Consider the following 72089-nt stretch of genomic DNA (forward strand, 5'->3'; position numbering starts at 1 on the left):
TCTCGAAGGGTCCTATGAACCTCGGTGCCAGTTTCCCCTTCTTCCCAAACCTCATAACTCCCTTCAACGGTGCTACACGGATGAACACATGATCACCCACCGAAAACTCCAAGTCTCTTCTCCGGTGGTCGGCATAACTCTTCTGCCGACTCTGTGCAGTCCTCATCCTGTCACGGATCTTGGCTACAACTTCGGCAGTCTGCTGAACAATCTCAGGTCCCAACTCGGACTTCTCCCCAATCTCGGTCCACAACACCGGAGATCTACACGGTCTTCCATAAAGTGCCTCGTAAGGCGCCATATCAATGGTGGCTTGAAAGCTATTGTTATAGGCAAATTCCACCAAAGGCAGTCTCGACTCCCAACTGCCTTGAAAGTCAATGGCACAAGCTCTCAAAAGGTCCTCTAGTATCTGAACAACCCTCTCGGACTGTCCATCCGTCTGCGGGTGAAAGGCAGTGCTAAACAAGAGCTTCGTCCCCAAAGCTGCGTGAAGGCTCTTCCAAAAAGTTGAAGTAAACCGCGGATCTCTATCAGACACTATGGAAACAGGGATACCATGTAGTCTGACTATCTCCCAGATATACAACTCCGCATACTGCGTCATCGTGAAGGTCGTCCTCACAGGCAAGAAGTGTGCCGACTTCGTGAGTCGGTCTACTATGACCCAAATAGCATTCGAATTCCTCACCGTCCTCGGAAAACCAACAACGAAGTCCATAGTAATGTTCTCCCATTTCCACTCCGGAATAGGGAGTGGCCTAAGTAATCCTGCAGGTCTCTGATGCTCAGCCTTGACCTGCTGGCATGTTAGGCATTCTGACACAAATCGGGCGATGTCACTCTTCATGCCCGGCCACCAATACAATCGCTGAAGATCCCGATACATCTTCGTACTTCCTGGGTGGATAGAGTACGGTGATGCGTGTGTCTCTGCCATGATAGTAGCTCGCAGAGAGTCACCTTCGGGAACCCAAAATCGATCTCTAAACTTCACAATCCCATCTACTACAGAATACAAACCACTATCTTTCTCCTCAGCTTTCTGTCTCCACTTCCTCAGTTGCTCATCATCTGCTTGAGCAATTCTGATACGGTCGAACAATGTAGTCTGTACTGACAAGGCTGACAATCTAGGAGCCCTACCCTCAGCATAGAACTCCAGTCCGAACCTCTGAATCTCATCTTGCAATGGTCTAGACACTGTCAAAGAGGCAAACACTGCTGTCTTTCTACTTAATGCATCAGCAACGACATTAGCCTTACCCGGATGGTAACTAATGTCGCAGTCATAGTCTTTCACCAACTCTAACCATCTTCGTTGTCTCATGTTCAACTCCTTCTGAGTGAAGAAGTATTTGAGGCTCTTATGGTCAGTAAATATCTTACACTTCTCTCCGTAGAGATAGTGTCTCCAAATCTTGAGGGCGAACACTACTGCCGCTAACTCCAGATCATGTGTAGGGTAATTCTTCTCATGCTCCTTCAACTGCCTAGAAGCATAAGCAATAACCCTATCACGCTGCATAAGAACTGCTCCCAATCCCAGCTTGGAAGCATCGGTGTAAACCACGAAATCACCTTGCCCTGATGGCATAGCCAATACTGGTGCTGTCGTAAGAGCTTCTTTCAATACATCAAAGCTCTTTTGACACTCGGAACTCCAAACATACCTAGCATTCTTCTTGGTCAACGCTGTCAAGGGCACCGCAATCGATGAAAATCCCTCGATAAACTTCCTGTAATAACCAGCCAATCCGAGAAAACTGCGAATCTCCGACGCGTTTCGAGGTACTGACCACTCCTTCACTGCTTGAACTTTGGAGGGGTCTACCTCAACACCTCCCTCGGATATGACATGGCCCAAAAATGCTACTCTCTCCAACCAAAACTCGCATTTGTCGAACTTAGCAAACAGCTTCCGTTCCCGGAGTACCTCTAGAACAGTCCTCAAATGCTGAGAATGCTCTTCTCTATCCTTGGAATATATAAGGATATTGTTTATGAAGACGATGACAAATTGGTCCAAGAACGGCTGGAATACGCGGTTCATAAGATCCATGAAGACCGCTGGTGCGTTCGTCAACCCGAACGGCATCACAAGGAACTCGTAGTGACCATAACGAGTCCTAAAAGCTGTCTTGAACACATCCGATTCTTTCACCCTTAGCTGATGATAACCGGATCGAAGGTCAATCTTCGAAAATACAGAGGCCCCTTGCAACTGATCAAAGAGGTCCTCAATCCTGGGAAGTGGGTATTTGTTCTTCACTGTCACCCCATTCAATTCTCGATAGTCTATGCACAGCCTTAAGCTTCCGTCCTTCTTCTTCACAAAAAGGACCGGTGCACCCCATGGAGAGAAACTAGGGCGTATGAAACCCTTATCAAGCAACTCTTGAATCTGCTCTTTTAACTCCCTCATTTCCGTAGGAGCCAATCTGTAAGGTGCCTTAGAAATTGGCACAGTACCGGGTACTAATTCGATAGAGAACTCCACTTCTCTATCAGGCGGTATGCCTGCAACATCATCTGGAAAAACGTCCTCAAAATCCCTGACAATGTCCACATCTGAAATATCTGGACGTGGTGGCAACTCTGTCAAAGATATACTAGCTAAGAACGCCTCACATCCTTCATGCACCATCTGCTTAGCTTGCATAAAGGATATGAACTGTGTCCTCCTCGAACCCCTAGTAGCCTCAAACTGAAACGGCTCTACTCCCTCTGGTCTGACCAATACTGACCTCAGCTGAAAGTCAATTACCACTTCATTCTTCGTCATCCAATCCATCCCGAGGATCAAATCAAACTCAGGCATGGGCAATACAATCAAATCTGCAACCACTGGTTTCCCTTGCAACAGAAGCTCAAGATTCCTCACCATTCTCCTAGTGGACAGTTCTTCCCCTGATGGGATGGTCACTGTGAATCCACCAATCAGATCCTCGCATTCAATGCTCCGCTTGCGAGTAAAAGCCTCCGATATGAAAGAATGGGTAGCCCCAGAGTCTAACAAGGCTCTAGTGGCCACACCGGATATTAAAATTCTGCCTGCATTAGAAACGATTACAACCACGGAAAGATTGAAAACAATTAAGGCATATTAAAAGTCTGAGCGCCGAAGCATAGTCAGCTGGCTCCGCCATGAGTACATCTTGTCGGATAGTGGGTCGTAGCCCCACAATGAAGTGCTGGAGCTTCTCTGCCTTATCGTCTCCAATCAAAGGCACAAAGTGGCAACCACGCTCAAATTTCACCACAAACTCAGCCACCGATAAGTCTCCCTGTCGCAGACTCAAAAACTCCGTCTTCAAACGGGCTCTCACATCAGCAGTGAAATACTTCTCAAAGAAGAGCCTCCTAAACTCAGTCCAAAGCATGGTAGCGGTGTCTACTGTCTTCTCAACTCCCTCCCACCAGAGGGCAGCATCATCCTGGAGATGAAAGACAGCACAACGGACTCGGTCTAGGTCTCCCAACTGCATATAGCGGAAGATCACCTCAAGAGAACGGATCCATCCCTCTGCTACCAGTGGATCAGTGGTGCCAGCAAAGTCTTTCGGATTCATCTTCCTGAACTGCTCATACACAGTCCCAAGTCCAGGCCTCGGAGCATCCACATGTCGCTCTAGGATACGGGCTAAGCCCGCTAGCACCTGTGTCCCTACATCCGCATGTGGTGGAGGTGGCGGAGGAGGAGGCGGACGAAGCGGAGGACGTCCACGTCGAGCGGCCATCTGTACGCAAGATCAAATTCCCACAATCAAGTTTCATGCCTTAGAAAAAGATTTTTCTTTAAATCTGACCAAGCTCGAGAATTAAAAGGATAAACGGAAGTGAACTTAAACAGATAGAAATAATTGCACTTAAATCTTACAGACTTTGAGGCGAGATCCCTTGAGTTTCGGCTACCGTTAGTAGGCACAGCCCAAACCAAGACCGTGCTCTGATACCAACTGAAACGACTAGCTACTAATACCAAATAATTTGAAAATAATAATACGCGAATTTTCTAAATAATTAAAATTTTCTAAAAAAAAAAATTCGGCATGGCTTGTCTATTTCTAGAACAACCAACAACACAGACAACAATTCAAAATATCATAAATAACGATTCCCAACATTCAACCAGTATCATAAATCAGTGACAAAACCAAGAGTGCCACACCGGGCAACCAGAAAGTAAAAGTGAAACAAAGCATAAATCCTAAGCAGGGAAACACATCCTGCTACCCAATAAACGAAGAAGTACGAAATGTATAATTATTTCAGACTCTAGGACTCAAAGGACACAACGGAAATATAAATGGAGCCACGATCACAGGCCTGCGCCTTCGGGAACCTCGCCCATGGGATCCTGCCCCTCAGCCCACAGAAACTCATCCTCACCTGAAAGGAAGAAGGAAGCGGAGTGAGTCTAAAAGACCCAGCAAGACTAAGGGGGGGATAACTAGTACTATATAGGTACAAGCACACCCAGCAGTTAAAATAGTGTGTAATAAAATAACAGTTAGTGCCCGTGAAATTCAAAGTAATGAACATGTAAAAGATGCGAGTACATGAATATGACAAGTGCAAGGCTATGTCAAATAACTCAATAAATTGCATATCATGGTTCTGAAAATAATCATATAAATAGTGAACTTAGATCCTTGAGTTGTGACCCTGTGGTTTCGATCATGATCATGGCTGCAGTGCACTATGCCGCAAGGAAGTCAGGATAACACCTAACTCGATCTTGCCCTGTATTTGGTAAGGTAGGTCAAGATGCCTCTCAACCCCACACATACACGTCATTTCTATATTTGGTAAGGTAGGTCAAGATGCCTCTCAACCCCACACATACACGTCATTTCTATAGTCACAATCAGTTCACCTCGTTCGAAAAGTAATTTTCTTTCTTTATTGGTTATAGGACTTAGCATGCACAAGTGAAAGAAATGAACTCAAAGAAAATATATTTACTCAGTTTACATGCAAGAGACTCGATGGTGAATGACTGGAATGGTGATTTAGGGAAGTACCAACGGTGGGGAGTAAACCATGATTAAAGTACTTAGGATAACTCGAGCGATTCACCTCTAAAATTTATAACTCCCTACGTTCTAAACCAAAATGGGTTCCGCTTGAAATCGTATCTTCCACCCACATACAACTAAACATAGGAGTGATCCCCACTGAATTAATCCCATTACAACCATTCTATAAAATCCTATTTCTGGACAGCACCCTCTAGCTTCAATTAAAATTCTTCTCACCTTCATTCAAAGGCCTAGAAACTTGATCAAATCTTAATTGAATTACTTCCCTCTTTCGCCAACAAGTTCTCAACACCTAATACTAAATCCTACCCGAAACCTCAACCAATCAAAGCCAGAGTTTAACCCATGAATCAAGACCAGCACTCGGACAGCCCCTTGTATATTCCAAAATTCTGCTCAAACCCATCCTTAGCACCTAATCGAAGACTTACCAAGTTTCAAGGCTCTAAACTAGAACTAAGATCAACACCTAGGTTTTCTCAACCTCCTAGGCCTCTCCTATAAACATGCCTAAACTAGGCTTCCAAGGCAGCCTCCCCCAACTCCAAGAAACCGAGCCCAACCAACTCCCAAGCAAGGTGCCTCAATTCCAATCTTCAAGCTAATCAATGAGCCAGCCTAAGCGCTAACACGTGACCTTCGTATCAACCGTGGTAGCTTCTAAGACACCAATCCAGTCAATCCATCATCAACACCACAGCAAGAAATCGAAACATGCTAACTCAGAAATCCAGAAATTCAAAAATTTGCCAGCATGACCCCCATTGCATTTTAAAAGCATTAAAATCATACATGCTTCACATATGAACTTATTAAATCTCCGGATGATCAAAATTCCCAGAAAACACTACCATAGCCGTGAAGAAATAATGAGCAGGGCACTCATAATCTTATATCTTCAAAGAAATGGGGAGGGCAGCAGCTAATAACAAATACAGCGCACAATAATCGTAAAAATGAGTGCAAGAACGAATCCACAATCTTGCCTAGACTAAACCAAGCAAAAATCGAAAGACCCGAGCAGAAAAGATGGAGCCGTGCGTGAGAGAGGCGAGGAGGAATGGAGGGAAATTACTGATTCCCGAGCTCAAGCCATCAATCTAGCTCGCTCAGGAATGTGTTTTTGTTGGGGGAAAGGTTGTAAACTCGATCACCTCTTGTGAAGATTTGCGAGTCTGAGAGTCGCTCAAGAACAGGGGAGTGTGAGTGAGTCGGGCGGTGTGTGTGTGTGTGTTCTAGGTGTTTTGTATGTGTGTGTGTGTAAATTTATGCCCAAGTGATAAAGTAGATAACCCTAGAAAAATTAGAGTATTATGAAATTTAGGGAAAAATAAAATGCTAAACAAGTAAAGAAAATTAGGACTATAATTGAAATTGCACTAAATAAATAATAAAAAGAAAGTGTGAGCTTAGAATCCTAATTTAAAATATAAAATTTGATTTTACTAGTCCGGAAATGAAAATACTAATTTTCGAAAAAGTTTAAAAATAGTAAATTCTAATGCACGGAAGAAATATTACATTTAGGCAATTAATCACAGAAAATTAAAATAGTTAAAATTATAAATATTAAAAGAAAATGGGTTTAGGCATGAAACTCAAAGTATGAAAATTCTAGGCGTCACACTTTTGATGAGGTTTCATTCGTTCAACCCACCGACTCTGAAGAGTAATGAGAATGTTGTGGAGTGCGAGAATTGGATAGAAGAAATCGATCAGTTGTTTGATTCTCTTGACTACACCGATGAACTTCAAATTCGGTTAGTAGTGTACCAACTTCAGGGGATGGCAAAGGTTGGTGGATTTCGAGGAAGAGAGCCTTGGAAAATCAAGGTACGGTTGTTTCTTGGAGTTTATTTAAATCTTAATTTCTTCGGCAGATCCCGTTCCAAAAATAGACTGGATATAGAGGAAGTACCACAAGGGATCATTTGCAACCAAGAGGTAAACAATTCAAGAAGTCTGGGAGCATTTCTTCTAGCTCCAGTGGATCAAGACAGTTTGGTTCAGGACAGAGTTCTGGATCTTCAGTAATATTTTGCAATAATTGTGGAGGTCAACACCTCACTGAGCATTGTCTGGGAATTTATGGTATTTTAAATATCTTCCATCAGACTGGACACTTTGCTAGGAGATGTCCTCAGCGTGGTACCGTTGGATCTTGGTCGGGGAATTCTTTTAGACTGATGGTTCAGCAGGGGCAACGAGCTACTGTGGTTCATTTCTTTCAGCTGCCGCAGCATAATCGATCTAGAGTTTAATCAAATATAAATCAACCTCCGATGAAACAGACGTTAGTCTTTGCTCTTAACAAGGGTTTGCAGACTAGAGCTGCACCTGAGGATGACTTGGCAGGTAATCATTCGAGATTTTTGGTTTTTCTGCCTTTTAATGATAGGTATTGATGCATTCCCTATTTTGAGAGCTTTTGGGTTACTGTATTTGCAACTCTTGATTTGAATGGGAATAAGATTGAACTGGGCAGTATGGTACTTAGGTTATCGGATTTTGGTTTTATTATCCGTTGAGCTGTTTAACCAAGTACAGGGCAACCGAGGAATATTTTCAGGAATTTGTTAGATTTAGATCTGAATCATTAGACGAGTGGAAAGCTTCCGGTTAGAATTCTTGATTCGAAGATTCTATTGATATTTGTTCTATCGAATGACCGTTCATTACAGATTCGTACGGAGGAATTCGAGATGTGTTCAGTTAATGTCCTAAATGTTAACCCGATCTGGTTAATACACCAGTGGTTTTGGATTTTACTGAAGTTGTTCAGATGAGCTTCCAGTTTTTATTTCATTTCGTCAGATTGAATTCAATATTGAATGGAGATCATAATATCTTCAACTGAGGGTTCGTGAAGAAATCTTCCTTAGACCGCTTTCATAATGAGGTATGGCCGTTTTGATTTTGTCATGCCTTTTGAATTGACGGACGTTTTTGCAGTGTTCATGAATTTTAGAATCCAAATTTTCCAGAGATGTTTAGATGGATTAGTGATTATTCTTATCGATGAATTCTTATCCATTCGAAGAGTTGTACTGATCTTTCAGATTCTTGGAGAGTTGTTTGCATAATTGCATGCCGAGCAGTCGTATGACGTCTGACTTCTGATTGGATCGAGTTGTCCTTCCTCGATCATATTATCTGGAGGTGGATTTTCTGTTGATCACCTCAAGATCGGAGATGATGTGAATTGATCTAGATCGACGTCCTTAACTGAGATAGAAGATGTATGAGTTCTATGCCTGATTTTCGAGGGATTCTTATCGTTTGTGAAGCCGATTACTCAGCAGAATATGTTCTTCTGTCTGGACTTAATTTTATGAGACCAGTTCTTATTGATTGAAGAAGAGATTGATCAGCGCTTCATCATTCTTTTATTTCTTCTGTACTGATGATCTTTAGTGCATTACTTCTTCTTATCGAGATTTGGATATATTCTTATTCAGAAGAATCACTTATAGCATGAGCATCGAGGCAGCTGAAGACGCTCGAGACTCAAATGTCTGATTCTGGATTTTGAGCTTGCAGCGATCTTATTGAATAGAAGATCTGACATCTATTTTCTTATGAGGATATTTCCGTAATCTTTCTTGATCTTGGAAGCTTTAGTACTGGTTTCTCCGTACAGACTGAGTATGAGAAAGAGAAGATGATTAGAGGTACTGAGGAATTTTTTATTGTAAATCTATTCTATCCGGAGAGATTATATGCAACAGCTGATTCTCTGAGCTGAAAGATCTGTTCTTATTTTATCTACTATCAGCATTCTCCTTGATTGATGAATACGGCACTTCTGGTTTAGAATTCAAAGCAGATGGGAGGTCTATCAGAACTTTTCTTTCAAGCCGAATCAGAATTTATTGAGAAGATCAAGAACGTACAAAATCCGATTTGATTATTTTCAGAGTTCGATGAGGAAGAATCAAAGTGGGATACCAATCTGAATTTTCAAGTTAGAGATAATGCCTTGATTTGTGAGCAACCATCTGCTGTGCCATATGTGTCTGAGCGAGACAACGAATCTTGAGTTTGGCACATTGTAGTCTATTCAGTATTCTTTCAGATGATCGAAAGGTATACGATAATTGAAGAGTCAGTTCTGGTAGAAGCAGATGAAGAATGATGTTCTAAGTATGTATCCCGTTTTTGTAATCTGTCAACAGTTGAAAGCAGAGAGAGAACGACCCGATGTTATGTTGTACAGTTTATTCTGGTTCAGAATGGGATAGAGATCGTGTTTCGATGGATTCGTCACGAGACTTTTATGATCAGTCTGAGTTTGAGTTGCTATCCAAATATTATTGGCTGATTGATGAAATCTGCTACTGTTTTCTATACAGTATGATCCTCAGACATGATCAGATGATGGATATTCTGTCAAAACCTTGTCGGATTGTTCGGTTTTCCGAATTTGATCATTTCAGACAGAGATTCTTGATGTATTCTTTTATTCTGTAATAGTCTTCGAAGAGACTTTGTTATTCTTTTACATCCGAGTACAGTTGTTATCCTCAGAACGACAGACATTCAGAACAAATCATATGGATTTGGAGGCTTTGCCGAGCTGTATTGCTGGGCCGGCCCAATATCTGAATAGCTCGATTGGGCTAGGTGAGGGTGAGCGGTCCATGCCATCTCTTAAGTTCAATTTTACCAGAATTGGTAAATCATGGTACCGATCCTGAAAGTCCATGGTTCGAATTAGAGGAAGATATGAAACTCCCTGACCTCGGGAGGAAAATATCTGGAGCATGGTGTTTGACTCTTGTACTAGCTGACAAGTGTCGCTAACTCCTATGAAGTTCTTGTACAACAACAACTATCAGATGATTATCTGGATGGCATCTTGCGATGAGTTGCACGAACAAAAATGAAAATCTCATTTGAATTGACATGATTTTTCTGAGTCACCTCATTTGGGACCAGAATTGTTTCGAGGTTTGGATGAACAGATGAAGATTGTCTGTCGAGAATGAATACGACTTGGACTAGACAGTCGAAGTATATAAATTTGAGATGCAAACTTTCGTATTTTGATCGGAAAGATCGTATATTTATGAAGATTTCGAATTTCAGAGGACTTGTCAGATATGAGAAGAGAGAGAAATCGTCTCTGAGATTGATTTAATCTCACTAGAGTCTGGAGATGATAGGCGATCCTGCCTACAGACTTGTGATGAAGCGTCTCTTTCTGGTTTTCACGAGGTGATTTTCGTCTTTCGTTACGGGTTTCAAGAAGAGATTTGGGAAACAGAGTCGGATTTGAGACAGCGTTTTTGGGACTTAATTCTGAGAGATGAATTCTTTTCCAGTTTTGGATATTATCTCTTATCTTTTGGAGATTGAACTGTATTCGATTTTGAGGACGAAATCAATTCTTAGAGGGGAATAATTATAATGCCCCAAAATTAGCCTATTCGAGATTATAGGAAATTAATATTGATAATCATAGATTAAGAAATTTGAGGATTTAATTGTTATTAGATAAGGGACTGAATTGCAATTTTTGAGGAATTCAGGGGCCAAAGTGCAAATTGGCTACTTTGACTTAATATAAAAGGGGAAAAGGCATGTGAGTCAACATATTTCTCCCTTACCTCCTTCTCCATCACGCCTAACACCATTAACGCCTCCCCAAGCTTCCAGATTTCATTTCGTGCTCGATCCATCCGATAGAATTCAATCAAGGCAGATTCGCGTTCACGGCTGCGAGAGCTCCGTTGTACCAAAAGTTTTTCTTTGATCCAGTATACTTTAATTTTGGGATGTTGTCAGAATTTGATGAAATTCAGATATGTTTTTCTTGAGCTAAGATAGATCGTATATTTGAAGTCGGTCGGAAAAAAAACGTCGTTCGGATTGTTATGATTTTCTAGGCCTTATTCGAAAATTTGGAGTTTAGATTTGTTGGAATGGGGTTGTTTTAGAAGAATTATTGATGTTGGGAGTTGTATTGGATCTATTTATTGCTGTCTATGATTTTCGGTTGATCAGATTATAGTCGTTATGCCGCCGGTTTGAGATTTTGGATTTTAAGAGTTGTAATTAAGTCTTTGAATTAATTTGAATTGGATGTATTGATATTGGATTGTTTTATATCTCTGTACATATTTGGTTGAAAGTCGTGGAGTTCAGAACTGGAAGAATCCAAATTGTTGAAGAGTTGATCGAGGTTAGGTATCGAGTTGATCCTATTCTTTGAATTAAGATTGAATGGATTCTGATTAGAATTCTTATTCTTGTAGCTTGTTCGGATTTCATCTACATAGAATCAGAGAAAAGGTAAAAGACCATATCAATTGGAAATGGGGTGAATACTTGTGTTTTGATTGATTCACGAGTCCTTAAATCACATACATGCATGATTACCTATTTAGGTTGATTAAATGCATTGAGTGGAATCTTTTAATGTATTACTATTATCATTGCACCCATAAGGAGCCAGAAAAATTGATTTTAAAAGGGCGGAGTCGCTCAAATTTTTATTAGACGTTTTGGGAACTGTATTTGAGTGGCATGGGCGAGGAGTCTTCCCCAGCGAGCCGGAATGCTCATTATAGTTGCTCGAAGTCTAGAGGTTTGAGACACGTAACGCCGCCTCGATCGGGAGAGTCGGTGAGTCATTGTGATATCTTGACCTCGGGATCCCAAAAAGAAGAAACCAGATATCTTGATTATCGGAGTCGATAATCTTGTTTTTAAAAGACATGCATTGCATTGTATTGCATTTTAAATTGAGTTGCTGATATACTACTGGAATTTCCTGTCTTGTTGTTATGTATATCATGATTTGATATATTACGTGGATTATATGTTATGTCTCTTTTACTGGGAATTATATTCTCACCGGATTTATCCGACTGTTGTCTTGTTTTGTATGTGTACTTGGAAACAGTTGGAACATGTTCGAGTCAGTGGCATCATGACTAGACTGGGATGGTGATGATAGTAGTGAGGCTTGGTTTAGAGTTGAACTTGTATTCAAACTTCTTTGGGATGTATTTTGTATTCTAGAACATAGAATAAATGCATGTTCTAATTTCGACAATTTTTACAACCTTAGAACTATCATGTTTTGGATTTATGTATGTTGTATGTTGAGACTTGAGTTTGGAAAGAGAATTGCACGATCTGTTGCTGTACTTTATTTTAGAATTTATGCAGGGCAAGGACCCCGTGCCTAGGTCCGGGTGAGGGTCCGTGTACCTTTGCTTGTTTTAAATGTTGGAATTTGTTCATGCACGGACCCAGACATTCATCCGTGCATTGGTCCGTGTGAACAATGTCCGAGGCAAAAACTTTTTGATTTTGAATGTTGGGCACGGCCCCGGGCACAGAGGGTGCACGGTGTTCGTGCATAAAATAGAGAGTTGGGTTTTTAGGGCTTTAGTTTCACATGGACCCCGTGCACCCTCATTTTTGTGTCCTCGGAACCCTTGGCTACAGATTAATGCACGGACCCGGGCAGGGAGGAAGCATGGTGTCCGTGCATGTCTTTTTAAAAAAAATTCTTTACCTTTTTGTTCCGGGCTCTCTGTCAATTATTGAATGATTATTTTGATTAGATGATTAGAATCAAGGTCCTCACACAATAAATGATCGAAAACCAGATTGCTCGAGTGCTTGACATATGTCAGTGATTCCTTGCTTGTTCATTTAGTAGAGTGACTCAAAATCGACGATGAGAGCGTTGAGGATGTATACGACGGAGGAAGTTGCCATCTGTAATAATTTCTGTAAAGCAACAGAGAAGATTAGATCAAGTGAATAATGGTTAGGGTTTGAATAAGATAAATTGATATTCTATAGAATGTATAACTTGGTCAATACGAAAAATGTGAATGACATGACACATATTATTTTGAAAATTAAAATAGTACGAAGCAATGCGAGAAAAGGTATATGTATTTCCTTCTTGTTTTTGGCTTATTTCTCCTATAAATATCAATTCAGAAACACCTATAATTTTTCAACTATCAACAAAAATGGATAACAAAGTTCCTCCTTTTGGATTTAGAGACAATCTGTATGTCGTTTGTGAAGCATGCAAAGAGAGGTACTTTGAGTCTGAGAAGAAGCGGATCGAAGATAAAGTTTGGGATAAGGTTATGACACTTTTTTTGAAGATTGAAGAACTACGAATGTATCATTATGCTCAGTTGCCACCAAGAAATCTTGAAGAGGCTGAAGAGATAGCTAAAAGAGATAAGTGGTATATGATTGCACTTGATGCAGTTGATCCCAGAGAAATATTCACGCATCAGAATGTTCTCTAGTTGATGCTTAGCAAGGAACTTAGAACACTCGTGCGTATAGATTCTGATGAGCTTATGGATCTTGCTGTAACCCCTCTTCGAGCATGGGTGATGGAGTGGAGTGAGACACTCTTTCAAAGGATTATAAATCATAGGGAATTGTAATCTTATTTCCTATTTTATATAATCATTAAGTATTATGATTGTTATTCTAATCTTATTGAGACATTAGCACTTTTTATGATAGAATAATCACTTATCAAGTCAAATGCATAAATAATAAAATATAAGCCAATGACTTAAGGTTATGCCAGTAAGATGATGTCATCAAACTATCATTACTCTGATTGATTTTATCAGGTTCTCAAAAGTTGTGAATGACACATGCATGAGACTTTCATATTCCTAGATATAAGATCTAGTGACTCTTCGATGTCTGAGAGTAAGAACTATAAAAACACATAATAAAAAATCTATTTCTCAAATAATCAAAATGGAAGAGTTGAGAAAGGCTTATGAGGATCTAGTTGAACGAAAGGTTGCTCTACTGAGATCAAAGGCTGTCTTTATTCAGTTTCAAGGAATAGAGTTCCCGAGTCCCGTTGATGCTTGTCGCCTTGAGAAATATAAGCAGATACTGAAAAACAACGACCCTGCTTATGTTCTTAGTAGAGAAGGCATCACACTGCTGCTTTTGAAGATGGAGTTGAGGATGGTGTCACTCCTTGCTGCTTTTGAAGAGACCGATGAACTAGCAGAGTGGATGAAGTACTGGAATATGGCTGTAGAGTTTGAAATAGATATTGTACTTCATCGTTATTAAATAAAATTCTTCATCTTCTTCCTTATTGATTTTTTTTCAAGCATTTTCTTTGTGTGCCTGTTAGCAAACTAATCAAGATAAAAGAATACATAAGCGAATAAGTTCCCCTTAACATATGCTTTAATTAAAAAAAATAACTAATATATGTCAATAAAATGGATCATGAGTTTCTGAGAGAATTTTATCAACAGTTTATCAAACAAAATTTGGGTAAACTGATTGACTATTGCACAGTCTAGGGTTTCCTCAGTTTACCTCATGTTAGACTGACGAAAAAATTTTCGAGAGAGAAACTGTTTAAAGACAATTAGTTTAAGGTAATTCGATAAGTCCTAAGATATTTCTAAAGTAAGAAAACTTAGTCTCTGGAAGCGGTTTGGTGAAGATATCTGCAGCTAGATGTTCAGTTGAGATTTGTTCCAGACTAATGTTCTTCTTGAGCGCATGATCTCGGATGAAATGATGTCTGACTTCGATATGCTTAGTTCTTGAATGAAGAATAGGGTTTTAGGTGATTGCGATTGTGCTGGTATTATCACAAAACATAGGTGATTCTTTTGCTTCGATTCCATAATCCCTTAGCTATTGTTGTATCCAGAGCAGTTGAGCACAACAGCTTTCTGCAGCTAAATACTCTGCTTCTGTGGTAGAAGTGGCTATGTATGTTTGATTTTTGCTACACCAAGAGATCAGTCTATCCCCTAGGAATTGACATGATCCACTTGTACTTTTTTTGTCCAATTTACATCCAGTGTAATCTGCATCTGAGTACCCAACCAAGTTAAATTAATTGTCCTTGGCATACCACAACCCAACATTCTGAGTCCCTTTAAGATATATACTTCAGAATTCATTTCGCAGCTATGTAATGTGATTGCTTTGGGTTTGATTGGAACCTAGCACAAAAACAAACGCAAACACAATATCAGGCCTACTGGCAGTTAATTAAAGTAATGACCTTATTAGATCTCGATACATTGTTGCTTCAATTGACATCCCCCCTTCATCTTTATCAAGCTTGATTGATGAGCTCATGGGAGTAGTGGCAGCTGTGCAGTTTTCCATTCCAAACTTTTTGATCAGTTCCTCGGTGTACTGTTTTGGCTTATAAATATCTCATTCTCCATTTTTCGAAATTGTAAATCGAGAAAGAAGTTCAGTTCACCCATCATGCTCATCTCGAACTTTTCCTGCATTAACTTAGAGAATCTCTTGCATAGTTTGGGGTTAGTTGACCCAAAAATAATATCATCAACGTAGATTTGAACAAGTAATGTGTGATCAACTTTTGTAAATTTAAATAAAGTCTTATAAACTGTGCCTATATTAAATTCATGTTCAATAAAAATTTTGGTCAATGTTTCATAACAAGCTCTAGGAGCCTGTTTTAGTCCATAAAGAGCTTTATTAAGGTGAAAGACGTGATCTGGAAATTGATTATTTATGAATACAGGTGGCTGCTCAACAAAGACTTCCTCTTGGAGTTTTCCATTTAAGAAAGAACTTTTGACATCCATTTGATATATCTTGAAGTCTTTGCATATAAGCAAGAAACATCCTTATTGCTTCCAGTCTAGCTACTGGTGCATAAGTTTCATCGTAGTCAATTCCTTCCTCTTGCCTATACCCATGAGCTACTAATCTTGCTTTATTCCTGATGTCAGTCCCATCTTCGTTTGGCTTGTTTTTAAAGACCCATCGTGTTCCTATGACTGATTGGTGAGATGGTCTAGGAACTAGATCCCAGACTGAATTTCTAGTGAACTGATTTAGTTATTCTTGGATAGCCTCTATCCAGCAACTGTCGCCAATGAATCTTCAATTTTCTTTGGCTCTATTTGTGATATGAAGGTTGCATGAAGAAATTATTTGATCATTTGTCCTCTTGTTCTTAAGGGTTCAATTGGATTTCCTATCACCAGATTTGGTGGATGGTTCTTTGACCATTTGAGATTTGGTCCAAGTTGACTCTCATTGTTTACTGTTTCTTCTTGAGTTTGATCATTCATTTTTTCTTGGCCAACCTCTGTATTCTCATTTTCTAATGACTTTCTTGAGCTTCGTGTTAATGTCCTTCATCTTCCTCGACTGGATGAGTTTGTTGGATGTCAACTGGTTGTTCAGTTTGAGCCCTCTCAATTGCTCGTTCTATCAGTTTAGGTTTTGGAGTTTGAAGTGTTTTGATAATCGTTGATGAGTCATCTTCACTATCATCTTCCAGCTGTACTTCTTGAAAGAGATCTGAGATTTGATTGACATTAGTTGAGGTTTCAGTTGACATATCTTCATCGAATATAACATGAATAGATTCTTCAACATTCGAAGTTCTTTTATTGAAAACTCTATAAGCTTTATTAATTGAGGAATAACCAAGAAATATACCCTCATCAGACTTTGCATCGAATGCAGTCAGATGATGTTTATCGTTGTTGTGAATGTAACATTTACATCCAAAGATTTTGAAGAAGGACACATTAGGCTGTCTGCCATTCCAGATCTCATATGGGGTTTTCAAAAATTTCTTACATATCATCGATCTGTTCTGAGTATAGCAAGCAGTGTTCACATCTTCTGCCCAAAACCTTTGAGACACTTTGGAAATAACATGGTTCTCGCAGCTTTTTTTAGAGTACGATTTCTCCTTTCTGTAACACCATTTTGTTGTGGCATTCTAGATGCTGAGAATTCTTGTTTGATTCCATAATGCTCTAGAAAGGAAGAAAAATTTTGATTTACAAATTCAGTTCCCCTGTCACTCCTGATTCTATCAATCTTATTTTATTTTTCATTAAAAAGTTTTTTAAAATCTTGATCAGTTGAGAGGCAGTTTGGTCTTTAGATTTTAAAAATATGACTCAGGTGAAGCGAGAGTAGTCACCGATAATGACAAGAGTATATCTCATTTTCCCTAAACCAATTACTGAAGTAGGACTAAACAGGTCCATGTGCAACAGTTCCAAGTATCGAATAGATGAGTTATAACCCTTGTTTTTAAAACATGACCTAACTTGTTTTCCAAGATGACAAACTAAGAAAACATTTTCTTTGGAAAAATCAATTTTAGGCAGTCCTATAACTAGCTCAAGCCTACTCAGACTGGCAATAGTTTTGAAGTTGAGGTGATTCAGTCTTTTGTGCCAAATCCAGTTGCGTTTGGAATTTGAGGCTACGAGGAAAACTGATTTACTAGACTGATTATTCCAAAAAACTTTATATGTGCTTCCACATCTATTTCCTGCCAAAATAATGTCACCAGAGGCATCTTTAACAAGACAACAGTGTTTTGAAACTCAACCAAATACTCATAATCACATAGTTGACTGATATTAATCAAATTTTATTTCAGATTTTCAACGAGCAATACATCCTTGATGATTATGTTACCGTGGATAATCTTACACTTACCCACGGTCCTGCTCTGTGAGTTATCACCAAAAGTGATAGTTGGACCATTGCTTTTAATAAGTTCAGATAGTAGTTTAGCATTCCCAGTCATATGTCTTGAATATCCACTGTCCAAATACCATGATCATCCAGATTTTCTTTAATACCTGTTACCTGCAGCCACAAAGTTGAATAATTTTGGTACCCACATCTATTTGGGTCCACGAGGGATTAATCCTTTAGGAACCCAAATCTGAAATATTTTAACCAGTTTACCAGTTTCAGTGTTCCTATAGATTTGTGCTAAATTTTGTGCTCTAGGTTATGGAGATGTTCTAGTGATACCATATGTTGTTTTCCCTTCTCAAGATCTTTGAGTTGCTGATATCGCTTCTGAACAGGTCGTTGATTGTGATATCGATTTCGATTTCCTCTTATAGGATTTGGTTGATATGCATTAGCCCATTCTGGACTTTTAGCAGTTTCAACCTTAGTTTCCTCAGGAATGAAATCGATGCCAAATCTTTTCTTGTTCATCTGCTCTATCGACTTCCAATTCTTAAGGATGGGTTTATCGTGTTCATTTTTCCCGACTGCTTGTACAAAGTTTATGAACTTTCCTTTGCACATTTTCAGTTTGGGTAGAGTACTTGATTCACCAATGTCATCAGTTTTACCAAATCCTAGACCACTTTTGTCATTTGTGGGTTTTGTAAACTGTGCATTTCTGTCAGCATGCTTGAGGATATATTCCATGAGCTTATCAAATCTTTTAACCTTTGATTTTCCATAGTAAGATTCATGAGATCGATCTTAAGTTGCTTATTTTCAGTCTCAAGCTTAGCAATCTCTGTTTCAAGATTAATCTTCTCAACTGATTGTACCCGGATAAGTTCAGTTGAGGTATCTTGCAGATCCTTTTGCCTTACTTGGACTTCATCAAATTCTATGGACAATTTGTGATACTCATTTGCCATTTCATGAAGTGATGTGATGAGGTTGTTTCTAGTGAATTCTTCTGAACTAAAATCGAATACCTGTTCACTCGTGATTGCTTGATCATGTTCATTTGCCATTAGGCATTTTACTTCATTCTCATCTTCACTGGAACTGGAGGAGTAGTTTGACTCTTCTGCTTGCTCAAGCGAGCCATGTTGGGTGTTGACCCGAGAGGTGCTCGCTTGAGCGAGAGGTGAGGCTCGCTCGAGCGAGCCACCCAATGTTTAAAAAAAAAAAAATTTTTTGTGCTTGATGATTTTCTTGAGTCTTGATTTAATTATCATACTTTGTTGTTGATTCTTTATTAATTGCCCCTTAAGATGAGATTAGCAACCCGAGGTCTCCACAACAAGTGGTATCATCAGTTTCTGCCCACTTGGCTTTGCTGTCTTCAGCTCCAGTGCCTCATGATTCTTTATGGAAGTGTACTTGGCATCTCTTGAACTCCCCTTTCTTTCAAACTTCTTCTTTCCTTTTTTTGTCGATATTTTCTCAACCTTCTTTGGCTCAGGACAATCTGCTATAAAGAGTCTTGTCTTTCCACAGTTGAAGCATGCCCTTGGTTCTTCATTTGCATCTTTTTTTTAAAGTTCTTTCTATAAGATCCTTCTTGATTTCTTCTGATGAACTTTCCAAACTTTTTTCACAAATAGTGACATAGCATCACTACTCAGCTGTTCTACAATTTTCTCTGGTTGATCAGTTGACTCTACTTTGATTGTTGCTAAGGCTTTGGTCAGTTGAGAGGTAGATTGAACCTCTTCTCGAGTTTTCAACTCAAACTCATAAGCTTTTAGATCAGCAAATAAGTCATGAAGTTCCAGTTTATTCAAGTCCTTTGATTCACTCATTGTCATTGTTTTTACATATCATTCCTTGGGATGGCCTCGAATGACTTTTAAAATAACCTCCTTGTTGGGGTATGTTTTTCCCATAGCATTGAGTTCAATCACAATGCTACTAACTCTTTCATCAAATTCTGCCATAAATTCTCCATGATTCATTTTGATGTTGTCAAAATTTTTAGTAGCCACAGATAGTTTGTTCTCTTTCGTCTGCTCATTTCCTTCACATAACTGAATCAGTTTTTCCCAAATCTCTTTTTCAGTTTTACACATTTTGATCTTGCTAAAAGTATTTTTATTTTGTATAAAATATCTTTGGCAACATTTTCAAGATTTTCCTTCTTCTTATCTTTAGCAGTCCATTCAATTCTTGGTTTCTCGATGTATTGTGGCCCACCACTGGAAATAGCCAAAATAGTATTTACCTTGGTGATTGAGAGAGGTCCAGCCGTGATAACGAACCACATATCATCATCTTGGGCTGACAGATGAGCTTGCATATGGATCTTCCAGTCATCAAAGTCCTCTTTGGAGAACATGGGAATTTTGCTAAATGAAGACATCATTGTAAAGTGTTCAGAGGCAAGATAAAAACCCGCTTTGATACAACTTGTTAGGAAAAGTTTAGAGTGTAGAGGGGGGTGAATACACTCAAAAGCAGTTTAATAAGAATGAGTTGAATTCAATCGGTTTAGTGATTGAGTTCTAAGTTTATCTTGGTGTCTGATGTAATTTGAAAAATAAAATATTTGCGAAAATATGTCAAGTTACAGATTAAAACACTTATGAAAATGTAGTTTGTGCAAGATGGTGAGTGAGAATGTAAACTGATAAACGACACAAGGATATGTTTATGGATGTTCAGAGATTTCAATCACTCCTACGTCATCCTTTCTTCTACCTCGGAAGGATATCACTAGAAGATTTTGAATTTTACAAGCAATTTACAAAACCCCGATCCAGTTTAGGACTTACACACTGCCTAAACAAGACTCCTACTTACAACTCAGTTTCAATCCTAGACTGATAAAATGAATATGTTTACAACTCGATTAACTTAGCACCAAATTGATCCTTTGATGATCAGAATAACAATTGGGCGTTTGTTCTTCGAGTTCTTTGATCGATTTTCAAGCTTTGAAACTTTGAATATTCACGTAGTAAGCAATGCAGGGAAAAGTTATTCCTCAATAGATCGAGATCCCTATTTATACCCTTTGGATGTTAACGGTCATGAATTTAAATAGGGATCTTCAGATGGAATTTTGAAATATTCCCGTTGCATTTGTCATTTTCAAGAACAAATTCTGAAACCGACATTTTCCTTTGCATCGCGGCACTAACTTCTGCAGAATGTGTCAGAGTATGGGAAATGTTATCCAAAAAAGGTACGATGATAAACTGGTGATGTATCAGTTTAGCGAGGGAAACTCATGGTGGGTCAGTTTGGCGTCTTTAATTAGCTACCCGTTCAGTTGAGGTCATACGCAAGACAGTTTAGGGCTTCTTTCTTTCTATGGCAGTTTAACGCTTTAGCTAATCTTCCGTAACTCAGTTTAGCTTTTGCTCAGTTTAGCTCGCTTTAGCTAATCTTCCGTAACTCAGTTTAGCTTTCTCATAACATGATGACTTGTAAACACCAAAACTTGATTTCTCAACATAATTAATTTCATTGTTTGCTCATAAAAATATATATGAACTACATGAAGTTGGAAATATCTTGGTTTTTAACTTTATACAGTTCAAACAAATTATACAATTTCTCGTCTTTTTGGTTGGGTTGAAACAATGATAGCATGATTCATACCATATCAATGTTGATCTATTTCTATTCCTTAATTGTACCTTCAATAAAACAATATGAATTCTACCTTGAAATAAAGAATGCATTAGCTTCATTCATTTTAATTGTGAAAATTTTAGGATAAACATTCATGTATATTTCATATATGGAATCCTTGACATTATTTTGACCCGTTTAATACTTGAATGATGAGTCAATTTGATAATATAGTCGGTGCATGAGATTAAGCACGTACTGTTCTGCATGGTTAGTTGTGTAATTTGATGATTACTTTCACGATTGACACATAACATTAGATTCATATTTATTATCAACTTAACCACATGTTAAAAATATGATTTGTTTGTGAGTGTGTGCTAGGATTAGCGATTTTGTTTTTATATAAAACGCCATGATTTGATTATTAGCGTATATAAAGTTTTTGTTTTATCAATATATATCAATAACTTGATCGTAAGTAGTTTAAAAAAAAAAAAACTTGATCGTATGTAATAAAGTTTATATTTTATTTAAATTAACGTCAAAGGATACATAATATTTTTTTCTTTTTAATATTGAAACTTATCTTATTTTCGTATATATCTATTTCTTATTATATGTGTCAGAAATTATAAAATAAATTTATTTCTTATGAAACAAGAAGTTTTCTAACGTGACTAAGTGTGATTAATGTGGATTTATTTGGTGAATTTCGGTTCATCGTTGTTATATCGAGGAATATTATTTTACTATTTTTTTAGTATAAATTTATTATACCGTATTAATACATTAATATTAATAAGTAATATTTTAATATGTTTTTTTGCAATAAATGTAGTAATTATTTGTTATTTTGAAATTATATGTGTATATCATATACTGTGAACGAATGTTTTGAGCTATACAGCCTATACTTTGTTGATCATATATTAATTTTGAAAGCACTATAATGAAAATGATAAGATAAAAACATGAATGGAATAAAAAAAACAGAAAGATAGGAGTCATTATTTTTTATTAATTTTATTCATATTTTATAGCAACAAACCACTCTGATGAGAGTTTCACGGAGCGAAACTCACTATATATTACTCCTTGTAGACTAAGTAAGTCGAATAGCGATAGCAACAACACATTGACAATTTGTTGATATAGTCTCGTTTGTGTCAACAATTGAATTTATCGATGCATTGAAAGATGTTGCAGCAAAATCTATAAACATATCTAGATCCACAAAATATAATAGTGCGCATATAAAATTGTGGTTGACAACCACAGTGTGCCTTGAGAAAAAAATGTAGTCATATTGTATGTCGACTAAACTCCAAAGAACTCATTTTTATAGGTAAAAAAATTTCCGGATTATTCCACTTCCAAGGATATTAAATATAATACAATTTATTATATATCATTTATTTGAACAAATCACTTTTCCATAAACGATGTCTCTTAAATTAATCTGTTTGGTGTGAAGGATAACACATTGATTGATTAATCATCCTTGATTTGTCCAATGCTTGGCTCACGTTCTTCCAATGATTAGGGACATGTATCATTGTCTAATCCAAGTATATTGATTTAAAATCCTTATATTATTAATCTATTATCATCCAATCCATGAACCAATTAGCGTAAATAATGTATATTATACAACGGATCTCCATAGATATGAGATGACTGTTGATATTTGTAATCTGATCAGTACAAATATCATCAATTTAATGTATCAATTCGTTTATATTTCATTATTATTAATCTAATTACCTAATAATTCTTTAAGAAATAATTGAAATAGTTTATTTTAACATACTACAATATGAACTAAGCAAACGAAAAAATGGAGGACACATTTTCCATTTACGACAAGCAAGGCAATTGGCGAAGAGAAACAACCTACAAAAGTAAGGAGCGACTAACCATTTGAAGCACACTATGGGTTAGAAATTGACTTGGACCTAACTCACCTCAAAATCTAGCTCAAGAGGTGAGGGTTGTCTTTGTCTATATCAAGCTCCCAGGTAATTTAAACAACCGATGTGGGACAAACTAAACTCACAAACACACCCCTCGCACGTCAAGGAATGAAACGTGGAGACATTAACGGGTTGTCCAACTATGGGACGGGTGGACCCAATTATGGGCAGTCCAACACATACGATGGGTTTGGGCTCTGATACCATGTTAAAAATTGATTCGCACCTACCTCACTTCAAAACTAGTTAGAAAATAACTTGGACCTAACTCGCCTCAAAAGCTAGCTCAAGAGGAGAGGTTTGCTCTTGTCTATATAAAAGGTTCCTAGGTTATGTAGCCAACCGATGCGGAACACAAATTAATACACCAACACACCCCTCTCACGTCTAGGAATGAAACGACTGGAGCGTGGAGATATTAACAGGTGGCCAAATATGGGACAGGTGAGGCCAACTATGGGTCATCTAACACATAACGGTGGAACTCTGGCTTTGATACCATGTTAGAAAATGACTTGGACCTAACTCACAGAAAATTGGTGAAGAGCTGCAACGCCTAACAAATTGTTGTCAAATCAGAATAAAGCAAGGAACAAGCGAAAAACAATATAGTACCAACAAAATGCTATAAAAGAACAAACAAAAAAATTATCTAAACCCCCCCATATATACCAAGCTTTACGAAAATTATTACCAATGAAACAATTAATTAAACAACAGAAGAACACCTGGACAAGAACCCAGACAAGTCTTCGGTGACCAAATTCGAAGACAACAGAGATCAAGTGCATAGTGATAGAAACCAAAATGAAAAAAATAAAGGAAAATTGCATATATTATCCTTGTGAAATCTCGGGTTTGGTGATAACCCCCTATGAAAGTTTTTTAAGCTAATAACCCCCTGTGATTCTAGATATGTAGCAAGCAAACCTTTACAACTAAAAAATGACGAAAATACCCCAACTTAAAAAAATGATTAAGTTAATTTTTTTTTATAATTTTACATTTAATTGAATAAAATAATAAAATTTTATTTAAATAACTATGAAACTTATATATAATAACTTTATATTAATATTTTCATTTTTTTAAGCAGGGGTATTTTTGTCATTTTTTCGTTATTTTTAGCTGAAAAGGGTGTGCATGATACATATCTAGAATCATAGAGGTTTATTAGCTTAAAAAACATTCATAGGGGGTTATCAGCAAACCCGGGATTTCACAAGGGTAATATATGCAATTTCCCCAAAAATAAAACCGAGAAGAAACCAAAATGAATAGGTAGGAATACTGTTGAAGCAATTCAACCGACACAAAGCAATATATTTTTTCTTCAATAAAATTATGAATAGAGGGCAAAGTTTTGCATTGTGTATTTACTAAATTGTCCAAAAGATATGAATGATTGATATTAATTGCATGGACATGAGTGAAAAAATGGTGTAAAATTTAGGGTCAAATTTGGGATATGAAATTTATAAAAATCAATGTGTTGTTCATTCATTTAATTGATGCATTTATTATTTTTTTTACCCATTGAATACAATATTTTAATGGTTGTCATCATATTATTAAATTCATTCTAAAAAAAAAACAATGAGAAGAAAATTATAAAATAATGCATTATTTCTACTTCCTATTTTTTCTTATAAGCTATTTTTTTAATTTTATAAATGAATCATTGTGTATTTACTACATTGCCCAAAAGATATGAATGATTGGTATTAATCACATGGGCATGAGTGAAAAAATGGTGTAAAATTTAAGGTCAAATTTTGGATATGAAATTTATAAAAATCAATGTGTTTTTCATTAATTTAATTGATGCATTTATTTTTTTTACCCATTGAATACAACGTTTTAGTGGTTGTCATCATATTCCTAAATTCATTTTAAAAAAATAACAATGAGAAGAAAATTATAAAATAATGCATTATTTCTACTACCTATTTTTTCTTATAAACTATTTTTAATTTTATAAATGGATCATTGTGTATTTACCACATTGCACAAAAGATATGAATGAATGGTATTAATCGCATGAACATGAGTGGAAAAATGGTATAAATTTTAAGGTCAAATTTGGGAGATGAAATTTATAAAAATCAATGTGTTGTTCATTAATTTAATTGATGCATTTATTATTTTTTTACTCACTGAATACAATATTTTAATGGTTGTCATCATATTCCTAAATTCATTCTAAAAAAATAACAATGAGAAAAAAATTATAAAATAATGCATTATTTCTACTACCTATTTTTTCTTATAAACTAATTTTTAATTTTATAAATGAATCAATATTATTTTTTGTCTTAAAAATGTAAAAATATGAGGTAAATTAATAAGAAAAAAAGCTTTTGTGGATTATGTTCTAAGTGAATCATTTTAATTTTAATTTTTAATATTAATATTTATGTGTAATAATGATTTTTTTATCTTGAAAAATATAGGATTATGAGGTAAATTAAGATGAAAAATTTTTGTGATTATGATAATATAATATTAACATAATAATAAAAATGATGAATTAATCATATTGAAATAGATAATTAATTACATAAGGATTGTAACAAATGTAGTCATAGAAAGAATTCAAATACTTTTTATTCTATGACAATAAATAATTGATCATTTAAAATATTTAAGAAATATTTACACTTATACAAAATTTGTGTTCAATATACTATATAGATATATAACATCACGGTAAATTTTATGAATAATAAGTTTCATAATGTAATAATCTATTAATAAAATCTTGTTATATTAGAAAGAAAATAAATAATAATATAAAATTTTTTTACTCTTTAAACATAACATTTTAATTAGTTTTTTAAATATCATATTGCATTTGTAAAGTTAATCATATACTATAAAAATATAAGTGAAATCAAGAAATAAATTATTTTTATATAGTTTATTTGTTATTAAAAATACATTGTGTCAATTCACCTCTTATTTAATTACAAAAATTCACCTTAAATGAATTGGTTTGAATTATTTTCTATCAATTCAAGAAAACAAAATTTAAAACACATATTTAAAAAAAATCTAATAAAAAAATAAAATTTGGTTACGACATACTTATAAAAAAATTTGAAAATAATGATACTTCATAATTGAATAAATATTTTGTTGGAAAATTTAGTTTTGGTGTTTACAAAGTTTAAAAGAAAGCCAAACTACTTGAGCAACTAAGAAGCGCTAAACTGATATTCGGAACTAAACTACGTCACCATCAACAACCACGCTCAACCGGTTAAGAGATGCTAAACTGACTCTATCAGTTTGCACTCGCTAAAGTGAATCCATCAGTTTATACTTGTCAAACTAACTGCATCAGTTTACTACCTTGCTATTTCTGGATAAGATCATCCGTACTCTGACACACTCTGCAGAAGGTAGTGCAGCGATACCAAGGGCAATGTCGGCTCCTGAATTCGTTGATGATAGTGACAAATCCAACGGGAATAATTTAAACCCTATCTGAAGAACAATTTGAATTTATGACCGTTGGCAATCCAAAGGGTATAAATAGAGATCTTGATCGATCAAAGCAGTCACCTACGCGAAAAACACTCTGCTATTTTACGAGAACATTCAAAGCTTTAAAGCTCAAGATTTGATCAAGGGACTCGAATCACAAACTCTGAAATGTTATTCTGATCATTGTAGGATCAATTTTTGGTCTAAATATTTTGAGTTGTATTCACTCTATTCTATTATCAGTCTAGGACTGAAACTGAAGTGTTGTACTAGGAGTTCTTGTTTAGGCAGTGTATAAGTCTTAAACTGGATCGGGGTTTTGCAAATTGCTTGTAAAATTCAAAGTGTTCTAGTAATATCCTTCCGAGGTGGAAGAGGGTCAAATAGGAGTGTTTGAAATCTCCAAACATCCATAAACAATTTCTTGTGCTATTTCAGTTTACTCACCATCACCACACAACCTAAACTGATATTCACTCAGTGTTTCAAATCTGTAATTTGACATTCCGCACACATTTTGTTTGTCAAATTACATCTGACATTAAGATAAGCCTCGAACTCAATCACTAAACCGATCGAGTTCAAACTTTCTTACTAAACTGCTTGAAAGTATATTCACCCCCCTCTAGACTTTCAACCGATCCTAACAAGTGGTATCAAAGAGGTTCTTATCTTATTCTTAAACATTGTATCAAAATGACCTCATTTAAAAAAATTCTTATGTTCTCCAAAGAAGATTTTGATGACTAGAAGATTCGTATGCAAGCATATCTATCAGCATTAGATGATGCCATGTGGTTTTTCATCATTGATGGACCTCTTGCGATCACCAAAATCAATACTGCTATAGCTCTTTATGGCGGTGGTCCACAGTACATTGAGAAACAAAGAATTGAGTGGACTGCTGAAGATAAAAAAAAGGCGAATCTTGATAATGTGGCTAAAGATATCTTGTATAAAACTCTTGACAAGAACACCTTCAGCAATATCAAAACGTGCAAAACTGGGAAAGAAATTTGGGAGAAACTGATTCAACTCTGTGAAGGAAATGAACAGACTAAAGAAAACAAACTGTCTGTTGCTACTCAAAAGTTTGACAACATCAGGATGAAATCTGGTGAATCAATGACAGAATTTGATGAGAGAGTAAGCAGCATTGTTATTGAGCTTAATGGTTTGGGAAAGACATATCCCAATAGGGAAGTCATTCTCAAAGTTATTCGAGGCCTTCCCAAAGAATAAGATGTGAAGAAAATGGCTATGAGGGAATCAAAGTACTTGAACAAACTAGAGTTGCACGACCTGTTTGCAGATTTGAAGGCCTATGAATTTGAATTGCAAACACGAGAGAAAGATCAGTCTACCTCTCAACTGACCAAAGCCCTGACTGCAGTCAAGATAGAATCACCAGCTCAATCAAAAAAAACAGCAGAACAACTGAGCAGTGATGCTATGTCCTTATTTGTGAAGAAGTTCGGCAAGTTCATCAGAATAAATCAAGAAGGATCTTACAGAAGAAACTTCCAAAAGAAAGATGCAGTCGAAGAACCAAGAAGTTGCTTCAATTGTGGGAAAACAGGACATTTTATAGCTGACTGTCCCAAACCGAAGAACTTTGACAAAAGGAAAAGCTCAAGGGATGACAGACACACTTCGAGACAGAAACATGAAGCACTGGTTGCAAAAGATAGCAAAGCCAAATGGGCGGAAACAGATAGTGATTCAAAAGGATCCAACTATTCCTCTAGTTCCAGTGATGATGAAGAAGAGGTCAAATGTCTAATGGAAAAGGACCATGAGCAAGATTCCACCAGTGAACAGGTATTCGACTTTAGTTCTGAAGAGTTCACTAAAGAGGAACTAATCACAGCACTTCATGACATGGCAAATGAGTATCAAAAACTGTCCCTTGCATTTGATGAAGTTAAATCAAAGAAAGAGGACCTGCAAGATATCTCAACTGAATCCCATTGGGAACAATCAGTTGAGAAAAATTGTCTTGAAATAGAGATTTCTAAGCTTAAAACTAAGAATGAGCAACTCAAGATCAATATCATGAATATTAAAATAGAAAAGCAAAGGATGGATGATATAGTAAGTTCATGGAATAGATCCTCGAGCATGCTGATAGAAATGCATGATTTACAAAGACCTCTCCATGACAAAACTGGTCTAGGGTATGGTGAAACAGTTGAAACTGGTGAATCAAGCACTCTACCGAAACTGAATATGTGCAAAGGAAAGTATATCAACTTTGTATGAGCATTTAGGGTAAATGAACATGAAAAACCTATCCTGATGACTTGGCAGTCAATAGAGCAGATGAACAGGAAAAGGTTTGGTATTGGCTTCAATCCTCATGAAACTAAAGTCGAAACTTCTAAAAGTCCTGAACGGACTAACGCACATCAACCTAATTCTATGAGAGGAAATCCAGGTCAATATCACAATCAACATCCAGTTCAAAAGCGATATAGACATTTAAAGGATATTGGAAAAGGAAAACAGCACACGGTATCACAAGCACATCACACTCCAAAATCTAGGGCACATAATTTAGTACGCACTTATAAGAACACAGAAACTGGTAAAATTGTTAAAGTATTCTAGATTTGGGTTCCTAAATTATTAATCCTTCGTGGACCCAAATAAATGTGGGTACCAAAAGTTATTCAACTTTGTGAATGCAGGTTACAGGTACTAAAGAAAAAATAGATGAATCATGGTACTTAGACAGTGGATGCTCAAGACACATGACTGGAAATGATAAACTACTGTCTGAACTTATTAAATGCCATGGTCCAACTATCACATTTGGTGACAACTCACAGGGTAAGACCGTGGGTAAGGGTAAGATTATCCACGACAACATAATCATTCAAGATTTTTTACTAGTTGAGACCTTGAAATATAACTTAATCAACATTAGTCAAATGTGTGACTATGGGCACTCTGTTAAATTTCAAAAGCTAACTTGCCTTGTTAAACATGCCTTTGGTAACATTATTTTGACAGGAAACTGATGTGGAAACACATATAAAGTATTCTGGAACATTCAGTCTAGCAAACCAGTTTGCCTCGTAGCTTCCAACTCTAAGCGCAACTGGATTTGGCACAAGCTACCGAATCACCTTAACTTCAAGTCAATTGTCAGTCTGAGTAAGCTCGAGCTAGTAACAGGATTGCCTAAAATTTATTTTTCCAAAGACAAAGTATGCTCAGCTTGTCAATTTGGGAAGCAAGTTAGGTCATCTTTTAAAAACAAGGGTTATAACTCATCTTCCCGATGCTTGGAACTATTGCACATGGATTTATTTGGTCCAATACCACTAACAAGTTTAGGGGGAATGAGGTATACTCTTGTCATCATTGATTATTACTCACGTTTGACCTGGGTCATTTTCTTAAAATCAAAAGACTAAACTGCCTCTCAACTGATCAAGATTTTTAAAAGACTCTTTAACGAAAAATCGAGTAAGATTGACAAAATCAAAAGTGACAGGGGAACTGAATTTGTCTTCATTTTTAGAGCATTATGGAATCAAACATGAATTCTCAGCAGCTAGAACGCCACAACAAAATGGTGTTGCAGAAAGGAGAAATCGTACTCTTAAAGAAGCTGCAAGAAACATGTTAGCCGATTCAAAATTCTCTCAAAGGTTTTGGGCAGAAACTGTGAACACTGCTTGCTACACTTAGAACAGATCAATGATATGCAAGAATTTTTTTAAAACCTCATATGAGATTTGGAATGGCTGACAACCTAATGTATCATACTTCAAGATTTTTGGGAGTAAATGTTACATCCACAACAATGATAAAAGTCATCTGACCGCATTTGATGCAAATTTAGATGAGGGTATATTTCTGGGATACTCCACAATTAGCAAAGAATATAGAATTTTCAACAAAAGAACTTTAAATGTTGAAGAATCAGTTCATATCATATTTGATGAGGATTTAACTACTGACATTCCAACCGATTCTCATCAAATCTCAGATATATTTCAGGAAATTCAGTTGGAAAATGACAATATAAATAACAGTGAAGATGACAGTGAAGATGATTTTTCACCACTCATCAGAACACTTCAAACTCCTGAACCTGAACTAGTGGAACCAGCAGTCGACGTTCATAACATAAATCAATCAGTTGATATCCTCCAAACTCACCCAGTTGTGAATAATGAAGATGAGCAACATGAAACTCAATAATATCACATACACATTGAAGTCACAGAGCTTGACCAAGATAACATGACTATTCAAGATCCAGAGGCACATGTGAACAATGAGAATCAGCCTAATTCTAGACTCAAATGGTCCAAGAAGCATCCACTCAGTTCGGTGATAGGTAATCCTATAGCACCACTAAGGACTTGAGGACAAATGATTAAACAATTTCTTCATGCAGCCTTTATATCTCAAGAAGAGCTAAAGAAAATTAAAGATGCACTAGCTGACAACTGTTGGATAGAGGCTATGGAAGATGAATTAAATCAGTTTACTATAAACTCAGTCTGGAATCTTGTTCCAAGACCATCACACCAGTCAGTCATTGGCAATCGATGGGTCTTCAGAAACAAACTCAATGAAGAAGGAACTGTAGTCAGAAATAAAGCAAGACTAGTAGCTCAAGGGTATAGACAAGAAGAAGGAATTGACTATGATGAAACTTATGCACCAGCAGCTAGACTGGAAGCCATAAGAATATTTCTTGTGTATGCATCCTTTAAATACTTCAAAGTTTATCAAATGGATGTCAAAAGTGTCTTTCTAAATGGCAAACTTCAAGAGGAAGTATTTGTTGAACAACCACCTGGATTCACAAATCATTAGTTTCCAGACCATGTATACCATTTAAACAAAGCACTATATGGACTGAAACAGGCTCCCAGAGCTTGGTATGACACCTTAACCAAATTTCTTCTTGAACATGAGTTTACAATAGGCACAGTTGATAAAACTTTATTTAAATTCACCAAAGGTGATCACACATTATTAGTTCAAATATATGTTGATGATATTATCTTTGGGTCAACTAACCACAAACTGTGCACAAGATTTTCTAAGCTAATGCAGGAAAAATTCGAGATGAGCATGATGGGTGAACTTAATTTCTTTCTTGGATTGCAAGTTCGACAAATGGAAAATGGGATATTCATAAGCCAAACTAAGTACACCAAAGAACTAATCATTTGGAATAGAAAACTGCACAGTTACAACAACTCCCATGAGTGCATCAATTAAGCTTGACAAAGACGAAGGGAGAATATCAGTTAATTGATGCAACAATGTCTCGAGGTCTAATAGGGTCATTGCTTTACTTAACAGCCAGTAGACCTGACATTGTTTTTGCAGTTTGTTTATGTGCTAGATTTCATTCTAATCCAAAGCAGTCTCACTTCATAGCTGACTAGAGGATACTAAGGTATCTTAAAGGAACTCAGAATGTTGGTCTGTGGTATGCCAAGCATAAATCCTTCAATCTAGTTGGATACTCAGATGCTGACTATGCTGGATGTAAGCTAGAAAGAAAAAGTACAAGTGGATCATGTCAATTCCTTGGGGATGCTCCTCCAGTGGACCATCTTCCGGCTCTTCCACAAAAAGGAGCATATTTTATTAATTATAAACACCCTTTACAATTTCTATTTCACACTCCACGGCTAATCTCCAGAGAGACGGATGCTCCTCCAGTGGACCATCTTCCAGCTCTTCCAAGCCATGGAGAAGGGTCACCACCCTCAACTCCTTCTTCAGGAGTAGCAGATTTATGCTATCTCGTCCGAGGACATAAGCAGAGTCGTGGATACCAAGCACTTGTTTATACTTCTCGATGCGTCGAACCTCGTCAGAACTGAGAGCTTCCAACCCTCTGAACTGCATCCGCACGAGTTTTGTTCGCAGACGAGCAAGCTTCTCTTCCACAAAATTTTCATGAGCAATTCTCCAATTATCCATATCCTTATAATCTTATCTTGATTATTTGATAAATGAATGAATGCCTTAACTCGTCTCCTTTTATAGTCTTTAAGTTCAGATATCGAAGAGTCTCTCACATTTATTTTATTCAATTTATTGAGAATATGTAGAGTCACTTACGTATACTTTCACAAAATAAGGCACTAATTATGACAAAAATATCTGAAAATTGATTTCATGTAATAATTATCTGATAACTTCGTTATTCGCGCTCACTATTACTTATTGTGGTTTTTATTTATAAACTAAGTAGTTTCACTGAAACAGTTTATGTAAACAGTTTATGAACGAAACTAGTTTTATAAAAACCTTCTTTCATTGTTCTTAGAAAATTAAGAGCAACAATCACACATGCCTATTTTCCCTCATTTTGAGAAAAATCTCAAAACTCCAGTTCATCACCCATGCTCGTAGATGAGCAACTGAAGGATTCATAAGCTCATCTGACGCAAGGCAAACCAATGAGATGTACTCTTTGCTGAGCATCATATAAAGAACATTTTTATCCTTAAAAATGTCTTTGGGTTCAAATGTGTCCAGTGCTATCATATAGAACATATTTCTCTGAGCTATCTCCTTCGCATCTTCAAATTTCCTTGGAGGAAACTGAGCATGATGATACATATGGAGTTCCTGTATCTTCAACCAAATCTTCATCACTTTTTCATACACCCTCTCCTCGATCTTCTTCTTTTCTGCCTCAAAGTAACTCTCTCGACATGCTTCACATGCCACATATGGACTTTGACCAAAACCGAACTAGGGAGTGTTGTTACTCATATTTTTCTGCACAACTGAAATTATGTAATTGTTTATCATACTATAGTTCATTATTTATAGTCAAAATTAGTAGTATTTTTCGAGGGAAATATGTGTACTATCTCCCGCCTTAATGTACTATTCATTTTACAATTTGAATTTATTATGTTCCACATCACTCACGTGTCGTATTGACCAAGTCACACATTATATATCATTTCAGTTTATCGTAAACCCTAAGCCTATACTAATTTCATTTGAATTTCCCTATTCATTCACAGGAACTACTTCAATGGCTACTTCATCTACAGTTTACATTCTCAATGCTCTCGCTGTCAACTTTTAATCTCTATATGGGATGATATCAAAACTCCGAATATCTATCAAACGGACTTGGTGTCATTATATCACAACTGTACGCTAAAATATGATGGCATACACTTACATTCTCTCGGAAGACATACTATCCAAATCAGTGAATAATTCTTTGCCAACACCTTCAGTTTACCTACTTCAGGTACTACAGATCAATGTTATATCAACTACTGATATTACTAAAATGCAAAGTACATTTTCTGGCTCAAGTCAACCGATATCTCTGTCTGGATTCAAAAGAGACTTGAAACCTGAATATCAAATGCTAGCTGATATTGTTGCTAAGAGTATTTTGGCAAAAGGAGGGTCCATTGCAAAATTAACTGTCGGAAAATTCAAGGTGATGACTGCTATCATGAAAGGAGTAAAGATCAATTGGAGTAAAATTCTATTCAATATTTTTGTTCAAATGATGACTCCGACAAAGAATCCTCTGGATATATACTACAATCCAGTCAACTACTTGAAGAATATTCTCAACTGCACAAGCTTCTAGTCTTGAATGTGGAATATCTGACCAACTTTCACTCCAGGGAATCAACTGATTTAGTCATTGCAAAAGTACACAAAACACCAGTGAAGAAACCAGCCAAAAAGAAGAGAAATCTTCTTATATATGACAGTGAGGACACTGACAGTGAAGAAATTGTGACGAAGCCTCAAACCAAGCAGACAAGAACTCTACAGACAAAGGCTATCTCATCTCCATCTAAACTGATCATCTCTGTGATTCCTAAATAGATGGATGTGGCCTCAACTGAAGACACACACTTCTTTGATAAAACAGTTGAAGAGTTAAAAGCCAAAACGGATTCCAAGGGAAAACAACCCATGATGATTGAACCAATTCAGAGTCTCCAACCTTCTCTAGAAACTCCATCAAATGAAGACTTGGAAACTCTTGTTAAAACTCAGAAGGCTCCTTTGCAATGTATCTCACCAATCATAATTTTGCCTCAAGCAATACCAATCGGTGGTTTATCTTCAAAACAACTTGTTGAATACACTCATTCAGACCTGGACTTGGCAATAGGAAGTTCTCAAATTGCATCTTCCTCCAATCCTAACAGGCCATCCAATGCCATTTAACTTCAAATTGACTTGACCATGGATGAGGTACTTGAATATGCTGAGAAGCGCACTGCCGAGATTTTTGACACTTGGCACAAATACAGGACCTCTACATTTGCCAGACATCTTACCAAAAAGAATGAGCTGTCTAAATTTGTCAAAATTGAAGAAATTGTGCTAAGGGTAGTCAAGATTTCCAACATTCAAGAAGCCTTGTCAAGAAGAAAATACTTCTATGATTTTTTAAGGATCAAAAAACTGAGTGAAATTGTTGATGAATTTCAAAGGAACTATGATCCACGTGCCAGAACCTCTTATGAAGATCGAGCCATTTTTACTCAACTTCAAGCCGATCTCATCAATATACAAATGGAAGTAAAGCTTTGGGAAACTGATCAATCTTTGGAAACTCCAGAACCCTTTGTTTGCCCGAAACAAAAATCTCATTCCAAGTCTCGATCCAAACACAAAAAAAGCAAAAAGGGTCACTCTACTACTGAATCTTCCAACCACTCTATTGATCAGGTGTTTGAATAACTTCAAAGAGAAATTTCAGTTGCTCACAATACAACAGATACATCTATTGAGCAGCAACTTCACATTTCAGGCACAGAAACCACACTGCCTGAACTAAAATTAATGAACATTGATGAAGTAATTTCTCATATTGAAGATGATACTCAACTACTTCCTCTCATAACAGACACATCTAGAGGAGAATTTGTGCCTTCACTCAAAAGAAGAACCTGAAGAACCTCAACCAATCACTATGGAAGTGCCACCTTCTCCAACTAATATTGACAATGAAGATGAGACATTAAATTTGTCTCATATGGAATCAACAGAACAACAAATTTCTCAAATAGATGAGTTACTTTCTCCAACTCCTGCTGAACAAACTCTAAAAGAATCAAAGGAAGTCTCAGTACCTTTGAAGATTCCATCTCAAATCGGTGACATTTCTGCTCCATCTAACTCTATTAGAGAAGAAGTACCCCAGTTATCCAGTCCAACTAATGATCCATTAGTCACACCATCTCTTATCACTGATGACCAGCTGCAAAAATCAATACATGAATCACCAACGCATGAACAAATCAACAAGGATTCATCTCTTGCTGATAAAATCATTGAGACTGAAAATTTGCCTCTAAATCTAGCAATGGTTGTTCATTCGGTCCCTGAATCATCGTCTCATCAGAACAAAGGAAAAGAAAAATTGAGATGATCTCAACTTCACCCTCATCTCCGCCTAAAGGACAGAAGACAGACTTTGTCAAGGAACACCTTTCATCCAGTGGTAAAGAAACTCTGTCTCCCACATCAATTTATGATTATGATTGGTATCAGTTGATCTCTCAGATTGACACTTCAGTCTATGCTATATCCAAGACTGTCACTGGTCTCAAGGGAAATCAACAAGAAACCAGCAGCAACATTACCTTTCTGAAACAGTCAATGATTGCTGAACTAGTTAAACTTCAAGAAAAATTTTCACTATTGGACAAAGTCCTAGTGGATTCAAGTCAGCTGACAAACTCATTGTCTCAACTACAAATTCTCTTCAGTCTCTAGATACAAAAATTGACCACTTGAATGGATTTTTTCAATCCTTTCACACATCAGTTCAAACCAACTTTCAAGGAATTTCCAGACAACTACAAAGCTTGACAAGCTTATCTCAGAATATTTTGCGCAATCAATATGAAGTTCAAGCCTCTAGTCGTCATACCTCAGCATCTCATCAATCATCTCGCAGTTCATCATTACACAGATCTTCTTCCAATCGAAGATAATCTACCTTGTATTGTTTCTAGATTGTTATGTTATCTACACATGTATCTTCTCTTCCAAATCTTTATTATCAGTTTATCAAAAAGGGGGGAAGATTTACAAGAACAATTGAAACTGAATATCTTTGCCAAAGATCAGTGTATATGGAATATCAGTTTATCACGCAAAAACTCAACTGAATATCTTTGCCAAAGATCAGTGTATATGGAATATCAGTTTATCACGCAAAAACTCAAAGTTTTGATAAACACCAAAAAGGAGGAAATTGTTGGAAAATTTAGTTTTGGTGCTTACAATGTTTAAAAGAAAGCCAAACTACTTGAGCAACTAAGAAGCGCTAAACTGATATTCGGAACTAAACTACGTCACCATCAACAACCGTGCTCAACTGGTTAAGAGATGTTAAACTGACTCTATCAGTTTGCACTCGCTAAACTGAATCCATCAGTTTACACTTGCCAAACTAACTGCATCAGTCTACCCGCATCAGTCTACTACCTTGCCATTTCCGGATAAGATCATCCGTACTCTAACACACTCTGCATAAGGTAGTGCCGCGATACCAAGGGCAATGTCGGCTCCAGAATTTGTTGATGATAGTGGCAAATCCAACGGGAATAATTTAAACCCTATCTGAAGAACAATTTGAATTTATGACAGTTGGAAATCCAAAAGGTATAAATAGAGATCTTGATCGATCAAAGCAGTCACCTACGTGAAAAACACTCTACTATTTTACGAGAACATTCAAAGCTTTAAAGCTCAAGATTTGATCAAGGGACTCGAAGCACAAACACTGAAGTGCTATTTTGATCATTGTAGGATCAATTTTTGTGCTAAAGATTTCGAGTTGTATTCACTCTGTTCTATTATCAGTATAGGACTAAAACTGAAGTGTTGTACTAGGAGTTCTTGTTTAGGTAGTGTCTAAGTCTTAAACTGGATCGGGGTTTTGCAAATTTCCTGTAAAATTCAAAGTCTTCTAGTGATATCCTTCCGAGGTGGAAGAAGGGGTGACGTAGGAGTGTTTGAAATCTTCGAACATCCATAAACAATTTTTTGTGCTATTTCAGTTTACTCACCATGACCACACAACCTAAACTGATATTCACTTAGTGTTTCAAATCTGTAATTTGACATATTTCCGCACACATTTTGTTTGTCAAATTACATCTGACATTAAGATAAGCCTCGAACTCAAGCACTAAATCGATCAAGTTCAAACTTTCTTACTAAACTGCTTGAAAGTATATTCACCCCCCCTCTAGACTTTCAACCGATCCTAACATATTTGATTATAAAAATAAATTAGAGAAATAAAATTTTATCGAAACATAATTCTTTGGAAAATCTAAAAACAATTAACATAAAAATGATATAGATGTTTGAAAATAAAAATTGTTGGGGATCGATGATGTGTGTAGAGGGGGGGGGGTGAATATACCCTTAGAAATTTTATGCTTTAATGCGATATGATTAAGCAAATGTTAGTCCACTTAATCGATTTTTCTCAGCATCCTAGGTAAGTAAGAGCTACTAATATAGTGTGGAATATGGCTCTTGCTAAACTAGGTAATAATTATGAAAATATGATATGATGCAGTACGTAAATATGCACAGAGATGTTTATGGATGTTCGGAGACCAATCTCCTACGTCACCCCTTCTTCCTCGTGGAAAAGATACACTATAAGACTTTGGTTATTATAACGTCTTATAATACACCCGATCCAAGTTAGGACTTATCAATCGCCTAAAATGGAACTCCTAGATTTACACTGATAAGATTCTAAGTCCCTATCAAACTTCTTCAGTTGATGATGATGAATGTCTAAGCTGTTGAAAGCTTAGAATCTCAAATATTTGACTCGGTCGATGTTCTTCAAAAAATGGCTTGGATTTGAGTAACCTTGAGTAGATCTCTTCGTAGATCAGATATTCTTTTTAGCGAAGGGTTGGATGAGTAATAGAATGTTCAAACAGTTTCAAGTGCTCGAATACTTGTATTGTTGTGATAGCCATCTCTGTTCTTCTTGATATTCTTTGGTATTTATATCAAAGACCTCAACGTCTTTTTATTTCTGCCAAGGGTAAGAAACGTCTTGTAGGTCAGATAGCATTCCTTGTTTTGTGAAGTGCGATATGTTTACTTTCAAAATATTTGTACTCGAAGCTCTTTAATTGTCTATTCAACGTGTCTTCATAATAAATATTATTAATGACTTTTCGCACTTTTTCAGACAGCTCCTTAAATGCTTCGTCCTTTTGCATTAAGTTGTCTTGTCATAGATCCGTTACTAGGAATCCGTGATTTTATGAGATCGGTAGATGTTCTTGGAACTTGTGAACTTTAGTTGACCTTTATTCTGATTTCCGAGGTCAGTTGTACTAGAGTCAGCTGACATGCAGAGGTCGGTTGACATCTTGATGTCTGTAAGCAGTTGATATCTTCAAGTTGGTTGGCATGCTTAGATTAGCTGATATCTCAGAGTTCAGTCGGTATCTTACCAACGGTCGACCGATGTGCTAGAATCAGTTAATATCTCTCGATAGACATTTTCCTATTTTACATGTAAGCAGCGGTCGTACTATGACAATGATATATTGTTTTGTTTTCACCAAAAGTTAGGATTCAACAAAAATATACATGTATTCATAAAAATTATTAAAGATAATATATATTTATTTTATAATAACTATAAAATTGTAAATAATTAATTGACTAAGTTTTTCACTGTTGATATTTTATTTTGTCCTTAGATTGTTCATTCGATTAATTTCTAGATAGTGTTTTAAAAATATAAAAGTTGATATTAAAGTGAATATATGTTTGAAAAATAAAATATATTTTAACTAAAATTATTTTAAAAATCATGTATATTTAATGATTTTATCTTTAAAAGTGTGAATAGAAATAAAAAAAATTCATTAGAGAATTTGTCGATAAATAATTGCATAACATTTGGTGGAGAATTAATGTAAAAAATTAAGGAAAATATAATATAAAATTTATAGATAATTTGGAATTTAAAGAAAATTAAATATTATAAATTTCATTCATAAATATAAATAAATCAAAAATAATTATGGAAAAATAAAGAAAAAATTGTAATTTTGGTCCGTTAATATTTGAAAATTATGATTTTGGCTCTATATTTTCATATGAGATAATTACATACATAACTCTGTGAAATCCCAAGATTACTAAAAACTCATTATGAAAAATGAATTATCTATTAACTCCTTGTGTTTTCAAATCTTGGGCACATATATCCTCATGTTTTCAAGTTTGAGCATGTATCCCCTTATTCATAAATGTTTTTGTAGTTGTGTTCAAAATTTGAAACACAAGGAATTAACAGGTGTAGAGAGCCTTCAGCGATATCAAAATTTTAGTTTCAGTTTAGTCTTTCGTGTTTTGATTTTTGGCATTTTTAGTTATTTTCATCGAAAATACGGATGCAATACTATAAACGTCCACACTACAAAAGTATCACATAAAAAAGGACTCTAAAATCGTCAAAAAAAAAAAAACAAATACAACATATTTTGAAATCTGATAATACAGAGTATCGGAATTACAAATAAAGAAACTTATAGAATCAAAAAAGCAATTTTTCCAGAAATAAATGTCAAAATGTAATCTATGCACATTTATCTAAATAAATTTAAGACTCAAACATAAAACCTTATCAAATATTAGAAATTTATTATATCTTAAAAAATAAAACAAATGGATATTATTCGAAATTTTAATCATTACTTATTTTACTTTTATTGTAAAGGTAAATAAATTTAAATTTATTATTTTTCTTATGTTATACCTAATACATTTTCACGTGTCTCAGGTACGAGAAACGTGTCAATTGATTTTCTAAATATCATAATACATTTATAAAGCTAATCATATATTATTAGAATATAAATGCAATCAATGAATAAATTTCATATAATTTTTTTTGTTATTAAAAGTATATATTGTGTTAATTCGCATCTTATTTAATTATAAAACTTCAATTTCAGTGAATTGTTTGAATTATTTCTATGAATTTAAGAAAAAAAAATTTAAAACACATGAATATCAAAGTCGTTTTTTCTAAAATATATATATATATATATACTAGAAAAATAAAATTTGGTTATGACATACTTATAAAAAAATTTGAAAGCAACGATACGTCAAAAGTGAATAAAAATTTGATAATAAAAATAAAAGAAATAAATTTTTTTGGAAACATAATTATTAGAAAATTTTAAAACAATTAACATAAAAATTATTAAATGTTAGAAAATAAAAATATTTATTCATTAAAATTATTAAATATAATAAATATTTATTTTATTAGATTGTGTATTATTTCGATTAATATAAAAATGATTAGATGTTGGAAAATAAAATATATATTTATTAAAATTATTAAAGATAATAATTAAATATGTATTTTATTAGATTTTGTATTATTTAAATCTAAAAAAATTAACATAATAAATATTTTCATTGTGAATTTTCTATTTTATCCTTAAATTGTGTATTATTTCGAGTAATTGTATGGAGATTTTCTACATAATACTTTAAAAATATAAAAATTGATTTATAAATTGAATATATATATGTTTGAAAAATAAAAAATATTTCCACTGAAATTATTAAATGAAAATCGTATATATTTAATAATCTATTATCTTACCTATCTAAAAGTGTGAATAAAAAGATAAAGTTCTATCATTGTGAAATAACAACTTTGTCATTATTTAAAAAAATCAAAAGTTGGTAGTGTTTGGAAACAAATGTGAAAATCTAAAAATCAAAGTTTGGTAGTGTTTGATAAATAAGTGATTAGAATGATTTTAACAATGAACTTCTTATTAGAATCACTTTTGGAAAATCATAATCACCACATGACTAGCTTTTGGATTTCAATTAAGTTAAACATAAGCTAACACATAATCTAAGAAACACACAAAAATGATTTTTTTAAGCCAAAAGCTAACACTCACTTTTTTTAGTGATTGCAAACACTCTCTAATACAACTCAATCCATTTGAGCAAGGATAAAGTGGTACTATGGTTGGTTTAATAAACCCTTCTCACACCCTAGTATAAGTCATCCATGTCTTTATCACTTTCAAAAATTTCAATTATACCCTTTTCTCTCTAACCAATAAACCACATTGTTCATTATTTTATTTTATTTTAATTTTTTTCTCAAATAATATAACTAAGAATAATATGAAGAATTAAATTAATAATAATAAAACAATTACGAATATTTCTTTATTAAACAATAATAATGAAACAATATTAAATAAAGAATAAGAGCGAAAATAATGGTAATCATAAATAAAAATAAATTACTATGAAATGATCATTTCATAATACGGAACAAATTAATTATTAATAATAAATAAATAAACGAAATATAATAACAAGAATAACGTGTAATAATAAATAATAATACTAACAATATTATTATTAATTAATTAATATTATTATTAAGAATCATAATAAATAATAATACTAACAATATTTTTAATTATTTACTTGATAAGAAAAATAAGAATTAAATCATAAAATAAGAAACTATTTATACTAAACATTATTATATCAAGATAATGTTTTTTTTAAATCAATATATATATATATAATATTATTTTTTAAAATCAATATATATAATATATAATTTTCTTAACTTTAATATTATTGATCTTATTATTTACTATTAATATATTTATTTTAACTATTGGTTTTTATTAAATATATTACCAATATTATTATTCTTATTATTAATAATTTATCTATTTATTATTCTTAATAATAATATTTTATTATTAATAATAATATTTTTAGTATTATTATGTATTATCAACATATTCAATAATAATCATATCGTTCACTTTCTCAGTGGTATGGTATAGTTAATAGTAATAACTGTAATTAGTAATTAATATTATTATTAATATGTTGATAATAAATAATAATACTAACAATATTATTATTAATTAATATTATTATTAAGAATAATAAATAGATAATTTATTATTTTTTTTGTTATAGTTATTTTTTTACCATAAAATTATTATTTATTTATTATTGTTATTATGGAAAAAATATTATAAATTAATTAATTAATAAAATTTTATGTAATATAATTATTTTATTAATATACATGAATTGATGTTAATTTAAATAATTAGTTGAGTAGTTGAGTATTATATAATGAAATATCCAAATATATGCATTAGGTGGGATATATACAAAAATAAGTTGGAAAATTTAATATACAAGAAAGATATTTTTGTCATTGCATTGGAATACATACAATTTATCCTTCAATTTAAAACGCTACCAAACAACACACATTTTGTCATCTTACATTAATTATATACGTCTTTCATTATTTTATCATTCTAATTATCTATCCTTCAGTTATCTCATCACACGAATCAAACGGTGTCTTAGGGTACAAAAGTAAATAAATATTTTTATTATATTATATGTAATATTAATATCCATAAATACATTATACAACTTCATTAAATTGCAACTAATGTGTCCATTAATACTAGGGAAAATAAGTTTTTTGGTCTATTAACTTGTCCATGTTTTGGTTTTAGTCCATTAACTTTTCCGATGTGAGTTTTGGTACACCAACTTTGCACTTTCAGTATTTTTTGGTCCAACTGCATATGTGTCAATTTCTGATTGGTCTAAAATGATGACATGGACCAATCAGAAGCTGACATGTATACAGTTGGACCAAAAAACACTGAAAATGCAAAGTTAGTGTACCAAAACCACATCGAAAAATTTAATGGACCAAAAACCAAAGGGAGTAAAGTTACTAGACCAAAAAACTTATTTTTCCTTAATACTATTACATAATTCATATTTTAATCTATTATCTTACCTATCTAAAATTGTCATAATTTTAATGAATAAATATTTTTATTTTCCAACATTTAATCTTTGTCGAAGTGCTAAATCCGACGAAAACAAATGTACTATTGTTGAAATCCATTTGAGCCATCGAATGGAATCTCGGAACCGAAAACACATCACCTTCCTCAACCATAAACATCATGTTTTGACACTTTGCATCATCATTAAGGCTCGAACACACCACACGGATCATCCCTTGCCCATGCAATGCTATTGCAATCTCAGTTGCCATCAGATTCCAATGCGGGCTCATCATCAATCCCTATGTATTAGAACAATGCAAAATTAATCTGTCAATCAAAAGCTAGAGTTTATGCAATACATGTTGAAATATGCTTCTATAAGATTGAATAAGAATAGAGAAGAGATCAGATTAAAGAGTACATATCAAATGAGTTCAGTGATCAGATGAATTCATGGTCCAAATCGAATACTGGGATCAGATCGAAGTGATGGTCAGATTAGTCTTCGGATGAGTTCATGCAGATCGATTGCTCGAGTACGGTGACTTGGTTAGAAGTTAGATGAAGTGTCCGAGAAGCTGTAAGCTTGAAGGCAGATCAATGCAGATGGAAGTACGAGAGCATATCAGACTGATGAATGAAGGCTTATCGGGTTGGACCATGTTGACTTTATAATTGGGTCGTAAGTTGTTGTTGACCTAAAGCCCAAGATGAAAGTCGGTGTAATTCTCTATATAAGCAGATGAAAGCTGGCCACAACGAACATAACAGAAAATAAAAATTCTTCAGAATATATTGAGAGAGAAGAAAGGAGAGATTTCGGAGGAGAAAACTAAGCGAAGATTGTGACGGAAGGAATTCAAGGCTTTAAAGCTTGAATTGAGTCTGTATCTAGCTTGAGAGTTTATCTTAGGCCATCTCTATAATAAGCTCTGTTCTTGAGCTTGGATTTGTTCTGTTGGTGATTAATAAAGTGGATTTGTTATGTATCTCCCGTGGACGTAGGAAAATTTCTTGCCAAACCACGTAAACACTTGTGTCGTTTATTTGCTTTCGCGTGAGTGTTGAGTTTGATCTGTGTGCGTTGGTTTTATCTGTTTCTGGGATTGTGTTATTGTTTTTTTTATGTTCGTTTGCGTGGTGAATTCTCGGAATATCGTATTCTTCCAGATTGATTCCTAACAATACAATTTGACCCAAAAATTGTGTTCATGATGTCTCAGTTGTATATATTTTTCTATAGTAATTAGGTGACTTACTTCCGTCAGGTTCACCATGAATAAACCGAAGTTGGAACCCTAGAGTGCAGACAACTTCTTCTTTGTTACAGTTGTGCTCCAGCCGTTGCAATTATCGAAATATTTCTCCTCTTCCAAGAGATTGAACAAATTCGCCCTCTCTTTATTTTTATTCTTCTTGTTCGATTCTGTCGAAACTTCTGCCAGAAAGAAGGCTTGTTATGTATCGATCCTCAATCTCCCATGAGGTTTTCTCCGATTCGGATCGCGTAATGCCAGGTACAATAGCTGGTGGCATTGTTCCACTAGCTCTTCAATCACTTCATCTGAAACCTTCAAATCATGTATATTTTACATATAATAATAATAATATAATATATCAGGCCTATCTCAATGAAATTCTTGGATCCGTGGGGATAACGGGGATAAGAATGAATTCATGAAGTTTCAAGCTGCCTGGAAAGTAGCCTGCAAAACACTCTTGTCAAATCCAAGAATCACGTCTCGGATACTAGAATATGGTCAAGTGTTGCTAACAATTTTCTTACATAGAGTTGATTTATTTGAAATGGTTGACTGTTTGATTTTACCTATCTGATTCAATCTAGATACGGTGAATGGTGTCTATCTAGTTCAACTGGATGTCTGACTGGTCATATTTCTTAATTATAATTCTTAATTTTTTATATTTGTACAAAGTGATAAATATGAATGTTGTATGATCCCTTTGTTTTGGATTTTCATAGAATCAAGAATCTGGCACTTTAAAGTTTGTATGAGAGATATATATGCTCGAAATATGATATTGTATTCATGCTTGAACTCTTTCTTCATCCTATACAAAACCAACAAATTCATCGTGATTTATCAGCTTTTTAATCTCCAATTCAAACTTTTATTTGTGGAGATAAATTGTAGATAATCGTCTTAGCTTCACAACACATACTGAATCGTTCCATTTATATAACCGAATTGGAAGATATGACCAAAATATCAAATATGGTTCTATCAATATGGTTTTAATATCAATTGCATCAAGTTGAATCATGATCAGACCACCAGTCCGCCTAAATAGCATCTAAATTCGTAGAGTCAGTTTTAAATATGACGTGTATCTTTTTAGTGTGATGATCAATCGTTTTGGTAGCTGGTCATGTTAATCACCGAGCTATGAGACATGTTATAACAAATAGTTGTGGCAAAAACTTTGTTGAGCTAGCTGAAATTATATTGTAGCAACTTACTTACAATTTAACATCTATAAACTACACAGTTAAATAAATACGATAGAAATAAAAATATTTTTCCCTACAAATTTTCTTTGATTTATTATTATTTGCTTTAATTGAAGTTATTTTTATATTTCAGTATTGAACTTCAAGTTAATAAATTCTCAACAAGTTTTGTTATCATTCACAGGGGTAGTATATGCAATAGTCACTTTATTAAAGATACAAAAATGTAACAACCCAAAAAATTTAAATATTTAGTTATATATTGACTTAATTGGTTATATTTATCTTCACATATATGAGTTTTTTCAACATGAATGTCATCTTTAATTCAATCAAATGTCTAATTGATCACAAATAAAATGTTTCCACGTGCGAAGCACGTGTTCCTTACTAGTAATAAATAAATAGATGAAAAGATCAATCTCACCAAATCTTAGAAAATTAAGATTTTTATATCTTGTAATCTTTCAAAAATCCGGGGTTTCACAGAGCCTCTATCCGTTGAAGGAAATGAGTTCTTCCAAGGATTCATGCAGCAAGCATTCACACTAGAGTTGGCAACAGTCAAAGAAGATGTACTTGAACCTGTTTCTGAGTCCCAGAATACTATATCCGACCCTTTGAATATGAGCTTCACAGTATCCGTCAACCCTTTTTATTCCAAACTTAACAAGTCACCGAGTGGAAGTCAAATGCAGATCACTGCCGAAGGAGTGTATGATTCAGAAACCGGATACCTCTGCATGGTAGGCTGAAAAAAGTTTCCATCTATTCTCAAGAAATCTGATGATGACTCCAGAGACTGTGAGATTGTTGTCAACTTCTAGTTTGCTCCTATCAATGATAAAAACGGCGGTTTCATTGGTGGAATCATCAGAAGCACACGAACGAAAATAGATCCTCTATATTTTGAGGATATGACAGTGTCTTCTGCTGCATTTTACAGCGGTGTGGCTGCACGCTCGATATGGAGAATGGACTTGGAGATCACCATGGTCTTGATGTCCAACACGGTCATGTGCATCCTAGTGGGGCTACAACATTTCCACGTGCGGAGAAATCCTGAGGTTGCCTCCAGCATTTCCCTTGTTATGCTTCTGATACTTTCTCTAGGATGCATGATCCCGCTTGTCCTGAACTTCGAATCCCTTTTCTTGCAAACCAAGCAGCCATTCATGTTTAGCAGCAAGGGATGGCTCGAAGTTAATGAAGTAACCATGAGAGTAGTACTGATGGTCGCATTTTTGTTGCAAATACGCCTAGTCCAATAGGTTTGGAATGCAAAAACAAGTGAAGGAAACGAAAAAGGCTTGTGGGGTGCGGAGAAAAAGGCGGTTTTCATTTCAGTGCCGATGTATTTCTTTGGCGGATTACTCACTCTGCTGTTGAACTGGATTAAGAGCAAAAATCAAGGGATGCATTTTAATGTTGAATTTTCTCTTTGGGGGTACTTGAGATCTTATGCTGGCTTGATTATTGATGGGTTTCTTCTCCCACAAATCTTGCTCAATAGTTTCTCAGGTTCATCTGCAATAGCTTTGTCTAATCCATTCTACATCGGCACCAGCGCGGTCCGTTTGGTGCCTCATGCTTATGATCAATACAAGGCTTATAGTTTTCCGTGAACCAACATTAATGGAACATAATTTTACGCAAATCCCTCTGCAGATTTGTACTCTACCGCTTGGGATGTGATCATCCCTTGTGGTGTGGTTGCACTCTCTGTGATCGTGTTTCTGCAGCAACGACACAGTAGACGTTGGATTCTTCCGAAGAGATTGAGGGAGTTAGAGCTGTATGAAAAAGTTCCTGTGGTTAATGAGCTTTGAATGATATTTGAATTTTCATTATATTACAAGTGATAGAAAGATTTTTCATTGATAGAATGGTAAAAGTTCGAGTTCTTTAAACAAGAAGCATATAACGAAATATGCAAAACTAATTAACTGCTTAACTAACTAATAACTACTATGACTATTTTATTTAATTCTAATATGCCCCCCTCAAGATGGACTGTATATATCTTTGAGGGACATCTTGGAGAATAATGAGGACAGCGGTAGATGTGGAAGTGGCTTCGTAAACATGTCCGCAAGCTGAAGGCTGGAGAGAATAGGCATGACTTTAATGACCCCATCAGTAATTTTGTTTCGAATGAAATGACAATCAATTTCTATATTCTTGGTGCGTTCGTGAAACACGTGATTGTTGGCAAGATGTATAGCCGATTTATTGTCACAATAAATGCTAACTGGTGTGGGAGAATCAATTTGTAAATCCTTGAGAAGCTGAAGAAGCCATAGTATTTCACTCGTAGTACTTGCCAATGCGCGGTATTCAGCTTCAGTAGAAGATTTGGAGATTGTCACCTGCTTCTTTGTTTTCCAAGATATAAGAGCATCTCCAAGGAAGACACAAAATCCTATAATTGATCTCCTTGTGTCTGCACATGCTGCCCAATCAGCATCTGAAAAGGCACTCAAATGAGATGAAGAATTACCTGGGGAAAAAATGCCTTGTCCAGGGGTTGTTTTAAGATATCGAAGTAAGTGATGAATCGCCTTCAAGTGAGTAGTGCGAGGTGTTGCAACATATTGGATTAATTTGTGAACAGCGAACATAATGTCGGGTCTGGAAAGTGTCAAGTACAAGAGTTTTTGTAGTGACCCTTACCTGAATCACCTACTAAATAGAACTTAGGCATGCAATTAACTTAATTAACAGAAGTCAGAATAAACTGCGAAAACATTACAAAAATACTACAATCCCAAGGCAAGGAATCTGTAAATATCCAAATTATTATACAACCATATCAAAAACTGTATCAATCCAATAACAACAGAAATAAAACCTAGACGAAGCTCCAGCAGGCCTACCACTGCCTAGCCCTTCTTGGATCTACCCGCCTCATCCAAACGCAAACCTGCCCCATGGAATAGGGTGTCCAGAAATACAGAGTACGAGACGTGAGCATAAAATGCTCAGCACGAGAGTATGAGTATTGACCGCTTAATTCGGTATCAACTAGCAAGTGCACTAGGTCAAGTAATAGTAAAGTGGACAAAGAGTTCAAGTATCGATCCCACAGGAACTGTTGTCAATTCTCAAGATTCGATTATTTTACTTAATCTAGACAAAATAATAAAACAAGTGCTAAGAATTAACTAAAAATTTAATTACTGAAATAAGATAAGAATTAAAATAGAAGAAGAATAAATTCAATTAAATAGAGACAACCAAGACACACGAAGGTACCAAACAAATCATGCAAACAAGTGGCAAATCCAGGATCCAGATTTAATCTTAAATCACGGCGAATTATCCTATCTTGTTTAACAGTCTATTTCTAGAACATGTTAAACCTATTCAAGTTATGACGGATTAATTTTCATAATTCTAATCAAATATGAATGCATTCAATATTTGTGATAATTCAGTTTTCACCTAAAGCCGCATACTGAAACCGAATACTATTTCTAGTCGGTTTAATCATATGTCAATTATTAGAGTGATCGAAATCAATTCCTAACCTTTCGAATCGGAATCAATTAATATGCAAGTAAATAATTGATCAGATTATTCACAAGAACAAAATATAAATCCAACAATCAATAATTTTAATAAAGATCTAAAAATCCCAAATCAAAATCCACAAATTCAACATAAAATTGTCTGGCCCAATCTCGCGGTCTTGGTTGAAGAAAAACTACTCAAATAACGAAAACAATATTCAACAAAAGTTTAATAATCTAAAGAAGAAAGGAAGAAAAACTCGAATGGAGCGTTCTTTAATCTCCAAGCCTCCTAGCCGCCGTCTATCTGATGCGATTTCCAACCCTTAATAACGTCTGACAATCTCCTATTTATATGTCTTTGAAAGCCCAAGAAATAAAGCCCGAAAAGTTGAAAGTTTTAATTCCCAAAAATTCTATTTTTTCTGATTCTGCGACATGCACGGACCCTGGATAAGGGTCCGTGTCTAGGTCCGTGCATTAAACTAGAAACACCGATTTTTTTACGAGGATGCACGGAGCCTTATCCGGACCAATGCACGGGGTCCGTGCATACATCCTTGCATGCGCGCAGTTTTCTTGAAAAATTAATATCATCAGTTCTAGCCATCGGATCGAGCTGAAATTTGGACAGCAGCTTCAAAACATCTGGACTTCATTTTGAACGGTAAAGATTGGATTTGGAGCTTTATAAAATTAAATTTGAATTTTTAACCAAGGCTGCTCCGTAATTAATGCTTCACAAATCTATTTTCCTACAAAATTAACACATACACACACATGTACTAAAACACATAAAAGCACATAAAACAATATAAATGCACACAAAATAAACATAAAAAAATCACGAACTAATGCATACAAAATGTATTTATCAACACCCCCATACTTAACTCTTGCTCGCCCTCGAGCAAGACATGCAAAAACAATATGCAAACAAAAACATAAGCAAGGATGATTCATAAATGTGCACAGCCTCCGAGAAGTTCAATCACAAAACCAAAAACACAGACATGCTCTCAACTTTTCATAATACGCTTTCGGTTTAACATGAACGTGTGTGTGTGAAATGTCATTCCGGTTTCATGCAACTTAGATCGAATTCGTCTCAAATCTGTTTAGGGACCTATGACAAATCAGTGCAAGTATCACAATCTAGTGTCCATTCCTTCCAACGACCTCTAGACTAAACCCACCTCCCTTGAGATAATGAATTACACACCTCTGGATTTTGCACCCGAAATTGCTTTAGCCCCAATAATTACCCGCTGACTTAACTATAACTTGCTAGGATACGAAAAATCATTCTATTTTTTCTTTCTAATCCCCTCGTCTATAGCCCGGATAGAGCATCAATCCCATTTAACCCGCATACTTAGCCTTAAATTTAATTTTTTTATAGGATTTTAATCCTTTCAAGGCCCGGATGGAATCGAATAATTTTTTTTTTCTAGGTGCGCCCAAGATCATAAGTGTCTTACTAGAGCCTCATCAAAATTCATAGAACACAATTAAGATCCACAAACCACCTATTGTCGTGCAATGGTCAAACAGACAGAAACTTCATCAAATATTTCGCTACAATTCACTGGTCTAACATTAGTGCTTAAAAATATTCACGGTTCAACCTACAGTTTCTCATGTCCAGTCAAGAGCAAAATTTTTCAAAAAACCATTTTTTTTTCAAATAAACTTCATCATCATTGGCTATTATGACTCATCCAACTCATGCAAGACAACACAAACGAACAAAAACAAACAATATGAAAACAAACACGAAACATGACAGATGCAACACAAAAACATAGATAATAATGCAATAACTAATCTACCCCCTCCCCCCCCCCCCCCCCATACTTATCCAAATCATTGCCCTCAATGCTCCAGAACAATAAACAGAATGCAAGACAAACAAAAACACAATAAAAACAAAAATAACACTCCCCTGGTTTTTTATTCATCCTCTTCCTTCTTGACAGTATCCGCTAGGACGGTATCAGCAGTCTAGATTTATCGGCGGGCACGGCAAACTAGCATGGGAAAAAAACAAAAATCAAATAAAAACAAAACAAAAACAAAATAAAAAGCAAAAACAAAAACACTGGGTTGCCTCCCAGTCAGCGCTAAATTTATAGTCTATAGCCCGACTATGCAGAAGCCACCATCAAAGAGCGACTGCCGCCCATAGTAAGAATCATACGACTCTACGTATGGGTCTTGATTTCCTTCGCCCTCAAGCTTGGCGTGATATATACTTTGTAAGCTCGTCGGTCCAATAACACTTGGTCTGAAATTTTTCTTTTGGAAGGAGACTCCGAATCTAGGCTGAAGCTCATAGAGGATGGAATATGCTGGAGGTGGCGTCAATGGCAAGAAAGAATCTTCTAACGGTGTACATGGAACGACCATTGACGAGGTAAAATATGTAGCCTTGTATGTTTCTTCCTCCTCCAAGTCCACTATTGGCTCTTCTTCACAAGAAATTCCTGAAAAATTATTTCTTCATGCGCTGCCTCAGTTACTTCACTCTCTTGGCAGATCTCCAAATTTGGTTCTCTAAGAAGCGCAATCTGTTCATCCAAAAGACCCCAAGACTTGATACGTCTTTCTAAGAATTGATTTGTCTCTGTCTGTTGCCGCAAAAGATTCTCCAACTGAGCTACATGATCCTCAAAATACCCTACATACTCTTCTTGACGCTCCGGTGGTTGGTTTGAAAAATTTTTAGAGTCGATATCTGGAGGATATTGGTGACTCCAACCCTGCAGTGAAGGATCACAATGCCAATGGTAGTCAAAATCTGCCATATCATTTAACAAGTGCATCACACTGTTTTCATCTCTGCTGAACAAGTGACTGCCAGTGGCCAAAACTCCATAATCTACCCAACGTCTTGTTAGCTCATCCAAACCACCATAAAAAAGTTGAAGTGTAGTTCGAAAAATCATGACCTCTAAACCTGTTAGCCAAATCATTGAATCTCCCCCAAGCAGCATAGAAGGGCTCCGAGTATTGTTGGCCAAACTTTGTGAACACCTGTCGATGATCCATCTCCAAGTACCTCACAAGTAAGAAAAAAAATAATTAATAATTAAAAATAAAAAAATGCAAGAAAAAAAATGTCTAGTCTCAAGCAAATAAATCTATCCTAATATTAACTGAACAGTTGCCGGCAACGGCGCCAAAAACTTGACCGCTTAATTCGGTATCAACTAGTAAGTGCACTAGGTCAAGTAATAGTAAAGTGGACAAAGAGTCCAAGTATCGATCCCACAGGGACTGTTGTCAAGATTCGATTATTTTACTTAATCTAGATAAAATAATAAAACAAGTGCTAAGAATTAACTAAAAATTTAATTACTGAAATAAAATAAGAATTAAAATAGAAGAAGAATAAATTCAATTAAATAGAGACAACTAAGACACACGAAGGTACCAAACAAATCATGCAAACAAGTGGCAAATCCAGGATCCAGATTTAATCTTAAATCACTGCGAATTATCCTATCTTATTTAACAGTCTATTTCTAGAACATGTTAAACTTATTCAAGTTATGACGGATTATTTTTCATAATTCTAATCAAACATGAATGCATTCAATATTTGTGATAATTCAGTTTTCACCTAAAGCCGCATACTGAAACCGAATACTATTTCTAGTCGGTTTAACCATATGTCAATTATTGGAGTGATCGAAATCAATTCCTAATCTTTCTACTCGGAATCAATTAACATGCAAGTAAATAATTGATCAGATTATTCACAAGAACAAAATATAAATCCAACAATCAATAATTTTAATAAAGATCTAAAAATCCCAAATCAAAATCCACAAATTCAACATAAAATTGTCTGGCCCAATCTCGCGGTCTTGGTTAAAGAAAAACTACTCAAATAACGAAAACAATATTCAAAAAAAGTTTAATAATCTAAAGAAGAAAGGAAGAAAAACTCGAATGGAGCGTTCTTTAATCTCCAAGCCTCCTAGCCACCGTCTATCTGATGAGATTTCAACCCTCTTTTACGTCTGACAATCTCCTATTTATATGTCTTTGAAAGCCCAAGAAATAAAGCCCGGAAACTTGAAAGTTTTAATTCCCGAAAATTCTATTTTTTCTGATTCTGCGACAGGCACGGACCCTGGATAAGGATCTGTGTCTAGGTCCGTGCATTAAACTGTAAACGCAAACTTTTTTACGAGGATGCACAGACCCTTATCTGGACCCATGCACGGGGTCCGTGCATACATCCTTGCCTGCGCGCAGTTTTCTTGAAAAATTCATATCTTCAGTTCTAGCCATCGGATCGAGCTGAAATTTGGACAGCAGCTTCAAAACATCTGGAAATTCATTTGGAACGGTAAAGATTGAATTTGGAGCTTTATAAAATTAAATTTGAATTTTTTACCAAGGCTGCTCCGTAATTAATGCTTCACAAATCTATTTTCCTACAAAATTAACACCCGAGGAGTGAAATACACACACATATACTAAAACACATAAAAGCACATAAAACAATATAAATGCACACAAAATAAACATAAAAAAATCACGAACTAATGTATACAAAATGTACTTATCAAGTATACATGCATGCAAAGTGAACTCCCTAAAACTCGAGGTCAAAAGATCAGATAACAGAGACAGATCGAGCCCTGGTATGTAGCACGCTGTGCCGTCGCTTCAGGAGGTGGCTCCCATACCGAAATACCAGTGGATATGCCGGACCCAAATCGATGGAAGTCCAACCACTAACAGGATAGGGTAAAACCCTACTAATAGACATCTCGAAGGAGATAGCTCAATATGCAAATGAATGCAGCATAAATCAATGAAATATAAATCATGCAGTCACATAATACATGCATACTCAGTCAGGATATCTCGAACAGTACTTTCGTACCTCAAATCACTGCAAGCTCTACCAACTCTAGGTCCACGCCTATAGTTTGCTTTACACTGCCAAATGATACTACTATCATTAAAGTGCTCTATAAGCCTTAACTAGGCTATTGCATACTCCTAAATATTTTTAGGAAGCAAAAGTTATACCTTCGTCCGTCGTTAGCCCTTTGATGTAGATGCCGCCAGAACTTGGGCACAACTCTGCTATGACTCCTGAACGCCTCGCCGACCACTGGGTCAAGCTTAGGAAGGCTAAAACGACTCGAATATGACTAGAATGGAAGGGGAAACTCGGAATTGGCAAATGAAAGTGAAGCCTCGGCCTTCTATTTATAGCCTCGATCGGAACTTCCGATCCTCGATCGGAACGTCCGATCCTGCCATCGGAGCTTTCGAAGATCCTCATCTTCCACGTGCCAAAATATCACTGGTTGAATTTGGATAGGGGTGATCGGAGCTTCCGATCCAGTTCGGAGCTTCCGATCAACCACACGTCATGGCTGACTTAATTCGATCGGAGCTTCCGATCGCACATCGGAGCTTCCGATCCTAACTTCGGAGCTTCCGATCTTCAACAGCCCACTAACGTTTGATTAGTCCCTTAATTACCTTATTCGGTTACGGGTTACTACATTCTCCCCCACTTAAGATATTTCGTCCTTGAAAATAGATCTTAAGTACTTAATGTAACACAAGGTACATAAACATTCTTTATTTAAATCAAACGTTTACAGAGTTTACAACTGAATACAACTCAAAACCGAAATCAAAATAACTCAGGATGGTCTGCACGCATCCTGCTCTCAAGCTCCCAAGTGGCTTCTTCAGTGCCTCGACGCTGCCACTGAACTAAAACAAAAAGGATGACTTTGTTTCGCAAAATCTTATCCTTATAATCCAGGATACGAGTAGGTCTCTCAACATAAGTCAAATCCTTATTCACCTAAACATCAGACCGCTGCAGAATGTGGGACTCATCTGCCACATACCGTCGCAACAGAGATACGTGGAACACGTTGTGAATACTGGACAGATACGGTGGAAAATCTAGCCGATAAGCCAAATCACCAATGCTCTCCAAGATCTCAAACGGACCGATAAACCTGGGAGACAACGAACCGAGCCTGTTGAGACACATTATACTCTGACGGGCAAGGTACTCTATGTTCTCCTCAGAAATACTTTCTCCCCAACATCAAACTGCAGAGGCCTACGCTTGGTATTAGCATAACTGGCCTGACGATCCTGGGCAGTCTTAATCCGTTTCTTGATCTGATCAACAATGTCGGTTGCCTGCTGGATTAACTCCGGTCCCTCAGTCTGTCTCTCCCCCACTTCTTCCCAGAAAAGTGGAGTACGACAATGTCGTCCGTACAATGCCTCAAAAGGTGTCATACCAATGCTAGTATGGTAGCTATTGTTGTATGCGAACTCGATCAATGGCAAATGATCCTGTCAGGCTGAACCAAAATCCATAACGCACTCTCGAAACATATCCTCCAAAGTACGGATAGTGCGCTCTGACTGACCATCTGTCTCCGGATGATAGGCAGTACTCAAACTGAGAGTAGTACTCATCGCACGCTGAACACTCCCCCAGAATCTAGAAGTAAACCTGGGGTCTCGATCGCTGACAATGCTCACAGGCACTACATGAAGTCGAACGATCTCCTGAATGTACAACCTAGCCATACGATCCACATTGTACTCTCGGCTATAGGAAATAAAATGAGCTGACTTGGTGAGTCGGTCCACCACAACCCAGATAGCATCACAGTTCCTCGAGGATACTGGCAAATGGGTCACAAAGTCCATCGTGATAAACTCCCATTTCCACTCCAGAATAGGTAGACTGTGGAGCAAACCTCCAGGTCGTCGGTATTCTGCCTTGACCTGCTGACAAACCAAGCATCTCGAAACATACTGATACACGCTGCGTTTAATTCCCTTCCACCAAAACCGAGTACGTAGATCCTTGTACATCTTGTTGCTCCCTGGATGAATACTCAACTTAGTGCGATGCGCCTGAGATAAAATCTCATCTTGCAACTCTTCATCCTCCGGAACCACAAGCCTACCAGACAAACACAAAAATCCATCTGATTGGTAGTGAAATCCAGACGAGCTACCCTTGTTAGCTAGGCGAGCTAAACGCTGGGTCTTCGGATCAGACATCTGAGCATCTCGAATCTTCGAATACAAAGCTGACTCAAATAAAATTGCAAACATCTGGATAGTCTGCATACCTTTCTTATGCTTGAAGGTAAACCCTGAAGAACAACAGTCACTGATCGCACTAGACATCAAACAAGTCTGAAGTGCAGATAGTCGCACCTTGCGACTCAAGGCATCAGCAGTGAGATTAGCAGCTCCCGGATGGTACTTGATCTCGCAACCATAGTCCTTAAGCAAGTCCATCCAACGTCTCTGCCTCATGTTCAACTCCGCCTAAGTGATCAAATACTTGAGACTCTTATGGTCGGTGAAGATCTCAAATTTCTCGCCATACAGATAATAACGCCAGATCTTCAAAGCGAACACAATGGCTGCCAATTCCAAATCATGGACTGGGTATTTTTCCTCGTGAAGATTCAGCTGTCTAGAAGCATATGCGATCACATGCCCATTTTGAGTCAGGACACAACCTAACCCCTAAAGAGAAGCATCAGTGTAAACCACATACCCTCCAGATCCTGACGGTAATGCCAACACTGGCGCAGAAGTCAACCGTCGTCAAAGCTCACATAAATTCTCCTCACACTCTGAGGACCACTCGAAATCAACACCCTTGCGAGTAAGTTGCGTCAAAGGTCGAGCTAAGTGAGAGAAGTTCAGAATGAAGCAACGATAATACCCTGTTAGACCCAGAAAACTACGGATCTCAGCAACTGTCGTCGGTCGCGACCAATTAAGCACAGCTTCAATCTTACTTGGATCAACAAAAATCCCCTCCCTGGATATGATATGGCCAAGAAAGACCACTCGATCCATCCAGAACTCACACTTGCTCAGCTTGGCATATAACTGCTCATCCCGAAGAGTCTGCAGTACCAACCGTAAGTGTGAAACATGCTCGTCCGTATTGCACGAATACACTAGAATGTCGTCAATGAAGACCACGACAAACTTATCCAAATACTCCCTGAAGACACGGTTCATCAAATCCATAAAGATAGCCGGCGCATTAGTCAATCCAAATGGCATCACTAGAAACTCGTAATGCCCATAGCGAGTACGAAATGATGTCTTGGCTACGTCCTGATCTCGGACTCTCATCTGATGATAACCAGATCTCAGATCAATCTTGGAGTAGACTGAAGTACCCTGCAACTGATCAAACAAGTCATCGATATGAGGCAAAGGATACTTGTTCTTCACAGTAACTCGGTTCAACTGTCGATAGTCAATGCACAGCCGCATAGGCCCATCCTTCTTCTTTACAAAAAGAACAGGAACTCCCCAAGGAGATACAATAGGACGAATGTACCCCTTGTCCAAAAGATCCTGTAACTGATTCTTCAACTCCCGCATCTCTGATGGAGCCAGACGATACGGTGCTCGAGAAATAGGCGAAGTATCCGGCATCAACTCTATGCCAAACCCAACTTCCCTAATAGGAGAAAAACCCGGAATCTCATCAGGAAATACATCTGGAAATTCATCCACGACTGGAATGCTCTCTAACCCAACGCTCTCAGCGGAAAAATCAACTGCATAGATAAGGTAACCTTCCCCGCCAGACTCTAGAGCTCGACAAGCTCTCAAAGCAGATACCAGTGGCAACGGGGGTCGCGCTCCCTTACCATAGAAAAACCATCTATCACTCCCCTCCGGATGAAAGCGTACTAATATCTGATAACAGTCCACTGAAGCTCGATAGGTATTCAACATGTCGATTCCCAGAATAAAATCGAAATCATCCATCGCAAGGACCATGAGATTCGCAATCAGAATGTTACCCTCGAACTCTAAAGGGCAACCCATCACTAGACGCTTAGCCAAAGCAGATTGGCCCATCGGAGTAGAAACAGAAACTACTATGTCTAGTGAAATGCAAGGTAACTTATGCCTCTTAACAAAACGTGCAGAAATGAAGGAATGAGATGCACCAGTGTCAATGAGTACAAGAGCAAGTAAACCATATAACAGAAATGTACCTGCTATGACCTTCTCATTCTCCTACACTGCCTGGTCATGCCTCAAGGCAAACACCTGTCCAGAAGTCCGCGGCCTCAAGTGAGAACTCCCAGTAGGCTATCCCTGCGATCTCTGCTGAACAGAGGCCTGAGAATCAGATCCTGAACCAGATCCAGAACCGCCTCCCCCAGATAGTGGACAATCCCTCCGGAGATGACCAGTCTCTCCACAACGGAAACAAGCTCCCGAAGCTCTACGGCAATGGTCGGTCGGATGGTTCTTCCCACTGTGATCACACTTGTCCTTCTTTCCGAAACGGACAACACCAGCAGAGGCAGAGGAAGAAGAAGTAGATCCAGACTTCTTGAAAGTCTGAGCACGGGGACCCAAAGAACTAGCAGGCCTGGACTGAGAGAAAGCATGTTCCTCCGAATAATGTCCTCCACCTGATGACAATGGCTCACCAAACCCTCGTAAGTCATGTCGTCGCCGACCGCCACCCGATCGTGAATCTCAGGGTTGAGACCCTGAAGGAACAGATTATACTTCATCTCCGAGCTGTCAGCAATCTCGGGGCAATAGGATAGTATATCAAAGAACTTTTGCTGGTACTCATCGATAGACATGGTACCCTGTCACAGACTCAGTAACTCACCTACCTTCGTCTGTCGGAGTGCAGGAGGAAAATACAGCTTTTGAAAAGCTGTGCGAAACTCGGCCCAGGTGGCCACTCCTCTCGCCGTAACGAACGGTGCAGAAGTAAACCTCCACCACCTACGGCTCGCCCATCCAGAAGATATCAAAGTGTCTCCATCTTTTGTTCCTCGGTACAACGGAACGCCTGAAAAGTCATCTCCATGCGGTCTAACCAGTTCTCCGCATCCTCCGGAGACTCGCCTCCAACCAGGGCCTTCGGACCCATCTGCAAGAATCGGTGCACGCTAAAACGATCCTCGTCACGGTGACGATGATGGCGCTCTTGAAGATGCTCACAATCTTCGTCACCCCAGCGTCCACCTATACTACCATGGCTGCTACGGTCATCGCGATCCGCCATCTACAAAAGTACCTCACGGTTATCTTATGTAGAGTCTAAATTCCCAAGAATACTATGCATGCTCTGATACCATAAATGTAGTGACCCTTACCTGAATCACCTACTAAATAGAACTTAGGCATGAAATTAACTTAATTAACAGAATTCAGAATAAGCTGCGGAAACATTACAAAAATACTACAATCCCAAGGCAAGAAATCTGTAAATATCCAAATAAATATACAACCATATCGAAAACTGTATCAATCCAATAACAACAGAAATAAAACCTAGATGAAGCTCCAGCTGGCCTACCACTTCCTAGCCCTTCTTGGATCCACCCGCCTCATCCAAACGCAAACCTGCCCCATGGAATAGGGTGTCCAAAAATACAGAGTACGAGACGTGAGCATAAAACGCTCAGCACGAGAGTATGAGTATACATAGTGAACTCCCTAAAACTCGAGGTCAAAAGATCAGATAACAGAGACAGACCTGGCCCTGGTATGTAGCACATTGTGCCGTCGCTTCAGGAGGTGGCTCCCATACCGAAATACCAGTGGATATGCCGAACCCAAATCGATGGAAGTCCAACCACTAACAGGATAGGGTAAAACCCTACTAATAGACATCTCGAAGGAGATAGCTCAATATGCAAATGAATGCAGCATAAATAAATGACATATAAATCATGCAGTCACATAATACATGCATACTCAGTCAGGATATCTCGAACAGTACTTTCGTACCTCAAATCACTGCAAGCTCTACCAACTCTAGGTTCACGCCTATAGTCTGCTCTACACTGCCAAATGATACTATTATCATTAAAGTGCTCTATAAGCCATAACTAGGCTATTGCATACTCCTAAATATTTTTAGGAAGCAAAAGCTACATTCGTCCGTCGTTAGCCCTTTGATGTCGATGCCGCCAGAACTTGGGCACAACTCTGCTATGACTCCTGAACGCCTCGCCGACCGCCGGGTCAAGCCTAGGAAGGCTAAAACGACTCGAATATGACTAGAATGGAAGGGAAAACTCGGAATTGGCAAATGAAAGTGAAGCCTCGGCCTTCTATTTATAGACAACGATCAGAGCCTCCAATCCTCGATCGGAACTTCCGATCCTTGATCGGAACGTCCGATCCTTCCATCGGAGCTTCCGAAGATCCTCATCTTCCACGTGTCAAAATATCACTGGTTGACTTCGGATAGGGGTGATCGGAGCTTCCGATAAACCACACGTCACGGCTGACGTAATTCGATCGGAGCTTCCGATCGCACATCGGAGCTTCCGATCTCCTTCGGAGCTTTCGATCCTAACTTCAGAGCTTTCGATCTTCAACAGCCCACTAACGTTTGATTAGTCCCTTAATTACCTTATTCTTTACAGGTTACTACAGTTTTCCTATGATCCAAAGATATTTAGTGATATCTTCAAGTAAATCTCCCTCAGATAAACTTAATCGAGCTCGAGAATCCATAAAAGTAGTAGCTGGTTTGCTACCTAAGAAACATGTGTCATTGAGCATGTTAAGAGTATAATTGCGTTGGGACAAGAAAATTCCTTTTGAAGACCGTGCAATTTCAAAACCAAGGAAGTACTTAAGGTTACCAAGATCCTTAAGTTTAAAACGTCCTTTAAGCTCAGTCTTGAAACTATGAATGGGATCAGATGATGGCCCTGCAATAATAATGTCATCAACATAGACAAGCAATGCCAAGAATGAAGAACCCGAGCCTCTAGTAAATAACGTATGATCAGATTGAGACTATGTAAAATTTGATTCAAGCAAAGCTGTGGAGAACTTGGTGTAACATTGTCCAGAGGCCTGACGAAGACCATAGATAGACTTATGTAATCGACAAACAAGTTTCTAAGATTGAATATCTTGCTTCTTTTTGACAGAGTATCCAAAAGGAAGGTCCATTTAAACTTCTTCAGTAAGATCTCCATTAAGGAAAGCATTATTAACATCTAACTGAGCAAGATGCCAATTTTGATTGGATGCAAGAGCAAGCAAAACTTTGACAGTAATCAATTTTGCAACTGGAGAAAAGGTTTCAAAGAAGTCAACACCTTCTTGTTGCGTATAACCTTTGGCAACCAAACGATCTTTATGACGATGTACCGAGCCATCTGATGCATACTTCACCTTATATATCCGGCAACATCCGATTGATTGTTTGTTTGAAGGCAATGGGACCACGGACCAGGTGTTATTTGATTTCATTGCATCTATTTCTTCTTGCATGGCATCCCTCCAGGCAGGAAACTTGACAGCCTGATGATAGAATTAAGGCTCATATTGTGACGAGACAGTAAGTACAAAATTCTTGTGAGATGGAGATAATGTAGTGTATGAAAGATGTTTACTGATAGGATATCGAAATGTGGTAGATGGGATTGTGTTATGATGCAAGAGATGACAATGATAATCTCTAAGGTATGTAGGTTGTCGTGTGATCCTTGAAGAGACACGATTGGTTTGTATCTGTGAGGATGTAACATGATCATCAGAAATGGTTCTTGGTTGTTCTATATTTGACATATTAGGATGAGAAACATCAGCTTCAGGAGAAATCAAATCAGATGAATCTGCTGGTTTAGGAAGAACCAGGGATGGAAACGGATCAACATTTGTCTCTGGAGAAGAAGTCGTGAGAAAAGGAAATATGGATTCATGAAATACCACATCTCGGGATATAAACATTTCTTTCTTTGTGAGGTCAAACAACTTGTATCCTTTCATTCCTGGTGAATATCCAAGGAATACACACATGCGAGCTCTATGAAGAAACTTGTCTCTATGTGCTGCTAATGTAGAAGCAAAAGCAAGACAACCAAATACTCTAAGATCAAAATAATGCACTTCCTTGTGATACAGTAGCTCAAATGGAGACTTATGCTGGATGGAAGATGATGGAACTCAATTTATAAGATATGTAGCTGTCAGAACACATTCACCCCAGAAATGTATTGGAATACGAGACTGGAAAAATAGTGATCTTGCAACATTTAACAGGTGCTGATGCTTTCTTTCAACTACCGATTTTTGTTGTGGAGTTTTCACGCAAGAGAATTGATGAAGTGATAAGTGTATTTTATACACTTAATTTATATATAATTTTAATTATTAATTGTTTGTTTCGAGCAGATTTATGTGGTTGTTTTGTTGTTTTTGTGCTTGCAAAGAATTATTGAATTATTGTGGAAAATACAAGAAAAATGAATTAAAGAGAAAATGGAGAAATAAGAATTTAGAAAAAGAAAAGAATAAAAAGAAGAAAGAAGAGAAGTCAGACAAGAAAGGAGAAGGAACAGAGATGGGCTTTCACAATTGGGCCTAGAGATTAGCGCTTCTCTTTAGCGTCTTCACAAGTGCAATCGCGCTATGTTTCTGTGAGAATTGAGAATTGAAGTCAGTAGCCTATGCGCGCCAGCTTGGATTATTTGGAGCGGCCGCGCGTGATTGATTAATTATCGGGAAGGAAATATTTTATTGGGCTTTTGAGTGGGCTTTTTCTTGAACATATAAAAGGGATTTTTTCTGATCAGACAAGGGGGAAGCCGCCACAAACATACTATGCGCATATCAGAGAACAGGGATTGATCGTGATTGTGAAGATTTCTGGGAAGAAATTCTGGGCTTATTTGAAGAACAAAGACGGAGTTCGATAGACCGGACACGGCGTCGACGACGGATTTGTTTATTTTATCTTTTATTTATTTTATTCTGAATATGTTTGGAGTTATGAATTATTGTTTTATTCAAAATTTTATTATGAACTAATTTTTAGAGTCTAGAGGTCGGATGTAACCTCGTGTAGACACTTTCATGAATTTTTGATTTTATTGAATTGAGTTTCTTCTAGATTAATTGTTTTTTTAAAATTGATTGTCTTTTTAATTATCTGATCAATAATTGATTTGTTATATTTATTTGAAATCTGGCACTCGGGAGAGGAGATTTTGAATAGGACCATTAGAAAATACACTGTTATTTATTTATATTGCTCGGGAGAGTGTATAATTTTAACAGAGCTTTTAAAGAGAACATAGTTTTGAATTGATCACTGCAAGTAGATTCTTAATAGGGATATTGGAATTGAATTGTAGTTGATATATTTTATTCGGCACTCGGGAGAGGGAATAATACACTTAAGTGTTATTGGCTATTAATTACTTGGAATTCATGAAGATTAATTAATTAGGATTGACTGTTGTTGAAACCAGGTGAAATCTAAATCTCTAGACCATTATTCTCTGATTGATATTTTTCTGAAAGTTGTGTGCGTGCTATAAAATCATCTGATTATTTATTTTTCTGAAAAATTTTGAGTTATTAATTTTCTAGATAAAGTTTAGACTATTTTAATTACAAGCACTGAATATTTTCATTTTACTCCCTGTGGGATCGATATCTGATTTTATCACTATATTAAAACTTGACACTCGTACGCTTGCGAGGAATTTTCACAACATGAAAAATTCCTTTTTCTTGAAAAAACTCTGTGAACTGTAATTCTTTTGAATTATCTGTGCGAAATGCTTTGATTTTAATGTCAAATTGAGTTTCAACCATGGTATAAAATCGTGTAAGCATACTCAAAGCCTCAGATTTATGTTGCATAAGAAAAACCCAGGTAAAGCGTGTACAATCATCAACCAATGTCAAAAAATATCTTTGATTGTTATATGTTTTGACATGATAAGGACCCCAAATGTCACAGTGTACAAGATCAAAAGCATTAGAAGTCATATGATGATCTGATGGAAAAGGTAAACGTTTTTGTTTTGCCAAATGACATATGTGACAAGGGCTGGAACTCTGGGAAGCAACTGTAGGTATATGAAAGAAATCCTTGATTCTACTCAGAACACTTGTAGATGGATGACCAAGCCGAGAATGGCATATGGAGGTATCAACTTGATTGATGAATAAAACTGGAGATGATTCACTTGTATCCAAGATGTAGAGACCTTCTAGTAGGTTACCCTTGCCAATCATCCTCTTGGTTGGCAAGTCCTGAATTATAAAATGTCTATCAAAGAATCGAACCTCCATATTTGAATCAGCTAGAAGTGAGCTTACAGATAAAAAGTTGAACTTGAACTCAGGTATATATAGAACATTAGACAAGACCAATGTTGAACCCAATTGAATATCTCCACAGAATTTTACCTCAATATGAGCATGATTTGGCAGTGTAACTCGTGAATTTGTTACTGCCTTTAGAGATGTAAAAACATCAATATTGGAGCAAATATGATGAGAAGCTCCAGAATCAACTATCCAACACTGTGAGGAATTCAAAATATGCGGAACAGATACAGAAAAGCATGTACCTGATGGTGAACTGACATTATTCACTTCATGATGCACATTTTTGTTGTCAAGTGTTGTGAGATGTTGCATGAACGATGATACAAGTTGATCCATTTGAGACTTGTCAAGACCCTGAAACACGTTTGAGGTGGATGTTTCATGACTTGGAGATTGACTAACTGAGACTTGATTAACACCATTGGAAGAATCCTTGGAAATATGACTAGTGCGGTGCTTGTATCCAGGAGGATATCCATGAATTTTATAACATGTCTCAATCGTATGACCAGGTGCTTTACATGATGTGCAATATGGTCTGCCCCTCTGAGGTTTGAAAAGAACTCTTGAAGTAGTATATTTCTGAGAATTTTCTCCTTTGATAGCAAAGGCCATGCCATTTCCATAAATGTCAGGAATAGAACTGCCAATTACCCTTTGACGTTCCTCTTGAACAATTAATGCAAAAACACGAGTAATGGAAGGCAAAGGATCAGTAAGTAAGATCTGACTTCGTACATGAGCAAAAGAATCATTGAGACCCATCAAGAAAGTCATAGTATAATCCATTTGAAAATATGCGTCAATGTTCTTGACACCGTAACAAACACATTTCCCACAATTGCACATAGGACGAAAATGATTCAACTCATCCCAAAACGTCTTGAGTTTTGTGAAATAGACACTAACCGGATCTTGACCTTGACGGAGAGAAACCAAATCACGACGGAGTTGGAAGATTCTAGGACCATTACTCTGTTGAAATCTGTCCTGAAGATCGATCCAAATATCTGCTGCGGATTCGGCAAACAAGATACTGGTTGATATGTCTTTAGATACTGAATTCAGCAGCCAGGAAATCACTATATTGTTGTTACTGAGTCCAAGCATTCAACAAAACCATTTCCGAAGCTAATGGTTTTGGAATTGACCCATCAATAAATCCGAGCTTGTTCTTGACAGAGAGAGCAATCTTCATGGATCTGCTCCAAGAATTGAAATTATCACCAGTAAGTGGTTGCGAAACAAGAACTAATCCAGGATTATCAGAGTGATGAAGATAATATGGACTCGTTGGATCATCCATGATCGATCAAGGAGGTAAATTCCAAGCAGGAGGACCAGTGTTCGCCATGAATGATGAGAAAAAGAAAATTGAAATGAAAGAAGATTTTGCTCAATCAAAACCGATCAAAAAGAGAGAAATCAGGGTGCGGAAGCCCTTCTGATACCATATTACAAGTGATAGAAAGATTTTTCATTGATAGAATGGTAAAAGTTCGAGTTCTTTATACAAGAAGCTTATAACGAAATATGCAAAACTAATTAACTGCTTAACTAACTAATAACTACTATGACTATTTTATTTAATTCTAATACAGAATATAGATTATATGTTTACTTTTTCACTGTTTCGAGGTTTAATGAATGTTTAAATATTGTAAGTAGTATATGTGTTGTTAATGGATTACATAAGTTTACTGTATGCATGTTGAGATTATAATTTAATTAGAATTTAAAAACACAAAACAAAGTTTAACTCTCATCCCTCAAAAGATCCGGGGCCGGATGGCTTTACAGCCCTGTTTTATACTTTTATCAAACAATGTGGCCGATTATTGGCCAAGATGTTACTAAAGAGGTGTTGTCGATACTTAATGGTAAGGGGGATATGTCAGATTGGAATTCTACAATTATCACTCTTATCCCAAAAATCAAGGAACCAATGGAGTTAAAACACTTTCGGCCTATAGGCTTATGCAACACGTGCTATAAGATTGTGTCTACGGCAATTGCTAAGCACAAGTCATCTATGAGCATCAAAGTGCGTTCATTCCAGGTCGGTTAATCATTGATAATGTTGTGATTGGATTTGAGGTATGAATTGGATTAGGAAAAAGAGAAAAACGAAGGCGGGTTTCGCGGCACTAAAGCTTGATATGAGCAAAACGTACGATCGATTGGAGTGGAGTTACCTGCGAGCTGTCATGATTAAATTGGGTTTTGCCGAAGGCTGGGTTAACTTGATAATGAGATGTGTGACGTCAGTAAAGTATGCGATCACAATTAATCACTAAATATTTGGTGATATTGTTCCCTAAAGGTGATTGAGACAGGGAGACCCTCTCTCCCCCTACTTGTTTATTATATGTGCGCACGGCCTGTCGTCAATTTTTTCAAAGGCCATTGAGAGAAGAATGTTTAAAGGGGCCAAGGTGGCGAATTCCAGCCCGGTAATCTCGCATTTTTTTTTTGCTAACGACAGCTTAGTGTTTTTCAGAGCAACAAAAGATGATTGTCTTCAAGTACGTTATTATCTTCAAAATTATGAGTGGGCATCGGGACAGATGGTTAATTATGATAAACCGGCTCTTACGTTCAGTCAAAACACATCAAATCAGTCCATCACCGAAATTAAATATGTTCTTGCAGTAGAAGTGGTTCAAGGTCACGATATTTATTTGGGATCGCTGACGTTCTATTTGCGCAAAAAGAAACTTCAATTCTCTTATATCCGAGAAAGGGTTCTAAAGAAAATTCGAGGCTGGAATGAAAGTTTGTTTTCGATGGGGGGTCATGAAGTGCTAATCAAATTTGTGTTGCAGGCTATTCCAACATATGCGATGTCTTATTTTAAGATTTCAAATTCTGTTTGTCATGTAATCGAGAAAGCATGTGCCAATTTTTGGTGGAACGATAAAAATGGTAAGCGAGGAATGCATTGGATGAAATGGGATGACTTGTGCCGACCCAAAAGTATGGGTGGTATCGGTTTTAGGAAGTTATCTGATTTTAACAAGGCATTGCTAGCAAAGCAAATCTGGAGAATTATTCGTTGCACTGACTCTTTGATGACTAAGGTACTAAAAGCTCGCATTCGGACATTATGAGGGCTGTCTTGGGCTCTAATCCGTCATTTATTTGGCGCTCTTTGTTATGGAATCGCAATCTTATTGGAAAAGGGCTTTGTTGGAGAGTTGGTGATGGACAGAATATTTCAGCAGCCTTAGACCCGTGGATTCTCGGTCTCATTATGTTTCGATGCTTTCGGAATTCTCGAGTGAATAGTTCATTGAAAGTAGCTGGTCTTATTTCAAATCTAGAGAGTTGGGATGAAGATGCAGTGCGGCAGAATTTTCTGCTTTTCAAGCAGAAGCTATTCTCGACATTCCCTTGAGCAGGATATGCGGTTAAATTTGAGTATATTTGTGAGAGAAATGATTTGGCTTCTCCCCCGTTTCAATCTGCCTATCCTCTTAAGCATTGGTGGATCTTTATGTGAAATCTTCATATACCTCCAAAAGCGCGGATTTTCTTATGGAGGGATGTCTGGAACTTCATTCCTTCTGCTTATAACTTGCGGATGCGTCATGTGCCAATTTCAGGTATTTGTTCTTTATGAAAATTGCATTTAGCTACAACTAGTCACTGCATTTTATTTTTTTTGAATGGTGTGTGATAGTTGGAAAGACACAATGTATTAGCATTATTTGCGTAAGTTGCGAGCAACTTCTTTTGTGGATTGTTGTTTAGTGGTGAGGAAAGAGCTGAAAAAGAGGATGTTGAAGTTTTTGCTATGATGTTTTGGGCGGTTTGAAATGAAATTTGCAAGGTAATACATGCGGGTGGACAGAAATTGATTGCCATAAATTTTAACTGGGTCGGCTCTTTATGGGAAGCATTCTGCGAGGCTACAAAAAGAGGGAAATAAACCGGACTTTTCTCGTCTGTTGAGATCCGATAAGCAGTGGAAGGCTCCTATAGTTAATCAATTAAGATTGGATGTGGATGTGGGATACAATAGTATGAAGAATTTATTCAGTGAGGCGGCAGTGATTATGAATGTGGATGGCCGAGTGTTGGGAACTAAAGCATCTTTGATTCAATGTCTGGGGTTGGTCCGAAGGGAATAACTTGTCGTTATACGATTTCGGATGGACTTTTGCCTACATAAGGGGTTTCAAGATATCAATGTTTTTTCGGATTCTCTTCAGGAGATCCAAGCAGTGAATCCTCATGGTGAGGATATTGGACTTGATGAACTTGTTATTTCAGAATCACGCTCTATGTTTAGAACTCAAATTTTCTTATCCTTGAACCATATGTGTCGTTCGGCGAATGGAGCAGCTCATCGGCTCACTAGTGGATTTTTATGTTCTATATCTAGTTTAGAATGGGTTGATTGTATTTTACCTTTGTGGTTTATTTATATTTTAGATCGTGAGATTCGAAATGAGTAATTATAAATGTTTTATTATCAAAAAAAATTTCTTTCAACAATATTGAGAGGAAATAAACTTAAATTGATTAAATTACATTATAGTCTTATATATTTGGTTCTTTATATATATAAAATATTATTCTTCAGTTATATGTATCTTTTGGGGATAAAACCCAAATACGTCCTCAAAATTTTCTAACTTTCCCAAAAATATACTAACACTTTATTCGTTCCTAATTATGTCCCTTATTTAACAAATAGTTTCCTTAATATGTCCCTCAAACTAAAAATTGTCTATAATACCCTTATTCTAACAATTATAATTAATATTTCCTCTGGGCTCAAAAAAAAAATTGGTATCAGAGCCTAGGTAATTTTATTCAGACTTTATATTATTCATTAAATCATACTTTTCTTTGTTGAAGAAGAGATTTTCAACAAACCATGGATTCAAACGAGAGTTTGAACCAGAAGGGTTTCATTTATTTGAAATCCCATAAACAAGTGAATCTATTTAAAATAGATTCTTTACAAAACTTAAAGAGATTTAGGTCTTTTATACTCTCTGAAGAGATTAAGAAATATGATTTCTAATTCTCAATTTCTAGAGATCACACCAGATTCCTCTAAACTCTCCGGAGATCTTAGAGAAATTCAAAAGACGGTACAATATTACAGTAATCAGTTGTATGAAATACCTCGACAGATTGGAGAAATCCTTAAGAAACAAGAAGAAATTCTTGTAACTCTAAAGGATCTTCAAACCAAAATCATAAATCTAGAACACACTTCTAGTTCTAGAAAGGAAAATACAGGAGGAAGGTTAGCACTCTCGTTTGGTACCGAACCTCTGTTACATCAGAAAGGTAAAACCAAAATGGTTCAAAAACTTTTAACTGATGATGAAATGATGATTAATCTTATAAAGGCAGTATCAGAGAAAAACACTATCTGATGACTACTTTAGAAAGATTAAATCTCGAGGATCTACAAGATCTTGCGGATTCTTTTGCGAGTCTCAAAGTAGTAGATCTAAAAATGAATTCCCCTGATGGTGAACAACCCATAGGGAATCCCCCTAGATATGTGGTTAAAACAGAAGAACCACATAGTGAGTTCCATGTTGGAGAAAATTCGGGGAAATTGCATATATTACCCTTATGAAATCCCTGGTTTGCTGATAACCCCCTATGAAAGTTTTTTAAACTAATAACCCCCTGTGATTCTAGATATGTATCATGCACACCCTTTTCAGCTAAAAATAACAAAAAAATGACGAAAATACCCCTGCTTAAAAAAATGAAAATATAATATAAAATTATTATATATAAGTTTTATAGTTATTTAACTAAAATTTGATTCTTTTATTCAATTAAATATAAAATTATAAAAAAAATTAACTTAATCATTTTTTTATGTAGGGGTATTTTCGTTATTTTTTAGCTATAAATGTTTCCTTGCTACATATCTAAAATCACAGGGGGTTATTAACTTAAAAAACTTTCATAGGAGGTTATCAGCAAACTCGAAATTTCACAAGGGTAATATATGAAATTTCCCCAGAAAATTCACATCCAGCAGAAACCAGATCAAGAAGGAGTAATATACCAATACATCAAACTCCTTATGGAAAAACTGTTTTAGACCCGATACATCCTTATGGGGTTATGTTAAACCTGGATGTTCTGGACTTCAAAAACAGAGAAGATCTCATAGATGATTGGACATCAGCTATGAGAATAGCAGCAGGAACTTTAGATCTCAATAAAGAAGGATTTATCAAACTTTTGGAAATGAGTCTAATGGGATTTGTCAAGATAGCTTGGGAAATGACCATGCCAGAAACCAAGGAATCAATCTTAGCAGGAGAATCACTTAGCGAGATTGGAGGAAGAATGGCCATCCTTTTTAAAGCACAATTCATAGGGGTAGACTATTTCAATAATCAAGATACAAAAAAAAAGAGAAGATATACTCAAACTCTGTATAGCCTCGAGTTACATGATATATGTTTAATATATTATGTTATTCACCAAATACAGATGGAATTCAGGAGTTGAAGAAAATGTAGCCATTCAGCTATTTTTCGCAAAAATTCCAAGCCCCTGGAGAGAAATGCTGATAAAAGAATACGTTCCAGATAATCTTGATATATTGGAAAGACGCGCCTCCTTTTTGAAAGGAAAATTGGCGGAATTGTGCCATATGGCAGCATTACAGAAGAACTACAAGAAAATAAGGGGTATTAATAAGCATACTCCTCTATGTTATAGAGAAAATGATCTCCCTACGGTTATAGGAAATAGATCACAGGGATTTAAGAGGAAGAAATTCAGAAATAATCCCTACAATAAAAGAATGAAAAGTTCTTGGAAACCAAGAACATTTTGTTCCAAACAAAAGGCCAGATCCTATAGATCAAGCAGAAGAAGTGGACCTACAAGAGCATCCCCAGCAACAAACTCATCACAAAGCAGGGGAAGAACACCATCTAGAAGAACTTTCAGAAGAACTCATACGAGAGCAAATGAAAGTTTCAAGGATTTCAATTGCTGGACATGTGGAGCTAGAGGCCGTATATCTACAAACTGTCCAGAAAACGAGAAAAAATGAGTTAACCTCTTTGAAGCAACACCAAATATGGATGATGCGGTCTTCTTTCAAGATCTAGTCCAAGTATATCAATTTGAGGATATCCCCTCAGATGAAAGTGTTAGAACCTAATGGGGGGGGGAGATTTAGGTTCTATTGGCAACTTTAGCAATTTAAAGCGATTATGCAAGTATGCAAGCGGAAGACTTAAATCAATCAAAAATAAATGCGGTAAATAAATGCGTAAAAGAAATAAAGCGATAAATGAGATAGGATATGTTTATGGAAGTTCGACGATAAATCGTCTACATCTCCCCTTCTTGGTTAAGATTGATTAACCAAGGATCCACTAGAACTTCAACTCTTGGCCTTGATGGCTCCAAGGATAGCC

General features: G+C 36.3%; 3 protein-coding genes across 3 annotated transcripts; 2 read left to right on the forward strand and 1 right to left on the reverse strand.

Annotated features, from left to right (window-relative positions):
• The first annotated feature begins 27367 nt into the window (after positions 1-27367).
• On the forward strand, positions 27368-27850 carry LOC140862159 (uncharacterized). Its single transcript, XM_073265159.1, has one exon. The coding sequence runs from the start codon at positions 27368-27370 to the stop codon at positions 27848-27850; it is 483 nt and encodes a 160-aa protein (XP_073121260.1).
• A 12-nt stretch (positions 27851-27862) lies between these two features.
• On the forward strand, positions 27863-30823 carry LOC140862160 (uncharacterized). The gene is made up of 4 exons (XM_073265160.1): positions 27863-28864; positions 28919-29209; positions 29299-29458; positions 30462-30823. The coding sequence occupies exons 1-4, from the start codon at positions 27863-27865 to the stop codon at positions 30821-30823; spliced, it is 1815 nt and encodes a 604-aa protein (XP_073121261.1).
• Positions 30824-64219: 33396 nt separating this feature from the next.
• On the reverse strand, positions 64220-66108 carry LOC140867065 (uncharacterized). Its single transcript, XM_073272139.1, has 2 exons — positions 64908-66108; positions 64220-64587 (listed from the first exon to the last, which is right to left on the reverse strand). The coding sequence occupies exons 1-2, from the start codon at positions 65773-65775 to the stop codon at positions 64553-64555; spliced, it is 903 nt and encodes a 300-aa protein (XP_073128240.1). The 5' UTR covers positions 65776-66108; the 3' UTR covers positions 64220-64552.
• Between the last annotated feature and the right edge of the window lie 5981 nt (positions 66109-72089).

Source organism: Henckelia pumila, chromosome 4, assembly GCF_033568475.1.
Source record: "Henckelia pumila isolate YLH828 chromosome 4, ASM3356847v2, whole genome shotgun sequence".
Lineage (NCBI taxonomy): Eukaryota > Viridiplantae > Streptophyta > Magnoliopsida > Lamiales > Gesneriaceae > Henckelia > Henckelia pumila.

Bases quoted from the DNA above. Each gene is read 5' to 3' on its own strand.
- LOC140862159 (XM_073265159.1), top strand. From the start codon at position 27,368: ATGCAAGCATATCTATCAGCATTAGATGATGCCATGTGGTTTTTCATC.
- LOC140862160 (XM_073265160.1), top strand. From the start codon at position 27,863: ATGGCTATGAGGGAATCAAAGTACTTGAACAAACTAGAGTTGCACGAC. The intron at 28,865-28,918 runs GTATGAGCATTT...ATGACTTGGCAG, and splicing joins AAGGAAAGTATATCAACTTT to TCAATAGAGCAGATGAACAG. The intron at 29,210-29,298 runs GTATTCTAGATT...TTGTGAATGCAG, and splicing joins AAACTGGTAAAATTGTTAAA to GTTACAGGTACTAAAGAAAA.
- LOC140867065 (XM_073272139.1), bottom strand. From the start codon at position 65,775: ATGCTTGGACTCAGTAACAACAATATAGTGATTTCCTGGCTGCTGAAT. The intron at 64,588-64,907 runs GTACATGCTTTT...TTTATAATTCAG, and splicing joins TAATGTCAGTTCACCATCAG to GACTTGCCAACCAAGAGGAT.